The sequence below is a fragment of the Lactuca virosa genome, chromosome 7, assembly GCF_052849685.1.
Source record: "Lactuca virosa cultivar CGN04683 chromosome 7, Lactuca_virosa_CGN04683_v6, whole genome shotgun sequence".
Lineage (NCBI taxonomy): Eukaryota > Viridiplantae > Streptophyta > Magnoliopsida > Asterales > Asteraceae > Lactuca > Lactuca virosa.
The window spans coordinates 60490650-60562738 of NC_136432.1; the positions used below are offsets into that span (position 1 = coordinate 60490650).

Consider the following 72089-nt stretch of genomic DNA (forward strand, 5'->3'; position numbering starts at 1 on the left):
AAAATCGTAACTTCTTCATACGAAGTCAGATTTGGACGTTCTTTTCATGCACACTCTCGGTTTAATGTATTCTACGACTTTTATTTAGATCGCTAAGGCTAAATATCGCTCTAACGTAAATTCACTTTTTACGTCGCGCTGTGTCGCGCCGGTTCTGTCGCAAAACTTGACAGGTCATAACTTCTTCGTTTTAACTCGGATTTTGACATTCTTTATATATCTGGAATCCTTGTCACGACCACTACAACCTAGTTAAGATTATTCATTCTAAATAATCTTTTATCAAAAAGTCACTTTGATGCGTATCTTCTCTAAATTGACTAGCCCGGATCTACGGGCGTTACAATTATCTCCCCCTTACGATGATTACGTCCCGGAATCATCAACGAAATAGGACTCGTATATTGACTCCATACGTTATCTCTCCATCCTAAGCAATAACCTTGATTCTCAATCCTGCATCTGCTCTTCGTACTATGTTGGACTTTCAATCGTAACTTCCGAGTTACAAAGCAATTCCTTATTGAGGACTCCTTCTGTAACGACGTAATTTCCAAAACAATTTTTCATTTTAAAAACATACTCTCATTCATAAAATATCATAGTAATCCAATGTAACACATGTTATCTCAATAAACAAATCCCAAGATCCTCAAATACATAAATCCTCTCAGTGTGTACGGATCGTGTCGGCGCCTTCCCGCGATCCTCGCTAGTACCTGAAACACATAACACAACAACTGTGAGCATAAATGCTTAGTGAGTTCCCCAAAATACCACATGAAACACATACGCCACTCGAGGCTACAGTACGACCCTCCGGTCGATGTGTCTCAGCGGGACCCTCCAGTCCCGTAGCTCGTTGGACCCTCTGGTCCGGTCATAGCTCGTCGGACCCTTCGGTCCAGTCTGTGTCGTTGGACCCTTCGGTCCGGTCTATATCGTTGGGCCCTCCGGCCCGGTCTGTTCAACACATAGCATACATACAACACAATGCACATAACTCATATATATACACATAGCATACAAGACCCTCTGGTCTACACATAAATACCACTCTAGGTAATGTATAAAGACTCACCTCAATGAAGTCGGATAAACTCTCGTGCTCAATGTCCCGACTTAGCCTCCTCCTATTATTCAGATAACATCCCCGATCAATATTCACTCATGATCTCATCTCTACAGATTGGGTAGAAGGCCATTCTACCCTTCCCTGAACCCTCCTGAATCAGTCTTGACCAGAACCCTAAAGTCAACGAAAGTCAACGGTCAACTTTGACCCGACTCGTCGAGTGCACAAGGGCGACTCGGCGAGTCCATGCGGGTCCTTTGAATCCTTTCAGCCTCTCTTGGCTCGTCGAGTCATCCTTCCACTCGACGGGTTACACCTGTCACGAATCGCGGGGCAACCCCGACTCGACTCGTCGAGTCCACTTATGGACTCGGCGAGTTGCCTCCATGTTCATCCTCAAATGACCTCCTAAGGTCAGATCTGTTTCCCTAACTATCAGATCTACCCTTCAAATGTTCAAATGTCACGTAAAGGTGCAACCTTTACGTGCATGCAACCCACAACAAGTCATAAATGGAGAAATAACTCTAAAAATGGCAACCTAGTCCCCAATCTTTCATTTGCTTGCATAAAGCTGAAGGATAGTGACTCTATGGACCTCTCATGGTCCAGATCTGATGCTATTAACACAAAGGGGGCCTCATACTCACTAGATCTTACATAAAATGGAGGTAAAAACCCTAAAATCATGAAATCTATCATATCAACACGAAACAGAAGGGATTATACCTCCAGATATGAACTCTCAAGATGATTAGCCCAGATCCAAGCTCCCTTCACGCTCTAGATGGGTGTTTCCTTCTTCCTTCTAGCAAAACTACACCAAAAGTGATGTATTAGCCTCTTCTTGCTCTCAACTCTCTCACTACTCTCTCTAGGGTTTCTCTGGGGTGTATTGGCCACAAATGGAGGCCATAAAGGCCTTTAAATAGGGCACAGGCCCGGGGATTTAGGGTTTCACTTTACAGCGCGGACTCGCCGATTCCACGTATCTAATTGTCGAGTTCGGTCATTAATCCAGTGAAGAACTCGCGATCCTACTCGACGAGTCTGAGCGTCTACTCGCCGAGTCCCTCCATAAAACCCAAAATAAATAACTAAAATAAGATACCTGGGAATCCGGATGTTACACCTTCTTCTTCTTAGGATAAATACTTTCCTTTATCTATTGTAACAGACTGATGGGTCATGTTCTAATGACCTTTCATCGTATAATACAACGCTTAGACTCAAGTCTCTTAGAGTCAAGTTCCGAAATGGAATATACCTTCCTTCATAATCTAATGTAATATAATCACATCTTAACTTGTAGAATTTCTAGCTACGAACCTATTTAACAACGAGCGTGATGCTATCGGTCGCATTGATTTCAATCTTCTGACCGCAGTCAGATGCTACTTCGAACTTGGTTCTCGGAATCACGTAACAACTCATCGTAGTCGGACTCAATTTGATATGACCACTAGGGTCGGAATAACAACCATCTCACTTGTCATTACTGAAACAATGGTAGTGACTTACTTGAATAAACAGAACCATTTACTAGTTTCTCGGTAACCTTGCGACTTTCCCTGATCCAAGTGTGAGTCCTGTGCTTCCGGTAGCATAGATCTCTACTACCATTCACACCTACTCATACTCATCCCAAGTATTGTCTCTCAGTCTAACCAAGTCACTATACAAAAATCACACAATCATTTAACACATCAGGTATTAAAACAATGAATATCACATAGATATCAAAACCAGGGTTTAAATTATTTCTTGAAACGATTACACAAAGGTTCAAGTTCACCCTATTCTATGCCTCCAACAGGCTACATCATAAGTTACTATTCGCACAACTACTTCATAACTTGATCCTTGGATATAAAATCCTTATCCTTGATTCCTCGCGTGATTGTCTGCTTCGTCGAGGATCATGTGGAATGCCCTTGGCTGTGGCGGTGTGTTTTTCTTTGGGCAGTCTCTAGAAACATGCCCTTCTTCGTTACACCCGTAACACACCTTTTTGTTGGATGCGCACTTGTTGGCGTAATGCCCTGTCTTCCCACATTTGTAGGAAGTCATCTCCTCGCTACACTTCCCGAAGTGTTTCTTTTTACACTTCTCGCACCACTTAGCTTCATCTCTTCCCCCAGTTTTCGAGAATTTTCTTTCTTTGTTGATCACTGAAGATCCCTCATGCTTCCTTTTCTCTCCAACTTCAGCTCTCTCCAGACCTTTCTCTCTTATCTGAGTCTCGACATTCCTAGCAGCCCAGATGGCGGCTTTCAAAGTGGTTGCTTGCTTAACCACTGGACCAAAGTACGCTGGTAATCCGTGGGCAAACTTGTTGACCTTGGAAAGTTCTGTTGGAAGTAGATATGGGATAAGCTTCATCTTCTCCGTAAAACTTGTAGCGTATTCAGTGACGCTCAATTTTCCCTTTTTCAGATTCTGAAACTCATTGTTGATTTCCAGAAGATCCTACTCAGAGCAGTATTGCATCTTTAGTTGCACCACAAAATCCTCCCACGACATCTTGCTAGCTTCCCCCTTAGGCATAGAACTAGAAAGTAGCTTCCACCAGCTCAATACTCCTGATTTTAACAGAGGGATTGCAAGCGCGGTCTTATGTCTATTGCTGCATTCACAACTTTCAAACATTGTCTCCATCTCGGAGATCCAGTCCATAACTTGCACCGGTGTCGGGCTCCCAGAAAGACACGGTGGCTTGGATGCCATAAAATCCTTGTACTTGCACCCACGCCCATCATTTCCTCCATCCTGGTTGTTCTGTCGAACTAACGGTGGGTCGGCTTGACCAATAATCCCACTTAAGTTTCCTCCTTCTGACTGCCCTCCATTCACTTCGGGCTCTTCAACTTGCATTGAAAGTTCTTCACGATTCTGCCGAAGCAGGCGTCTAGTTTCTTCCATCTGACGATCCAACATCGTTTGAATCATCAATTGTACTCCATCCGTTGTCATCGGCTCAGGTGGTGTTGCTGCAACAACTACTTGTTCAATCACAGGTGGTTGATTCCTGTTTTCGTTCACGTTTCCAGCTCCACTCCTGGTTCTTGCCATTTTTTATCTATACACCGAATAAGGTGATTTTAGATCCTCATTCACGGTAGATATTCAAATCATCCTTATCACTCCGAAACGTTTACATGCTAGTTCTAATATCGTAGTCGTACGCTTAGAATCCTAAACACATAAGGTTTCCAGATCCGGTCGGCAATAGACCATAGATCCGAACAAACAATATCATATATAGCAAACATATAGCATTTAGCACATAAAAGCATTTTAGGCATCTTTCCTAAAATATACTAGTGCTCGTGTCTAAAATATGGTAGACACTCATCTCACAATCATTGCTTAGCATTCTAAGTTTAAGTCTAGAAATCCTACAAATTCCTAGTTCGCTTAAACTAATGATCTGATACCAACTGTGACATCCCCATTTTCACGGCTAGAAAAGACCGATTTGTTTATGCTTTGTTTTATAAAATCAGAGTAATCCTTTGATTAAAAGAATTGCGGAATTTGTTCCCAAAACAAAATATGATAAGAATTTATCAAATCATTTCTTTAAAGAAATGCATTTTCATTAAATAACAAAATCTCGGGATGTCATGTTCTGATACAGACCAAAAGCATAAACAATATAAAGTAGACCTTACAACAGTTATTTATAACTACTGATCTATAATCCAAAATCTCTCGTCAAGTCCACCAACTTATACTCTTGTGCCATTACCTGTAATGCAAAGAAAACTGAGTGGGTCGGGCTTGGGAGCCTGGTGAGCATATAGGGTTTTCAACCCACAGTAAGATATAATATTATATTTAATCATCAGACAATCAACCCAAATTACCCATCCCCATTATCTTCTTCTGTTTCTTAAAGCTTTACCCTAAGAGTCAATTATCCTTCATTCATTTATTCCTAAGGATTGACCTACGAGATTGGCACAAAATCCATTTGCTACCACGGTTTATACAACAGGCACTACGTTACATAGTCGCCAGGATTTATACAATAGGCACTACGTCACATAGTCACCAGGGTTTACACAATAGGCACTACGTCTCATAGTCACCAGGGTTTACACAATAGGCACTACGTCTCATAGTCACCAGGGTTTACACAATAGGCACTACGTCTCATAGTCACCAAATATTTCATCTGCCCATGTTCTACCCAACATATTTGTAGATATAAAATACATATACGGTTTAAATCATTAAAAACCTGTATAAAACATCCATTCCACACCCATCTCAAATAAACAAACAATACATAACACATACCACGTATTTCATAGCAAATACTTCATATTTATGTGTTAGAAGAAAGTAACTACACACTCACTTGATAAGACGATGATCGAACAGCACCTCGTCTCTTAAAATAATCTTTTCCGATAAAACCGGGACGTTTTCTCCAAAACCGAGCTTTACGCGGGCAGAGTTTCGGCTCGGGAATTTTACTTCTCGGGATCTTCGGGGCTTCGAGACTCGCTTCGGGGCTCGGGATTAATACCGGGGCTTCGGGATATTTCTTGCACGTAAAACGAGGCAAAAACGAGAGAGAAGGAAAGAAAATGAGCAAAGAACTCGGCTGTCTTCGACTTCTATTTATAGGGGCTGAAACCCCGAGTTACGCTGGGCGTAACCCCAAATTACGCTGGGCGTAATCCTCCGTCGACATGTACGCTGGGCGTACATCTAGGTACGCTGGGCGTACCGGGTGGATAGGGCCGGATGATGAGTCACGGGTTTGGTATTATCCGATTTTATCCTCACTTTACGTCCCTAAAACAACTATCACAAGAGACCTAGTCTAAGGATTTTCATCGGGGCGACAACACTGATTTGGGGGTTTCCCAGCAATTTATGTCAAATAAGGCAACCATGTGGGGGATGGAGTACAGCAAATGAACACCCAAGCTCATTAAAACCTACAGGTTGCGAGCCTGCCAACGTTCCACAGGACTGTCTAGAAAAGTCTGTGGTCGTCATCCATACTCCGCTAGATGACTGGATCACAATAACATCGAGGCCTCTCATCATTTTATTTCACCATACATCAACTATCTACCCATGTTTTACTCAACATATTTGTAGATAAAAATACATATACAGTTTAATTTATTTAAAAAAATCTGTATCAATCATTCATTCATCATCCATCTTAAATAAATAAACAATATATAATCACATGGCACGTATTTTATATAAAATACTTCATATGTATGTGTAAGATGAAAGTGACTATACACTCACATGATAAGACGATGGTTGGACAACACTTCGTCTCTTAAAACAATCGTTTCCGATAAAATCGGGATGTTTTCCCAAAAACCGGGCTTCATGCGGGCAGAGTTTCGGCTCGAAAACTCTTTTTCTCGGGATCTTCGGGGCTTCGGGACTTGATTCAAGTGTCGGGATGATACCGGGACTTCGGGGGTATTTCTCGCAAAGTAGAAGTGAGAAAAGGGGTGAAAGATGAGTAAAGTAGCAACCAAAACCGGCTGCCCCTTGGTTCTTATTTATAGGGTGAAAATTTGAGGTTCACCTCGTGAACCAAGTATGTTCACCTCGTGAATTCGATCCTGATCATCTCCTAGGCTTGTCGTGTATCTTCTAGGCTCGAAAGGTGTCATGCAACGAATTCACCTCGTGAATTTCAATGTTCACCTCGTGAAGGTCTCAAAGTTTGTGCCCCGAACTTTAAAAATTCATATCTTTTGCATACAAACTCCGTTTTTGACGTTCTTTATATCCACGCGTAGGTGAAATTATGCTCTACAACTTTCATTTAGACTCCGTCGGCTAATTTTGGCTTCATTTTTATTATTATATTTTTAACATACCGGGACAAGAAAATCCGTTAAAAATTCATAACTTCTTCATCCGACGTCTGTTTTCGTCTGTCTTTTTACCGTTGTACTACTATTGACGAGACCTTCGATTCTCGTTTAGTTTGTGTCAGCTAAAAATCACTCGCTCTAAAATTCGAGTTTTTAGTTGTCTACTGCTAAGCTAAAACTTAGAGAAATCATAGCTTCCTCATACGAAGTCAGATTTGGACGTTCTTTTTATGCATACTCTCGGTTTAACGAATGCTATGAATTTCATTTAGATCACCAAGGCTAAAAAGTAGTTTATCAAAAACTCACTTTTTACGTCATTCGGCACCGTGCCGGTTTTGTCGCGGAATTTCGACAGGTCATAACTTCTTCGTTATAACTCGGATTTCGGTATTCTTTATATATCCGGAATCCTTGTCACGAGCACTACAACTTTCTTAATAGATATTGGCTTTATCTAATATTTATTTTCGACGCTCATTTTTATTCTTAATTAATTAAATCCTAATAATTAAGCATAAAACACATAATTCACATAATAATCGCATAATTCCTTTTCATTTCTTCAAAATGAGTCACAAAGGTTAACCTAGACTATTACGTCAATATTAATGCCTAGCCTAGAAACACGGGCGTTACAATTCTCTCCCCTTTAGGATGATTCCGTCCCCGGAATCACACATCAGCAAACAAATGCGGATAGTGACTCATCATGTCACTCTGCGTTTCCCAGGTGAGATTTGGCCCATTCGTATGTTTCCAACGCACAAGCACTAAATCAACCATCTTGCGTCGCAACTTCTTAGTCTTACGGTCAACGATTGCCTCTGGTTCTTCAATTAACCTCTTGTTTTCATCCAACCTTAATTCAGAAATTGGAATTATGTCGGGTATAGGCTGCTACAAGTGTGGCAGGGTTGGTCATGTTAGTCAGGATTGTCCTCAGGAGACAAGTCTGTTATGTTTTCACTGCAATCAAGTGGGCCACAAGAAGGCGGACTGTCCGATGTTTAGGGGAGGAGCAGCGAGTACACCTGCTCTGGTTACTTTGAGGATCACTGATGGTCATGAGGGTAGGGCATGAGCCCTAGCAGAGAGGAGTCGAGCAATGCAGTGTCAGTCAGGAGAGGCCAGGGTTCCATCAGGTACTATTGCGGGTATGATATATTTTGCTTTCTTCTCGGTTATGGTCAATATTTATTTTGCTTTGGTATTTTGTATTGGTTTGGGTAAGCGTTATGCCTGGTGTGGTTCTCTGTTTTTGTCTGGGTTATATCATCAAGAATTGTTGTATGCCTTTTTGCATGCATGAATCATTAGTGGGTCGTACCTAGCTGATCGGGTTTCAGTTGTTCGGTTGTTGTTTCAGTTCTTTGATGGGATCAGTTCAGGGGCATTGTTTAGAAGGACAATGGTCGGATCAGTGGGTTTGTTCTCCAATGAATTCATAGTTTAGTTGTGTTAGCATTTGATCGGGTGGGATCGGTGGTCATATACGGAAGAACCTTCGGGTTCAATCACTATCGTTGCTAGGGAAGGAGCGGTAGCAAGGAGATAGTGGTGGCAGTCGCATGAGTTTGGTTGGTCACTGGAAGTGCCAGAGGAAATTATTTATCGCATGGGTTATGGTATTCGTCACCAACATAAAGGACTTAAGGATTGGGTATTGTATCATGGGTAGCGATTGGGGTTGTCAAACTTGTTGAGATTTCGAGGAGTGTTCATCTGGGTTTCAAGAGTCGTACGGTCATTGAGATTGGCTAGTGATGGAACACTAGTATTGGTAAGTGAAGGTTGTCGATGGTTCAATTCATAAGGAGGTAGGACTCAACTCATTCAGAGTACCTCGTCTTCAACTCGCAATACCGAGATATCATGTGCACGTTTTTGGTCAATCGTGGTTAAACAAGCTCTGGTTCACTTCAAAGTTCCAATCTTAGATGACACCGTTATTGCTGCAATTCCGGTCCTACAGACATCCACTTTTGTGCTGTTAGACCCAACAAAGTTCGCATTTATGGGATCCATTCCAAAGGTCATGCTTGTGAAGGTGCCTTCCGATAATGTAATAGTCAACAAATATCGCAAGCAAGCAACTTCTGGTGTTTGGCCTATGTACGATGACTTGCGAAAGGCCATCGAGGAAGAAAACAAACCAAAAAGGGGAGCAAAGCGAAAGGAAAAATTTGGTCCTTCCGAAGTTGTCAAGACTCCGAAAAAGAAAGTCAAAAAGGCTGCTCGGAAACCAAGATCCCCATCCCCAGTGATACAGGAGCCTTTGGAGTCTAGGACTCACATCGATGTTCGTGAGGTTGAACCTATTCAGAACGAGGTTGAAGATACTGCAGCTACCTCGGAACCGACTCCTACCGAACCTATGATGAAGGTATCATCTCCGATTTCAACTTATGTTCCTTTACTAGATGAATTATTTCAGGTACCCACTCCTCCACCTTCTCCGATCACCACTTCATCTCCAAACACAACCACTATACCAATCATCATTGCACCACTACCAAATTTCTCTGTTGGAGTTTCTCAGCCACAAATTTATGTACCATTATCCACTCCATTCTATACCGACTCCACTGCAACCACAACTTCCACTGTTAGTACTCCGATGTCAACTATCAACGTATCTGATACGGGGGCAAGTGCTTTCGGGGTTACAGTTGGTCCAAGTACATCTATAGCTTCGCCATTGAGGGATGACGTTCCATATCTTATTTTTGGTGATACTCAGAAGGCTTTTCAAGCTTTCAATTTCAGTCCCTTTACTGTCCATCAGACAAGTGATGATGACGATGCCCCAATGACTGAAGGGCAGTTTAAACAACTTAATGACAAGTTGGATTCTATTTTGGCATCATTTGTCACTTCTTCCAACTTTGAGTTTATGCTAAAGTCACACAGAGCCACTGTTGAGATGATCACCAAAGAAAATGCAAAAGTCATTTTTGAAGCTACAAAGGCTATCAAAGCATCTGAGTCAACTATTTCCAAAGAGACCGCAAAAGTCAAAAAACTACATGGTGATGTGTTACAGTTTATGACTGACTTCCGAAAGTATTCTGATGAAAACACCACTGCAGTTAACAGAGTCATTTCAAGTCTTAGCTCTTCACTACATGTCGGGAAGGAAGCTATTTCACGTGTTCACTTTGCAATTCAAGTTGACAATTTTGAGCTTAATTTTGCTATTGAGTATAAGATTGAGAAACTTCAGTCCGATCTTGCAGCAGAAAACAAACTCATGGACAAACTCGCTCACAAGACGGAGAAAGCTAAGGTCCTTTCGGTAAAGTTGAGTTATGCCAACAAGCATTTGGATGACCTTGAATATGATAAGGTTGCCGTTAAAAGTTGTGTTTCGGATGTTAATCATTATCTACAACGACTGGTAGAGACACGTGATTCGTTGCTCACTGTCTCGGTATGACAACATCTTGCTGATAAACTTAAACATGTCTTCTCAATGCTCAACCAGATTGAAGGTGTTTCGAAGAGTGATACTCTTTCGAAACAAGGGGGGAACCAAAAGAACCAAAAGATCCAAAAGAACCAAAAGAACCAAAAGAAAAACAACCCAAGCAAAATCCTTCTGAACCAATTAATGAAAATGAGCAAAAACCAAAACTGAAATAGAAGCCAAACACCAAAGATCATAAGGGTAACGAAGCTTCTGGATCTAAAGGCAAAGAGAAAGTTTATGATGATAAAGAGGAAGAAGAGGTATTATCCGAAGGAGAAAAGGTTACAAGAAAGAAACATGATGTTGAACTTGATACTCTCTTGAGAGTTTTCTTAAAGCTGGAACATCAAGAGAAGAACGTTGAGATTGCAAAGGTCACTCTCGAAACTCAGATGACTCCCTTTCCTCCGTGGTCCATGGAAAGAATTTTCAATGGGGCAGTTGACAACCTGAATACTCATTGGTTGGAGCATGTGGTTTCATTTGAGTTGGATAATACTTCTGAATCACAACTAGATTTTCCAATCACTCCTAGGGCATTCTTGTTCGGATGCTTCGAGAAAATTGAGAAAGCTCCACTTTCGGATTATGACGCCAATCACAAGCTCTTCTCCTTTTATCTCAAGTATGGAAGACCTCAATATCAGACTTGGAGTTCTCAGAAGATTGCTATGGTGAAAGTTTATACTCCTATTGAGACTAAAAACTTCATAAATATCTGGTTCAAAGGATTCAGAGGAGCAAGTCGTTCAGAATTTGAGTTTACTCTTGCTGATTTACCTTGCATGAATCCTTATGATTAGATTTCTTTGTTATCTCTTTAGTCAAAAGATGAACATAAATATGAACTGATTGTGGCTCATCTGAAGAGAATGTTGGTTTGATGCATTCATGAGATAGGCAAGATGGATGTGGAAATTGCAGTCGTTCTGAAAAAAAAGTCGATTTTGAAACCTGAATAAGAGTAAAAGGATCTCAATAAGATGAAGTTAGGTAAAATTCGCAAAGACAACTGGAGTGTGGCGTATCAAAGGAGAGAAGGTTAAAAAGTTCAGAAGTGTGTGTTCTTCTTACTGGACAAACACTTATATTCAACCTCTTGTTTGAACTACGTTATGGAACTGACAGAAGCTTGTAAAGCTAATGAAGTTGTTGACCATAAATGCTTTTCTGATATGATCAAATGGTAAATTGTTGTTAGCAACACTCTTCTGAATATGATGCCGAAATTATTCAAGGTTCAGAAGCAACAATTGCAGTATAAGAACTTCTTTCCTTATTTGACAAAAAGGGGGAGATTGTTGGGTTATTAGTGTGTTGTGTCAAATGTTTTGTATTTGAATAGTCTCATTTATTAACGGGTTGGGCCTGTCCATCCGTGTTTATGGTTTGTTAGGGTTATACTATTTAATGTGCATGCATTTATTGTTCTAGTGCAATCAATGGTATTGCCATACTTAGCTTTTACAGAAAAGTTCGCGTTGAACTCTTCTAAAGCTTTGATAATATTAAGCATTTGACACATCTTTGATCATTTCTCTTGTTATTTGATTCACTCTAACTGTTTAGAATCTATCAATCTTAAGTTTTAATGTTTCTACATGGAAAGCAAGCTAGGACAGCTCTTGCCAGACCCTCGTTCAGGAGTCGCAAGGTGCGATTGTGTGAGGCTATCAGCCTCAGCAGCCGGTTGGACATCTGGTATATCAGTTAATTGGTAGGCAAGTACGAGACCATGGAGGTCTCGGTTGCATCAGAAATGTAATTTTGGAACAACAAGATTGTCCAGGGTTGGAAGGGTTTATGCTCAGTTTGGATTACAAAGTAGAGTCGAATTGGCAATGATTTATAATGGTATGTCTGTCGGGGAGTCAGACAAGCTTTTGGGATTTCAGATTTCGGCAGAGTACTGATGGTTACTCTTTAGTGGTTAACGCTAGTAGGGTAAGGAATCGTTCGTCGTCAGGGTATGAAAGCCCTGCTAAGGCTGGGTTCGGTTATAGTTTTGGAAGGTCGTTGTATGTATGAGCCGACTTCTCAGTCCGTATCGGGGTTGTGGGAGTATCGTCCAGGTTGTCTGGCGTGTTTGGAAGGTAGTGAGGAGTGATTTCGAGGAAGATATCTAATTTAAGTAGGGGAGAGTTGTAACACCCTCTTTCCAGGATGAATTGAATTAGGGTTTCAAGGAGTCAAAAGGTTGGATTTTAGAAGAATTGGAGCCTCACAATGTGACCTTTGAGTGGTCACGACGTGAGATAGGTTTAAATGAAACTTCTGATCGGGACTGGTCTCATGACGTGAGACATAGAGGCTCACAATGTGAGAGCTACTACAGACCAAGTGGAACATCCCAAAAATCATGACCAAAAATTTTGTTTTTAAATCATTAATAAGTCGTAAAATTCCATTTAACTAAAACACAAATTATTGTATCAAATCAGAGTATCATTTCGAAACACTTGTTCATTTTATCAAAGTAAAACATCCCAGGTTAAACATCATGGTGTGTGCGATGCAGTCATCCTGAGCTCTTCCCTCCGCTACCAGAAGTACCTTAAACCAAAACTGAAAAAACCGTAAGCACGAAGCTTAATGAGTTACCCAATCTACCACATACCATACACATAATCACATACTGGGCCCCCTGCCCGCTACATCGGGACTTACCCGACATCGAACTCGCTCCGGCATCGGGCCCCGCCTGGCATCGAGCCCCGCTCGGTATACATATCTGTTTCTCCTAGGCCCCGCCTGTCTCTGGACCTCGCCCGCTAAACACATACAATCATATTGTTGGATTAATGTCTAAGTCCATAACTATAATTGGTAAGACTTGACCCGACCCGGCATGGTCCATTTGGGTTGCATGGCATCATACATTTGGATAGACTATAATGAGAGAAATAACACTTAAGGTTGGTTAATATATTATAAGTTCTAATATATTAATAAGGTTATTTAATTAGTATTGATCAAGAATTAATTTGGAATTAATTAAGTGATCAAAAGGAGACTAATTAAATATATGGGTTGATTGTGTAAATCATTCATTCTTATATATGTGGGCTTGTGATCCAAGATTCCTTATGTTGGACTAAGTCCATGGGGTGACCCATGGATACTCCATGGAGGTTAAAATCCATGGAGCATAAGGAATGGGTAAAGTTATGAGTTACATGGTGTAACCCTAATAGCCACCATATAAAAGAATCCCATGGCTCAAGAAATCGTGCACTAATGTGTGAGTGTGAGGGCTAGACGATTTCAAGGAGTGTTCAAGTTTCTCTCAAGTTATTCCAAGTGTATTTGGTGTTGTGTGAACCATTTGAGGTGTCACACTTGGGGCACTACGCACTCAAGCTTCATGAAGACATTCTACATCAAAAAGGTATGTATTCTATATTGTTATATTTATTATTTTGTATGCTAGATTAGGATAATACCTTGGATGTTCATAATTGTATGTATAATAGAGAAAACATAGATCCAAGGTATTTAGGGTTGCATGTACACTTAGGAGTGTTAGAATGCTCATAACCCAACACATATAACATACTAGCACATAAAGAAGCATACTCTAATGTATTCCTGTCCTAAGGCCTCGCCTAACTTGGGCCTCGCCCCTGTCCTGCTACTGATGAGTCGTGGAACCCCGTCCATACTCCTGCTGATAGTGAGATACGGGCCCTCGTCCACACTCACTTACCTCCTATCACGGGCCTCGCCCATACTCTGATAAATGATGAGATATGGAACCCCGTCCACATTCGGCTAGTGATGAGATACGGGACCTCGCCCACACTCACCTCCCTACCAGGCACATACATGTATCACAAAGACGACATGTATAATCTACTATGCAACATATAACATTCCTCGGGCTTACCCCGACATCAGACCCTAGTCCGGAAACATACTACCTACTCATGCAAGAATCACATAGACCTCTAGCATACTAACATTCCTCGGGCCTCGCCCGGCATCAGATCGTAATCCGAAACATATATCATAAAAATGCCTAAGGCTAACCCCCGGGTCTTCCTACTATACACAAAAATAATGGGTCGGCATTGTGGTCCTAGACCCATGCACACAGTGAGGAGACTTACCTCGCACTGCTGAAGTCCTGCTGATACTCATCTGGCTGCTTAATGTCAATTCCCCGAACTGCTGCTCCTTCAGCTCCCCGAGCTATCAGTAACAAAATGACACTTAGTCCATAAACTAATAATCTTCCTTAGGGTAAAATGACCATTTTACCTATAATTCAACTTGGCCCATATCTAAGGCCCACAACCATAATATGAAAGGCCCATTACTAGTTGGACTTCCCGAGTCCACTAGTGGCCCACTAATGGCCCAATTTGCTAAATTGGGCCCAACCCCTCTAATGGGCCTTACCCTAAAGCCCAAACATATTCTTAGACCAAAATATCTTACTTTTAATGGCCCAGTAAGGCTCAAAGAAAATGAGTCCAATGTATGGCCCAAACCGAGGCCCAAAACATGCAAAGCCCATCTGATGAGTACGTGGGGCGTACTCCTCTATACGCTAAGCGTACAGGCTGTATGGCTTGTACACTGCGTGTATGTGCTTGTACGCCCAACGTACTGCTCTGTTAAGCCACTTCCACCATTAAGCACTTAATACTCTATTCCAAAGGCTATAATTACAGATCCAAGTTCTCTTCAACGTCTTAATCCATAAAGTCACTGACTTGGTGACTTTATATGACCCACATGAACCCAAACTCAAAGGATAACAATCTACTTCCATGAAAATGGCCATAACTATTGCATGAATCCATTAAGACCTTCAAGATGACAACTTTCTGCCTTAGGGACTCGTTTAGAACTGAGAGTGGCAACTCTAAGTCTAGGAATCGAATTTGAACCATAAAGCTCCATACTTGGGACCAAAATGACTCCAAAACCAAACTACACTAGATCTAAGCATACATGAGGAAAGGTTATGGCTTTATACCTCAAGGTGATCTGAAATGGAACCACAATCTTGGATCTACTGCTTCTTTGATCCACCACCGTGCTATGCTCCTCTCTTGCTTAGAAAATGGCTTCACAACACTAAAATGCTCTCTAATGGCTTCCTAAGCTCCAAGAACACTCAAGGAAGGGTTAGGGTTTCGTGGTGGCTGTCTAAGGATGAGAAGGAGGCTAATATCTAGGTCATTATGTTCTTTACATAGTGCTTAGCCCCCAAAATTAGGATTTAGGATCTCTGAGCGTACGCTGGGCGTACTGCTCGAACCTCCCGCATTTCACTTATCCAATAATACGCCGGGCGTACCCCAGCTTACGTTGGGCGTACTCACCTAGTTGCCACCTTGCATGCATGGGCTGAAATGCAAGCTTCTCTATTCATGGACCAATTCTGCCAACAACTTCAAAGTACTATAACTTCCTCGTTCTAAGTCCGTTTCCGACGCACTTTATATCCACGAAAAGGGTGGCGAAAACACACCCGAGCCCTTCAACCATCCGAATAAGACCCAAGACCCATAAAATACTGAATCGTCCGATTACGCTTATACTCTTGGCTTCCGTGGTCACAACCGAACACTTTCAGAACTGGATGTTACAACTCTCCACCACTTAAACTAGACTTCGTCCTCAAAGTCTTTTGCGAATACTTATCTCGGATACTTCTCATGGGACACAGTAGCCACTCCAAACTAGCATGAATGCTCATAACCATTCTTATACAACGCTTAACCTTGTATGCTCAGTCCGCTCCCCGAAAGGACCGCTACACTTGACATCCTGAGGGTCCAACCATTACCCTGCGCAATCGATTGCCTTCCCAAGGCAACTGTACATAAGCGGCAACCTTTTCTATCTTTGCGAAGGACAGATCCTTCGTTGTAACTAATCTCCAGCCACTACTAGTGTTGGTTCCTTCGCTGTTACCCACTGAATGCTTCCACTTACTATGTCCAGATGATGAATGCTCAACTCAGCATGAAAATCAGATAATCCTTCAAGTAAGAGATTTATCCCTGCAACGGTTAGACTCATACGAGGGATGTGCAACAGATTCAAACCCTTTACTCTGAGATTATTTAATCCAGATGTGAGTGACTTAGCACCTCTCAGTCAACTAGCTGCTCCACTCCAGAATTCTCTTATCGCTACCTGTACGAAAGATCTTGTTGTCTCTTATCCACTTTCCAGATGATCTGGGACCACCCTGATCCCAGCTGGTCTGCCATCATCTGGGTTACTGGACTCCCACCGGTTACTGAAACCAAGCTCAATCTCTCAGTCGCTCCCAGCGACTTCCGAAGAAACTTCGGCTATCTAAACATGCTCTATCTATCGTGCCACTCTTGATCTATAAGTCATGGGATCCTTGAGCCTCTACCTTGACCCTAGCTCTCTACCAGGTCTCACCTACGCTGCTATAAGTACACGGGCCTCGCCCACGGGTCCTACCCAAACTATATCTCGGATCGGCCTCTCCCATATGTCTCACCTTTCTAGGGATATGCAGGCCCACTCACCCTCGAATCTCAGCTTGATATCTTTTCCTGACTCTTATCATGCTGCCTAGGAGATGCGGGCCTCGCCCACACTCCGCTAACTAGGAGATATGGGCCCTCTCCCACACTCCACTAACTAGGAGATATGGGCCCTCACCCACACTCCGCTAACTAGGCTGCTAATGAATGTTACGGCTATCTCGTAGACTTACAACCCTTTCCTCATTGCCTGACTGCTGGTGGATGCTATGGCTATCCCGTAGTCTTACATCATGGCTAAACCCGCGTCATGTCGGGAATTCTCCGACCTGGTTTCCCAAATCAGCTATCTACTGTCGTGAATACACAAAATCTACGTCGGGAAGTTTCCCAAACTTCTAATTCCTGCACTCCTTTATCCAAATGGTCAATCGGGTTGCTTCCCTACCCAACATAATGCGAACTTATCCCAGCTCGCACTTACTTCTGCTCCTGAATACTTGGATGGTTCTCCCCCACTTTAATTTATCTAACTCCTTACAGCTCACAGCCTTGGAAAGGATTCCCCATCCTTCTTACCGTCCAAAGATCGATCCGCTCGCAATCCGATGCTCACCACTGCCAGTGATCTAACTGACCAATACCAATCAATACCTCTCTTGAAAACTAGCGACACATATCCCGACTTCTAGTCACGCTTGCTACAGTTACTGCATCCTGAAAACCTTCTCTAAAAGGGAACGACCTCTAACTACTATTCTAAAATCTAAGGTATGCAGATGGCATATAACTCAATCATAAGTAGGAAACAGAATTCTAAAGTACATTCACTAGTATCGATTCAATACCATAACAAATAAATCATAAATAAAAGCTGATAGGAAAGTAAGAGATACACACCTGCAACATCGGAAGCTGCCCGTGCCTCCCCTGTGGTCATCTGGAAAGCCCTGCTCCTAGCCGCTGGCGCCTCTGCCTGGCCCTGATGGTTGTCGGTGATCCTCAACGTCGCAGAGCCGGGGGTTATCACCTGTCATGCGACAACCAAACTCGGACATTGGGCCTTCGTGTGGCCCCGCTGACTGCAGTACTGCACCCATGTCCGTGATCGAAGCGTCACAGTAAACCACAAAATCATCTACATCCTCTAGCAAGGTGAGAATCGGTGCCTTGCACAACCGCTGTCTGAGAGTCTCGAAGGCTGCCTGTTGCTCAGTCCCCCAACGAAAGGCCATCAACTTCTTGGTCAGTCGGGTCAAAGGAACTGCAATCTTGGAGAAGTCCCGAATAAATCTCCGATACTAACCCACTAGACCCAGGAAGCTCCGAATCTCAGTTGGAGACCTCGGAATCTCCCACTGCATCACGACCTCTATCTTGGTCGGATCGACCGGAATACCCTTCTGGTTGACAAGGTGCCTAAGAAATTGCACCTCGCGCAACCAGAACTCACATTTGGAGAACCTTGCAAAAGTTTCTCCCTTCTCAAAGTCTCTAGCACCTCCTCCAGGTGCTTCTCGTGCTGCTCCTCAATATTGGAATAAACCAAGATGACGCTGTACTCTCCCAATCCCGCAATTTGGGAAATGATCTATCGTTATCCGCTAATAATTCTCGGTATGCAATTGGCATATGACATCTCTTGAAAATATAATTCAAACACAAACAGAGGATAACCTAGAGTTACACTTACTCAAACCCTTGGAACGAAAGGCTCCCTCGTGCAGTTTCCCGCAAGTGCTGCACCGAATCTGGCCCTGCTGGCCTCTCAAAAGCAAATCCTAAATCTTGGGTCTCCTCCCGAGACCCTTCAGTATAAGCAACTGATTTGATTCCCTCTTACCAATGAGCTCCAAGTCCATATACCGTTCTCGAGCTCTAGAAGTCATATCATTCAGGGTTTTGCACCCAGAGATACTCATGATCTCCCTGCTATCATTTTGCAGTATGTTCTGATACCTTACCATCTTCATTTCCTCATATGTTGCATACTGTGGTACCATATAATCTCTTTCCCGAGACTTGGTAGTGATCTCTGCCACAGTCTCAGTCATCTGGTGGAGATCTAACAACTCTTGCGCCAACTGTTGCGCCTCAGTCACCTGGGCACACTCTGCCCGTAATCTTGTCTAAAAGTCATCCCATGACATAGCATCCACCGCATCACCACTCAACCTTCTACCAACCTCTTCCCATGAATCACGTGCCCTGTCCTTCAGGAGGCAGGAAGCAAGTCGGTCCTTGTCCCCTTTCGAGACTACGCTGGTACGAAAGTATTGGCGACATCTGCCAATCACCTGCTTCTTGCAATGGGGTCCCTAGCCCCATGATAATTTGGAGCTTCTCAAGCTCTGAACTCCCGAATCATTAGTGTACGTACCCCTATCATGGATGTTATCTCAGTGCAGAATGCACTCGTCCTCTCATCACAAATCTCTAAAATGCCCTCCTTGATCATACTGAAGATCACAGGAGTCCGGTCAATGATACTGTGCGTACTCTCAGATGGAATGAACTCCCTCATCTGACCATCAAGCTGCCCGACTCCAGAGTCCGAGCCTGATCCCTCGTTGGCACCAGAGCTGCCATCTGGTCTACCATGTAGCGTCACCATACTCAGAAATATACCATAACAAACATCAGAATACTCATCATAACTCGAGGGATCTCACATACTACAAGTTTTCTGGATTCATCTCAGCCTTCCCTGATTCGAGTACGGATCCTCTGCTTTCAGTAGTACGGGCCCATACTACCTTCCACATCTATCCGTACTTTCCTCAAGAACTGCCTTGACTCCACCAAGTCCCTTCTACTGCTACTGCTCTCTGCTACTCTCATCCTAGGCTTGCCCTAGGGCAATCTCCAACCCACTCTCCGCCATCAGCTGCATAAGAAGTCCCTGCTATCTCCCCTAACTTGCTCGCAAATACTATTACATATCACTAAGACTAGATAATTCTTCGAATGAGAGGTTCTACCCTACAACGGTTAGACTCAAACGAGATCTCCGAAATAAGGCTAAACCCAACCTTCTGAAATTATTTAGTCCTCGCAATATGTAACTTAACATATTTGTTTACTAGTTAGTAAAAGATAACTAGAACTCATAAAAGCACAAAGCAAGCAACATTTGAGCATCGAGTACACATAATCAAGCATATCACATTCATGCCATCACTAACTAATTTGTAGTAGCATGCGGTTCATAAAGTTGAGATACACATAACAGGCACATAAGGTATCTTTCCTAGATCCTTAGTCCTAAACTAGCATGCGATTCTCATAAAGTTGTACACATATAATAGACACATAAGGCATCCTTCCTAGATCCTTAGTCCTAATCTTGCGTGCAGTTCTCATAACATATCATAACATAAACTTGTATGGGTAATTTGGGAGTACTTACTTGAGCTCGGTTGATTGCATGCACCACACCCTTTTTCTCTTTTCAAAGTCCTTTTCTTTTAAAAAAACTCTTTTTGTAAAAATGGTTTTCTTTTGAAATATTTCATACCATGTCCTTAGTTTGAGTTCAGACACACCCCAGAGTGTGCCCGAATCCCTCAAACCAAGGCTCTGATACCAACTTGGAACATCCCAAAAATCATGACTAAAAATTTCGTTTTTAAATCATTAATAAGTCGTAATCATCAATTCCATTTAACTAAAACACAAATCATTGTATCAAATCAGAGTATCATTTCGAAACACTTGTTTATTTTATCAGAGTAAAACATCCCAGGCTAAAACATCATGGTGTGTGCGATGCAGTCATCCCGAGCTCTTCCCTTCGCTACCAGAAGTACCTGAAACCAAAACTGAAAATCGTAAGCACAAAGCTTAGTGAGTTCCCCAATCTACCACATACCATACACATAATCAAATACTGGGCCCCGCCCGCTGTATCGGGACTTACCCAACATCGGACTCGCTCTGGCATCTGGCCCCGCCCGGCATCAGGCCCCGCCTGGCATCGAGCCCCGCTCGGTATACATATCTGTTTCTCCTAGCCCCCACCTGTCTCTGGGCCCCGCCCGCTAAACACATACAATCATATAACATACTAGCACATAAAGAAGCATACTCTAATGTATTCCTATCCTAAGGCCTCGCCTAACTTGGGCCTCGCCCCTGTCCTGATACTGATGAGTCGTGGAACCCCGTTCACACTCCTGCTGATAGTGAGATACGGGCCCCCACCCACACTCACTTCCTTGCTATCACGGGCCTCGCCCCTACTCTGATAAATGATGAGATATGGAACCCCGTCCACACTCGGCTAGTGATGAGATACGGGACCTCGCCCACACTCACCTCCCCACCAGGCACATACATGTATCACAAAGACAACAAGTATAATCTACTATGCAACATATAACATTCCTCGGGCTTCCCCCGGCATCAGAACCTAGTCCGGAAACATACTACCTACGCATGCAAGAATCACATAGACCTCTAGCATACTAATATTCCTCGGGCCTCGCCCGACATCGGATCGTAATCTGGAACATATATCATAAAAATGCCTAGGGCTAATCCCTGGGTCTTCCTACTATACACAAACATAATGGGCCGACATTGTGGTCGTAGACCCATGTACACATTGAGGAGACTCACCTTGCACTGCTGTAGTCCTGCTGATACTCATGTGACTGCTTAATGTCAATTCCCCGAACTGCTGCTCCTTCAGCTCCCCGAGCTATCAGTAACAAAATGACACTTAGTCCAGAAACTAATAATCTTCCTTAGGGTAAAATGACCATTTTACCCCTAATTCAACTTGGCCCATATCTAAGGCCCAAACCACAATATGAAAGGCCCATTACTAGATAGACTTTCCGAGCCCACTAGTGGCCCACTAATGGCCCAATTTGCTAAATTGGGCCCAACCCATCTAATGGGCCTTACCCTAAAGCCCAAACATATTCTTAGCCCAGAATATCTGACTTCTAATGGCCCACTAAGGCCCAAAGAAAATGAGTCCAATGCATGGCCCAAACCGAGGCCCAAAACATGCAAAGCCCATCTGATGAGTACGTGGGGCGTACTCCTCTATACGCTAAGCGTACAGGCTGTATGGCTTGTACACTGCGTGTATGTGCTTGTACGCCCAACGTACTGCTCTGTTAAGCCACTTCCACCATTAAGCACTTAATACTCTATTCCAAAGGCTATAATTACAGATCCAAGTTATCTTCAACGTCTTAATCCATAAAGTCACTGACTTTGTGACTTTATATGACCCACATGAACCCAAACTCAAAGTATAACAATCTACTTCCATGAAAATGGCCATAACTCTTGCATGAATCCATTAATACCTTCAAGATGGCAACTTTCTGCCTTAGGGACTCATTTAGAACTGAGAGTGGCAACTCTAAGTCAAGGAATCAGATTTGAACCATAAAGCTCCATACTTGGGACCAATATGACTCCAAAACCAAACTACACTATATCTAAGCATACATGAGGAAAGTTTATGGCTTTATACCTCAAGGTGATCTGAAATGGAACCACAATCTTGGATCTACTGCTTCTTCTTTGATCCACCACCGTGCTATGCTCTTCTCTTGCTTGAAAAATGGCTTCACAACACTAAAATGCTCTCTAATGGCTTCCTAATCTCCAAGAACACTCAAGGAAGGGTTAGGGTTTCGTGGTGGCTGTCTAAGGATGAGAGGGAGGCCGATATCTAGGTAATTATGTTATTTATATAGTTCTTAGCCCCCAAAATTAGGGTTTAGGATCTCTGAGCGTACGTTGGGCGTACTGCTCGAATCTCCCGCATTTCACTTATCCAATACTATGTCGGGCGTACCCCAGCTTACGCTGGGCGTACTCACCTAGTTTCCACCTTGCATGCATGGGCTGAAATGCAAGCTTCTCTATTCAGTGACCAATTATACCAACAAATTCAAAGTACTATAACATCCTCATTCTTAGTCCGTTTCCGACGAACTTTATATCCACAAAAAGGGTGGAGAAAAGCCCTACGCTCCCAGCTACACACCCAGGCCCTTCAACCATTCGAATATGACCCAAGACCCATAAAAGATTGAATCGTTCGATTACGCTTATACTCTTGGCTTCCGTGGTCACAGCCGAACACTTTCAGAATTGGATGTTACACCAAGCCCATGATATTTTAGGGCTTCCTTTGTATTTAAGCACCTATAAACCCATTTTAGGGTTCATCATCAGCCTCCAAACCCTCTTTCACCTCAGAAAACCCTATTCTTCATCCCTTGCTTGATCTTTGGTCATTTTGGAGCCTTTCTTGGTTTGAAGAATAATAAAATAAGAAGAAGAAGAAGGAGATCTTTTGTAAAGGCTTGCAAGGAATCATCATCATTATCACCTTATATTGTTTCTGGACCATTGTAAGTATCAAAGCTTCCACATTTATTGTTATATGAGGCTAGATCTAAGTTTTGTCCCACTTCTCTCATTGGTCGAGCAAGTTTGAATGAATGAAAACCATAAAGTTGGCAACTTTATGGGTTATAAGGATCTTAAGAGTGTTTTGGAGTTCAGATTTAGAGAATGGTTGAGTTTTGGAACCTTGCATGAAAGTTGGATGTCTTTTTCTTCAACTTTTGACCCAAATGAGATCTAGACATGTATTGGACATATATATGTCTTAAAAGCATCGAATTTCTAGTGTATTAAGGAGTTATAAGACCTTCTGGAAAGTTAGAGTCAAGGCTTAATGGTTTAAGGACTTAAAAGTTGGACTTTTGCTTCAAACTTTTCTCACAACGTGAGACATGGGGTCTCACGACGTGAGGAGTGGTCGATACCGTTCTGATGAACTTCTCGGGGCTCACGACATGAGGAAAGGCTGCCCATGTCGTGAGGTTAGCTCAGGTGATTTTCCTATACTAAGTTGGCTAGGTTGAGTCAGGATGAGTTGGAATCGGATCAAGTGAGCTCTCATGACGTGACCAAGGGCTGGTCACGACATTAGGACGGATAATTGACATTATGGGCTGTTGACTTTGACTTTAACCGTTGACTTTTGGCATGGGTTGACTTTTTGTCAAATTCTATTTTTAGAAGGTAGAATTAGGGTTTACCTTGTGTGGATCGATAGGAGGTGTTAAGCACCTATCATGTGGCAGGAGAGAAGTTAGCTATGGTCGACACGGTTTTGAGCTGAGTGTTAGTCGGCTTTGTAATTCAGGTGAGTCTCCTCACTATACTGGGGGGGGGGGGTCGAAGGCACCAATGTCGACCCATTGGCTTATGTTATATAGGAAGACCAGGAGGTTTCCCTTGGCATTTGTATGAAAGACCTAGAGGTGGCTCCCGAAAAATTTTATGCAAGACCAGGGACTGGACCCTGACAAATATATGTAGTATGATCGTTGTCTCTGTGATACTTGCATGGAAGACCAGGAGGTGGCTCTTGGCACTTGTCTGCAAGACCCAGGGTTTTGGCCCTCGGCCTGGCAAGGAAAGACCATGATACGACTCATGGCATAATGTCAAGACTATGGTTGGCACATAGCAATCTCTATTGTATGCATGATATGTGATGTTTTGGGAAACTCACTAAGCTTTGTGCTTATAATTTTATGTTTATGGTTTTAGGTGCTTACGGTATGAAAGGGAAGGGTCCGACGTGACTGTACAACATCCCCCATAGTTTTCCGTATTGGCAATTAATGATATTACTCTGATGTTTAAATAATATATTCACTTTGATCTGTGACAACTGGAAAATTTTGGAACAAGCAAGGTCTAAATTGTAACCGTGTATAAGTGAATCCACAATGTAACCTTGTTGCAATAAAACTTTGAAAGCCAATAGGGCATTGTTTGTATAAGTATATATGAAGATATATATATATATATATATATATATATATATATATATATATATATATATATATATATATATATATATATTCGTAATAAACACTTAAGAGTCAAGCCAAGTCAAATAGTTTGGATTTGATGCATGATTTATGCCATGCCTTGAGATTTCGGTTTTGGGGACCCATGACCATGGGATTTCTGTTGTAGTGAGCCAAAAGCACATGCCTAAGCCGAAATCACCAACCTAGAACACCCCTAGGCTGAAATCATCAACCTAGAACACCTCTAGGCCGAAAACACCCAAGATCCAAACCACTAGGACCGAAAACACTCATTTGTGGGGGATTAGGACTGAAATCACATGGGGTACAAGGTGATTTCGGTCATGCCTTGGCCGAAATCACCAATGTGATCTTTCCTAAGGTGATTTCGGTGGTAATAAAGAGAAAATAGGAGTTTGACTTTATGACTTGATATATTTCACCCATTTCCAATAAGAAACAATACCCGACAGTATCCTACACATTTATCCAGCAGTTAACCAAGCAAATATCACCTCACAGTACCTCCTTATCTTAGGACGAGAGCACCATAAATCTTTACACCATTTCCATTCTACTTCCTATTACCTTGTTGTTCTCTCAAGAAAAAATCAAGTCCAAGATTCCAAGTTCAAAAATCTCCAAGTTTATTCTTATAGTTTTGGTAAGATTTTCTTGTTAATCTAGTGTCTTTATGCACTTTCATGTTAGTTTCATCATATTTACACATATTATTAAGTGTTAAAACTCTTAGGGTAATATCATCTTCAAAGAGTTCATCAACCCCCATTTAAGAGTTTAGGCTTGGAAATCTTCACACCACTTATTCAAACAACCCACAAAGCCACTCAAGGTGAGTTCATACCCCCACATTTTCGAGATTTTCATGTTTTGGGAGGGGGGGGGGGTGGAATACAAGTCAAAAATGTGTTTATTACACAAATACTTGCATGTTCCATATTTATGCTAAAGTATAAGCCATTATTTGCATAAGATGTGATTATTACTAGCTTTGGTACAAATATGTGTGATATATTAGTTTTCAAATGCAAAACTAACAAAAACAAAACAAGATCTATGTTACAAAAATCATGAGAAAAATTATGATTTGTAAAACTACAAGGTTTTTGGAAGTTTTTACCCAAAATATAGCTTTTCTAACAAAAAGGAGTACATTCCAGTTATTCCGTCATTTTGGGGGTTACAACCCAAAAATATAAATATTTTGACCATACATTTTGACACTAGACAAGATAATAACTTTGTATTTATATAAAAGATTATATAAATAGTCTCGACAAACAAACAAGATAAACTATATTTGGCATAGTTTGGGAGTCTCAAAACTACACTATCATTACAGAAGAAACATACAATTATTTAAAGGTATAATTATTTCTTTTACAAGAAAAAGGAGTTTTCAGTTCACGTAAATCGATTGATACTGGTTGTGAGACATTTGGCTTCACCGTACCTACTAGAGTACACATACTAAGACTTGCATTATAACCAAAGTCTCTTGTAGGGAGAGCGTGACACTTGTGTATAGATCTATACGGGATTGACAACCCCGCACCTAAACTGTTAGCTACAGTTAGACCAGCAGGTCTGGGGTGACAAATCTCGTAACAGTTCCGACGTCCGAAGCACGTCGTTCAGGCAACTAGTCGCATTAGTATGGTTATAATAACTCACATAGAGTATCGACAACACATTTGATTTACGGGTCAACATACATTCAAGTAGTTTTATATAAAGATAAAACTTCATAACACTACTCCGCAGTACAACATTACTTACATTTTAGTCTTTGGATTAAGACTTACAATTCATTTTAAAGAAAATATTGGATTTTCTGGAAGTATACATTATCATTTTACATGAAACAGTTACAAAATCCTTCTCATACAAAACACTTATGAACTCACCAACTTAACTGTTGACACTTTTCAAAATCACTTGTATTCTCAGGAAATCAGTAAACAGGTAACCACAAGAGTTTTTGGTGGATGGAACGTCGTCGCATCACGTTATTTACTTTTGTCATATGCATTTGATCTCATGTAAACAATGTTTTTTAGTACAATGTAAACTTATTAAATATTCAATACAATGGTTGTAATGCTTTGATCTCTATTATTCAATTGTTACGATACTGTACATGAAGTCATCCGTTCCCAGACGTTTCCGCCGTTCTGGTTTGGGGGTGTGACATGATCGGTTTTGGAACAACTCGTTTGTATGATTTATTGTTTTAAAAATGAAATTTTTACTATGAATTTTGGGACGTTACACCAATGGTTTAATGACTGTCATGCCACCAATAATGGACAAACATCAAATCGGCAGACAAAGAAACACGGACCATATTCCGTCCAAAGTTGATCGTCCAATAAGAAAAGAGTGTTCTACATGCGGTCAAGCAAGACACACGATAAACAACTCTGGGAACGGATCATGTCGTATGAGAAATCCTACCAGGTAGGAGGCAATGAATAATACAGGGGCTTGTGGGAGCGAATCACATAACTTTTATGCTAGTTTTGATTTAAACCTCCCTTAAATTTAATGTCTATTGTAATGCTTTTATTTTATATTCAAGATGTTCTTGTAATGTTTTTATATTTAATATGAATCAAATCCAAAGTAGGCTTCATGTTAAAAAATGTTTAACGTGCAATTTTCACACCATTAAAAATTATCCGTTTTAGATCTATTTACCATGTTTTTCTTATAAAATACGTTGTTTGTAACTAGTTCTTCTCATAGACATATCGCTCTAGCAAAGCATATATCGAGAATATATATTTAATTAGCTCCGAAGTTGGTTTAATGTTAAAAAAACAGTGAAAAAAAATTCTTAAAGTGCCATTTTCCTACCATTAAAAATTATCCATTTTAGGTCAAAGTTTTGAAATATTGATATGAAGGGTCCCGATGGTTTCAAAATGCATCATGACTGATCATTTTGCTTAACACCGTTACATTTCCCGTTAAGTTCGATATAAAAATATGTTTTTTCCGCTGCCCTCCTCTGTGTCGCTTGCCGCCAAAAACTTCATAACCTCTTTGTCAGCTACAACCTTCTTTCTATCTTTATCTCTCATCGACTCTATCATTGTCTATCAACCACCACCTATAATTTTTTCAAACATCATTGATCGCCCTTGCTCATGTATAAAATATGTTGACTGATTTTGGTTGGTAGACATCTGCCATCGATGGTTCCCCGAAAAGCCTCCCGATATGTGTTTAATGGTGGTTGATGGTTTCTTCTTATCCATTGTTTTAACACACCCACGATCACAATCACCCAATTTCAACACATCACAACTTTAGTGAGCATATAGATCTAGATTAGTCTCTTTCTCTCTCTCTCTCTCTCTCTCTCCATCAACGAGCATATCCACCGGATCATCATTAAGTTTATAAAACAAATATAAGAGTAATGCTTTGGTTTTGATTTTGTTAGCAAATATGCAAATGGATTCGTCTTAATGGATGTTTTGGTTCCGATTTTGAAAAAAAGGTATTTGTCATCAAATTTGACTTTTGAGATCCAATATCTGTTTTGATAATCATATGTATGTTTTTAATTATGTTTTGATTTTAAAACAGATATGCAAATCATTCAAACATAATACTTTGATGAAAATAACTGAATATATTTAAGATAGTATGTATAAATTTTGATTCTGATTGAAAAACTGAATTGAAGAAAAATATTGTGTTTATGTAAATTTTGGTTCAAATAGTGGGTTTTAAGGGTGGGTGGGATGGGGGTTGGTGTACATTAAAATGTCAAATGTTAAAAACATAATGAAAAATAGTAAGAAACAAAAAAAATAGAGTAAAATGGACCAAAACTGTAATTTACTTATAAGTTTGATTAAGAATACATATCAGTGCTAAACGAACCGAACGAACACGAACGAAGCTTATTCATGTTCGTTCGTTTAAGTTAGTCGAACAAATAAACGAACACGAACGGATAAACGAACGAGTTTTCTTGTTCATGTTCGTTCGTTTAACAAATTAAATTGTTCATGTTCGTGAACATGCTTAACGAACATAAACAAACGAACATAAATGAACAAAGATAAAAAAAACATAATTGAAGATATATGAACATAAATGAACATATAGTAAACTAATGTAATCAAACACAATTAAACATATGTGAATATAAAATGAACTTATATGAACGAACATAAACGAACGTAAACGAACAACATAAACGACGTTCACGAACATAATTGAACGAACGAGACCATTGTTCATGTTCGTTTGTTTAACTAAACGAACGATAATTTCTGTTTAAGTTCGTTCGTTTATTAAATAAACAAACATAAACGAACTTCTCGCCGAACGGTTCATGAATAGTTCGCTGAACGTTCAGTTCGTTTACAACCCTACTAACCATAGTAGATTGTGAAACATGAAGGCCGCTTGCATTAATTTTTCAAAAGTTGGACTAATGTCGTAGATTGGTGCCAATTACATGGACCAAAACAATAATTTATTCAAAATAAAATTTAAATTGTAGGTTTCAAAATTGCTTTTCGATTTCCAAGACGTGACAAAGTTTCAGAACTCATTTTTGAATTCGCAATTGAAATATTTAGTTGCAGAAAACATTAAGTCTATAAAGACAAAGAGTCAGAGAGAGATTAAGTGAAATAAATAAATTGTTTTGCCACTTGGTGACGATTTAGGGGATAATGTGATTTGAAAAGGATTTTAGAACCACGAAACACTTCAAAATGTTTTGTAAAAGACACTTGGGTAATGGGCACCATAAATTGGTATTTTGAAACTTGCAATTTGACAAGCTGTAAGGTTAGTTGCCATTTTGAAGATTTTTCAAAAAAAAGTCAATTGGTTAAATATCAAATATCAGATTTTAATATCCCTTTTTATGTAGCAAGTTCTATGATATTCAGATAACACTACACGCTAATTATCGTTTTTTTATTCGATTATAATATACTACAAATAAACTGGTTCAATTTCGTTGACTTGTCATCCATAATGCTAGTGTTATAACTTTGGAAACAATATGAAATTAGTTTGTATAAATAAGATTTTATAAATTTACAGACTGAAAAAAATCCATTAATTTTTTTTTAATATCCTCCAAAATTTTAGATATCGAATTTTCCATATGTTCCAAACCTATTAGCCGTTAAAAAAAAATTAAAATATAACACCCAAAATATATTGGGTATCAAAATTTGGACACCTTTAAAACCTTATAAATGCTAGTTTTTATTATTAAGTAATTATTTCTAATAGACAAAATTGCAAAAATGGTCCTTGTGGTATACATTTTTTTGGGTTTCAGTCCAAACCTCGACTTTTTTGGATTCATGGTCCTTTTGGCCTAGTTTGTATGTAGAATTGGTCCCCCGACTTAACTTCCGTTAAGTTATTGCTGTTAACCCCCTGATGTGCCTCCCACATGAGGGTATATTTGTCTTTTCACTTATAATGGACCATTTTTGCACCTAAAAAATATATCCCCCATTTTTTAAAAAAAAATTTAATACCTGTTTATTTATTTTAATAATTAAAAAATAAAAAAGGTCCCTCTCTCTCGCTCTCCACCCAAAACACAGTGAAGAACATATACATACATACTCCATTTTTTTTCTTGATGATGGTCCCTATAATCAATTTGTGTATGGGTTTTGTTTCTGCAAATCGATTTATGGGTGTATATTCATCTACAATTTCGATTTGTGTCTATGTGTGTTTTCATTTTTGAAGGTGTGTCTGGATTTTGTTTCAACCACCATCTCCAACCCTGGTTTTCAGATTTGTAATAAATGTGGTTTTCAGATCAAGTAAGGAAAGAAACGAGTGAGGCAGATGAGTGGAGTCTCCGGCAGTGGCTGGCAATTGTGAGGAGGGGTGATGTCGATCTCCGACGAGCCCTCATTCATTCCCGATCCGACATCAAAACACACATGGAAGGGAGGCAGCTGCAGTCGCCGATCAAAGGGAGGTCACAGGTGCTCAATCGGACCGATGAAGGAAGAATAAGATCGGAAGCAACAAGGGCTGCTTAAGCATTGATCTGCGAATGAGAAGGAAGGAAGGAAGGAAGATCCGAGGGAAACAGGTAAGCTGCGGCAACAACTTCGGTAAGGAAAGGTGCAAAAGGGGGAAGATGTGATGAACAACCGAAGGAGGTGGCGAGGCTGCTCCCCGACGAGTCTCGTCGTGGTTTCTTTCTCGTCATCGATAACAACGATTCAGAAGGGAATCAGAGCAACTGCAGCAACAACGATTGAGGTGAGGTGTTTGGGGCTGTGCTTTTTCGACTGTAGGAGGGTTGCAGAGGTGTTGAACATCGATTGCAGTCGTCGAGAGGGTTGTAGCTCCTCTTGATCTCGCCGGAAACAACCATCCAAGGGCGTGTTTGTTTGTTTGATGCTCGACAGGGGATTTTGGGTGATGCTTCTTCAACAATGGTGTTTGGGAAGAAGAAAAAGGAAGATAGAGTGAGGAAGACGAGAGAGAGAGAGAGAGAGAGAGAGAGAAAAAGAGAGAGAGAGATGGTCCCTTAGGTATTAATTTTTTTTTTAAAAAAAATAGGTATTAATTTTTTAATTATTAAAATAAATAAATAGGTATTAATTTTGTTTTTTTTAAAAGGGAGATATATTTTTTAGGTGCAACAATGGTACCTTATAAGTGAAAAGACAAATATACCCTCATGTGGGAGGCACATGAGGAAGTTAACAACAATAACTTAACGGAAATTAAGTCGGGGGACCAATTCTACGGACAAACTAGGCCAAAAGGACCATGAATCCAAAAAAATCGAGGTTTGGACTGAAACCCCAAAAAAATGCATACCACAGGGACCATTTTTACAATTTTGTCTTTCTAATATCATGTTAAAAAAACTTGTATAGTTATGGAATTAAGTCGTATACTGTTAAATATATTCAATTAAAAAACAATACCTTTTATCTATGTCACATATATACCAAAGCTATGAAACATAATAATACTGCATGAATTAATGGCATTTATAAATGAAAATAAAAGCATCCACTCACTATGCCATTACTTTATGTCCTTTGGATTCTCTCTCTCGTTATTTTTCTTTTCTCAAAGGAAGATTCTTTCTCATCATAGTTTTCGTCAACTTAACTTCAACTATACAACTATACTAAAAAGCTATTCGGTTTATTCTATACGTTTTTCTATTCATTATTTAATTCATTCATTCATCTTTAAAATAGAAAAACAAATAGAAGGGGTTTTATGATTATTTAAAAAGAAAACGACCAGTCTTTTTTGTTTCCCAAGTTTTTTTTTTCACAAAATAGCAAAAAAAACTTGAGAAATTCCCAAAATAGCCATATTTTTTTTTGCAAGGGGACCACTTGCGGAAATTTAAATTTTCGTAGATACCTACGATTTTTTTTAAACTTCGCATCTTCATAACTTTTTCATACGAACTCTGTTTGAGCTGAATTCTTTTCCATTGTTTATTTATTATTATTATTTTTCGTAACAAAGGTTTTCTAGGAACATATTACGTTCCAAATTTGAATGTCGGAAAAACTATAATTTCTTAACATAAAATAAGATAGTCGGTGAAAAATATGAAAAATTAAACAAACTTCAATCCTTAATAAATTCCGCATACGAACTCTGTTTGAGTTTTTTTTTTTATTGTGTTATTTATAACAACGGCTTTTCATGAACATACTACACTCTCGATTTGAATGTCGGAAAATTATATTTATTTAGTTTCAAAGTAAATTATTCGGTGAAAAGTTCTGGGGAAAAAATCATACATTTAGATTTTTGTAGGTGTTTTGTGAAAATCTCAATAAAAAAAAAACATTTTAGCAAGACACCTAGATTTTGGTAGATGTTTATAGCTATTTTGATAATTTTTTATTTTTAGGACTATTTTATGAAAAACTTAAAAAAAAAACTATTATTGTCCTTTTCTCTTATTTAAATAACACATAATTATCTTTCTATAAATTACTAATGTATTTATTTGGCGTGCGTATTATATATTTATATTATATGCCGCGCGCGAAAACAAAACTTGTTGGAAAATTTGGCTACTTTCCCCCCCACCAGGTGACCCATCGCCATCACTTTCCTCAATCAGACCCACCCATTCCTCTCTCTTAATCCAGATTTGTTGCTATAATCAAGCCCTAGTTCAGCTAATTCTACAGCAAACAAACAATCTTCCAACTGTAATCCTCAGATCTGCACTGACATTCCAGTACACACAGGTGCGCCCACATTATCATTTACCTTTTTTATTTTGCTCAAGAAGTAGCACGACTGTTGTCTTCGATACTTGTTTATGCTCATAGTATAGTAGTCATAAATGTTCTGATTTTGACTTTTCATGTAGACGATTACTTGCAATTTCTACACTCGCTGTCACTTCCTGCTTAAGAAGTAGCACAATTTCTCTCATGGATTGTTGTTTTTGCTCATTGTAGTGGTAACTCTTCCAATTTTTTACTTTTTATTACACGACTTGTGTATTTCTGCCAGTTTATACCCCTATCGTCCCTTTAGATTCGCAGGCATCAAACCACAACAAATTGGCATAATACTTCCAATGAATCGTTGTTTATGTTCACTGTAGCGGATTCGCATTGTAATTAGTTGCTTTTTAGTTTTTATCTGCAATTGTTCTCACTGGTCGTTGTTTATGTTCTTTTCAGCGTTAAGTAAGGCAGCTGATTTTGGTGGTGGGAAGTTTATTAATTTAAGAGTGAAATGGAAGGGGAAGAGGGATCTTTAGACAAGGTCCCGACTTCTGTCACAAAGACACAGTCTTCAGCTGAAAGTGTGAAAGCATCAAGAAGTGTTACAAAACCAACTGTCTCATCTTCTTTGAAAGTCTCTGGTTCTATTACTGGAACTACCCGAAAGAAGATAGAACCCAAGGGTGCTTCAAACATGGTCAAATCAACTACAAGGAAACCAACCGTAGATCATGGCAATACTACTTCCAATTCCGCCCCTGCCATTCGAAGGAATAGCACTGGGAGTTTACCTGAAAAACAACAGCAACCTCCGGTTAAGAAACAGATCAGTAGTGGTGGTGGTTCAGCTGTTGGAAGGAAGATTAGTTCTTTGACCACAACCGAGCCATTGAGGAGGTCTCTTCCTGAAGCCCATAAGAGCTCACAACCTTCTTCTCCCATTGTTAGAGCTTCTAGAACCATGGGCAGTAAATCTGAAGCAAGCAAAGGACAATCTTCTCTTACATCTAATGTTAAATCATCTCCATCACTTTCTTCATCATCATCAAGAATTCCTTCAACATCCATCGACAGCACTGCAAGCAGCACAACCAGGAAGTCAATTTCAAAGCTCTCATCATCTGCAGCTTCCAGTGGATCAAAATCTGGGTCTCTATCATCTTCCCGTGAAAGAATGTCAACTTCATCAAGTCAAAGGAAAGCAGCAACTCCTGAAATCAGGATATCTCGTTTGATCATGCTTCCCCAAGTTGAGACTAAAGCTAATGATGATGTGGTAAGCACGTAAAGTTTACTAATCTTGTTGCCTGTTTTGTTTAAAAACTCCACTGTAATCCCCAGTGTACTGATCATTGTACTCTCTTTCATCTTTTCCCTTTTTCTTCTCACTATATCAGAGATTGGATCTTAGGGGTCACAGAATCCGTAGTCTGAAAGCTGGCATGAACATGTCTCCTAATTTAGAGGTAAGCTGATATGTACATTTATTTTTGATTTCCATTTATTGTATTCATCTTCTGTATAGTTAATCTCTATTTATATTCATATAAATTGTTTTGTGCATTTACTAGAGAAGCCTATGATTGATATTCTTTTGTGGCAGTTTGTTTATCTCAGGGACAATCTGTTATCTTCATTAGAAGGCATTGAAATACTGAAGCGGGTTAAGGTTAGTATGCATATTTTCTTTTCCTTCTCCCCCAAACAATTAGGACATTTGACATATGAAATTATCTTCATTATATAATGATTTCAAAATGACTGTTGTGGCCTATCTACAGGTTCTTGATTTGAGCTTTAATGATTTCAAAGGGCCAGGGTTTGAACCACTTGAAGCCTGTAAAGCCTTGCAGGTTAATGCCTCACATTGTATTATTCATATCTGATATGACCATTAATATTGAACTTATTTTAACTATATTTCTTTTTTCTTTCAATTCTTTTAGCAACTTTACCTTGCTGGGAATCAAATCACCTCACTGACATCACTTCCTGCACTTCCAAATTTGGAGGTCCATGCTCTTTTTATACTCTTCTCTGATAAGATAGCAACAAAATTATTGCTTTATCAACATTTCATGTAGCCTATAAGATTTTTTTTTTTCTTGTTCCAGTTCCTTTCAGTTGCACAAAACAAGTTAAAGTCTCTTTCAATGGCAAGCCAGCCGCGATTACAGGTTTCTTTCACCCTATAACTAGTTTTTTTTCAATGACTTTTTATGTCATTCTCTGACCTTTGGTTCTTTACAGGTGTTAGCTGCCAGCAAGAATAGAGTATCAACACTAAAGGGTTTTCCATGTCTGCCATCACTAGAGGCAAGTTCACTTATCTATCATTATTTTACTATTAAAGCTAAATCAATATGCTGTCACACAAACATGCTTAAAAGGTTTACTTGATATATATGATATTCCTATATGTTGCAGCATTTACGGTTGGAGGAGAATCCTGTACTTGAAATGCCACATGTAGAAGCAGCTTCTATTTTGCTTGTTGGCCCAACTCTGAAAAAGTTCAATGACAGAGGTATGTGTGTATGTTTGTATAATCAATCAAATACATGAATATATAAGAATATCAACTTTTTTATATTTTATACATGAAGTTTCCATCAACTGACTCCTAACATGAATCTTACATGATAATTTTGCTAGATCTTTCTCATAAAGAGATCACATTTGCGAAAAATTATCCTCCACAAACAGCAGTTTGCATTGCAAAAGGTTGGGAGTTTTGCCCGAGAGATCAAGCCCTAGGTGAGCTTTATGGGATTTCTTCTGTCATAATATTATTAGCTGACTGTAGTATTTGACCAGTGTCTATTAATTTAAAACAGAGTCAACTTTTCATTTTCTTGTCGAACAATGGAAAGACCATTTTCCACCTGGGTACATGCTCATGGAAGCCTCAGTTGATCAACCATTTGAAGAAGATGCTTGTTTCTGTCACTTTCTTTTTACCAAAGATAAAATAAATAATGATGAGTCAGAATTAGTTTTGCATTATCAATGGTTCATTGGATCCACACCTCTTTCAAACTTCACTCCAATTCCAAATGCTACAGCTGAGGTAATTACTCATTAGTGGTTCTTTTCTGAATTATTGCTTTTAATGACATCTCACTTTGTGCAACTGTTTTTTCTTTTTGCTTAGGTGTACTGGCCAAAACGTGATAACGTGGCCAAGATTTTGAAGGTGGAGTGTACTCCTGTATTAGGAGATACCAAATATCCCCCTATATTTGCTATATCTTCACCAGTCTCCCCAGGTACATAATGAAAAACCCTAAACCCTAAACAGTCTTTCCTGATTGTGTCATTTAGATATCAGTTTTAACTTTTTTTGTGTAGGAACCAGATGCCCAAAGGTTTTAAAGCTTGATGTGCGTGGAGAACTAGTGGAGGGAAACATAATCACAGGCCACCCAGAGGTTGCATGGTGTGGTGGGACCCCAGCAAAAGGCATTTCTAGGTAAGCCATTTTCATACAATGTAATTTGACTTATCAACAGAAGGCTTGATACTTGTTGCTTTCAGTTGGTTAAGGAGAAGATGGAATAGTAGTCCAGTGGTGATTTCTGGTGCTGAAAATGAGGAGTATTTGTTGACTCTAGATGACATTGGTTCATGTCTAGTTTATATGTACACTCCTGTAACAGAAGAAGGAACCAAAGGAGAGCCTCAATATGCAATCACAGATTATATAAAGCCTGGTATGTTCTTTATTGTTTATTATAGCATTCTACTTTCATTTCTGAAAATCTACCGAATTATAGCAATGCCACTCAAATACAATCTATAATAGGGTAAATGTTTCATAGTATAATATGCTAATAAGAAAAAAAAAATCAAAAGTACAATGCTATAATTGAAATTCAATGGTACTCAAGTGGCTAAACTGTTTTCTTACTTGCAGCTGCCCCATCAGTTAACAATGTGCAAATAATGGGAGACATTGTAGAAGGAAATGCCATAAGTGGGACAGGTGTCTACTTTGGAGGAAAAGAAGGACCAAGCAAGTTTGAATGGCTGCGTGAGAATAAAGATACAGGGTTTGTAATTCTACTCTTTTTTTAACTATATTCTTTTTTCTATTTCTTTTTTCTAATAAATTCTACAATTATGTTGTCTTAACAGAGACTTTGTCCTGGTGCTAACTGGAACAACAGAATATAATTTATCCAAGGAAGATGTTGGTTCCCGTTTGGCTTTTGTATATCATCCTGTGAACTTTGAAGGTCAGTCCACATATTTCTAGTTTTTATTTTATTTTATTTTATATAATATTGAACTTTCAGGCCAGGAAGGAAAATCCACTTCAGCACTATCTCCAATAGTCAAACGAGGTACTTATATACATCTAACACTACTCGTTGATTAAAATTTGACCCGATTTATTTACTTCATTTTTCTTCTGATTACAATTTCAGCTCCACCAAAAGTAACAAACTTGAAGATAATCGGTGATTTAAGGGAAGGAAGTAAGATTACAGTGACTGGTAATGTAACTGGAGCTACAGAAACTTCTAGTAGAGTACAATGGTTCAAAACATTTTCCTCAATTCTTGATGGTGAAAATGGTCTAGAAGCAGTAAGCACATCCAAATTGGCCAAGGTTAGTGGTCTTTTAACTCTTATGATCTTATGAATCATGGACACTTATATAAACACATGATTTTACTTGAGTAATTATAAGTATTTCCATTTCAGGCTTTTCGCATACCCTTAGGAGCTGTTGGATGCTACATTGTTGCCAAATTTACCCCTGTGAATACAGATGGTGAATCTGGTGAACCAGCTTACATTATATCGGATAAATCAGTTGAAAGTAAGCGAATTTTATATACTTTTTTGATAGTAACTTTTTGTGTAACATGTTTGTTAAATCTTTGCAGATCTTCCCCCGAATTTAAATTTCTTATCAATAACCGGCGACTACTCTGAAGGTGGAATACTAACAGCATCTTACGGGTACATAGGAGGTCATGAAGGAAAGAGTATTTATAATTGGTATCTTCATGAGGTAATAAAACTGTTTGTTTTTTCTATGATATACATAATATATCATCACTGTATCATTTTTATTATTATTAATATTTCATGTTTATATTTGCAGGTTGAGACGGAGCCTGGTGTGGTGATACCTGAGGCTTCTGGTTGCCTTCAGTATAATGTCACAAAAGATGCCATTGGTAAATTTATCTCCTTTACATGTACTCCATTACGTGATGATGGAATTATAGGGGAGTCAAGAACTTGCATGGGACAAGAGCGTGTTCAACCAGGTAATTAATTACATTTTTCACATTTCTTTTTTGTTCTTACTTATTGTCTAATATTAATTATTCTCATAATAGGAAGCCCTAGATTGCTGTCGTTACAAGTGGTTGGGACCCCAGTTGAAGGCACTACATTATCTGTTAACAAACAATACTGGGGTGGTGAAGAGGGAGAATCTGTTTTTCGCTGGTTTAGGGTATTTTTTGTGATAATTAATTCACAGTTTTTGTAGTTTTGAAATGTTATATAGTTTATTAAATGGTAGTCCTATGTGCAGACTAGCTCAGATGGTATGCAGAGTGAAGTTGCAGGTGCTGCCACGTCATCGTACTTGCTTTCACTTGATGATATTGGTTTTTCTATATCGGTTTCATGTGAACCTGTGAGAAAGGATTTGGCCCGTGGTCCTATTGTATTATCTGAACAAATTGGACCAATATCTTCTGGTATTTTGCTACATCTTTTGTAGTATCACACTACACTGCTTTAATTTTATTTAGTATAAAAAACTCTGAATGGTTTATCTTTTAGGGCCACCAACTTGCAAGTCACTTGAGTTTCGTGGGTCAATGGTTGAAGGAGGACAGTTGACCTTCATTGCATCTTATAGTGGAGGGTAATTCATCATTTATAAGCTCATTAAAAAATCCAATATATGACAAGTTATTAGTCACATCTACTTTGTTGTGTTGTTTTTAAAGTTTGTTTATTTGATTCTTTTCAGGGAGAAAGGAGCTTGCTTCTTTGAATGGTTTAGAGTGAAGGATAATGGTAGCAAGGAGAAACTACATTCTGAAGGTGAGTTTTTGCCTAATATATCTTACCACTTACATGCATAGACACAGTTAGCTTGCTAAACAAGTGTTGTACATACATTCTTAGCAGATCGTTTGGATTTGACTCTAGAGGAAGTAGGAACATTTGTGGAGCTTGTTTATACACCTGTGCGAGCAGATGGAGTTAAAGGAAACCCAAAAAGTATTATATCTAGTCCTATTGCTGCTGGCGATCCTACGGGTGTCAAACTTGTAATTCCTGATTGCTGTGAGGCCCAAGTTGTGGTTCCCTTAAAGACATATTTTGGTGGACAAGAAGGTGAAGGAAATTACATCTGGTACAGAACTCGGTCAAAGCTTGATGCATTGACTCTCATGGATATATCAGAAAATGCTGGTGATGACGTGGCGACATGCGGGAAAACACTGTAAGCCTACTTATTCCATATGATATCTGGGATTAACTTGTTTTAATATCAATAATAATCTTTTCACAGAACATACACTCCATCACTCGAAGATGTGGGAGCTTATTTGGCTTTGTATTGGGTCCCAACTCGCTCAGATGGAAAATCCGGGGAACCGTTGGTGTCCATTTGCAATAATCCAGTGGGTCCCGCTTTTCCGGAAGTTTCCAAAGTTGGTGTAAAGGCGTTGTCTTTAAGCAGTTATTCTGGTGAAGGAGAGTATTTTGGTGGTTATGAAGGAGAAAGCATCTTTAGTTGGTATAGAAAAACTATAGAGGGAACAATTGTTTTAATCGATGGTGCCCACTCAAAAACTTATCAAGTTTCAGATTCAGATTACACCTGTCGATTATTATTCGGGTAATTAGTTTCTTAATTTCTCTACCCCTTTTATTTAATTCACTATTAATATCTCTGCATATACATGTATAAAAAAAAACTTTGTTTTCTACATTTTAAAGGTATACGCCTGTTCGTAGCGATTCGGTTGTTGGTGAGCTGAAGTTGTCGGAGCCAACTGGCGTAATTCTCCCAGGTACTAATTTTGTATTTTTTTAGGGTTTATTTTATATACTTTTCATAAAATACAAATTTGATAAATATTATGCTACATTTCACAGAGATTCCAAGAATTGAGATGCTTGCGCTTACTGGTAAGGCTGTTGAAAGGGAAGTATTGACTGCCATTGAAGTTATCCCAAAGAGTGATGCTCAACAGAACGTATGGCAAAAGTACAAGAAGCATGTCAGATACCAATGGTATATAAACTATTTTTAATACTTGTTTATAAAACTTATTTTGTTTCGTATTCACAATATTTATTTTATCATACTGTGTTAAAAAATTAAAATATAAAAACACAGGTACATTTGTTCAGAAGAGAACAAATCCTTTGAGCCATTACAATCACAATGTTCTTGCTCATATAAGCTGCGATTTGATGACATTGGTAGTCGCTTCAAATGTGAGTGCATTGTAACAGATACATTTGGAAGATCGAGTGAACCAGCATATTCCGAAACTGCCCCTGTTTCCCCAGGTCTTATTTCTTTTCCATTCTCTCATTTCTGTTACTTTCTAATTTCTATCAATATATAAAAATGTTTCTTGGATTTTAATTTTTTTCAGGGATTCCTAAAATAGAGAAGCTGGAAATTGAAGGTAGAGGTTTCCATACAAACTTATATGCAGTTCGTGGTAATTATAGTGGAGGTAAAGAGGGTAAGAGTAAAATCCAGTGGCTTAGATCAATGGTTGGAAGCCCAGATCTTATTTCTATTCCAGGTATCTTTTTTCTTTTATAAAATTCTACCGCTTTATGAGAAACAAAATGAAATGTGGCTCTATAAATTGTTTTTTTTTTTTTTTTTTATTGTAGGTGAAACAGGAAGGATGTATGAAGCAAATGTAGATGATGTGGGATACAGGTTGGTTGCCATTTATACCCCTGTAAGAGAAGATGGAACTGAGGGATGTCCAGTTTCTGCTTCAACTGAACCAATAACTGTTGGTAAGCCAAATTAATTTTATGAATTTTTAATGGTGATCTTTTGTGTATTTTTCCTAAATTTATTTTTCACCATATCTACTTGTAGAACCTGATGTTCTTAAAGAAGTAAAGCAGAAGCTTGATCTTGGATCTGTCAAGTTTGAGGTATGAATATGTTAAATTTAAACCTCATCTGTTTATTGTCGATGGGGCAAATGCCCTTCTCAACAAGTCACCAGCTTTGTGTCTTTTTTTCAACAGGCATTATGTGACAAGGACAGATCTTCGAAGAAGGTAGTTGTTTTTCTTGTTGATTTATTGATGCATGTGAGGGTGGGATAGGGGCAAAATTGTCCACTTTGAACTTGGGACTATTCTAACTTGTGCTTTTTTTACTATTGAAGGTTTCTGGGGTGAGTAGTCTTGAGAGAAGAATTTTGGAAGTTAATAGGAAAAGAGTGAAGGTTGTGAAGCCTGGTTCCAAGACTTCTTTCCCAACAACTGAGATTCGGGGAAGCTATACCCCTCCATTCCATGTAAGAAATAGCAATGTAGTTTCATTGATTTGTTTACTACAGCATCCTACTTTCATTTCTTTCTAGTAGAGCATTTTACTTTGAAAAATATACCTAATTATAGCATCCTACTTCCCCTTTATAATTTTGAAAATTGAGTTGATTATTAATATGTGATAAACTTGTGTAGGTGGAGACTTTTGGGAATGACCAACATAGGCTGAAGATTGTTGTAGACAGTGAGAATGAAGTAGAATTAATGGTTCAGACACGACACTTAAGAGATGTGATTGTGTTGGTCATCAGAGGCTTTGCTCAACGATTCAACAGTACTTCTCTTAACTCCCTCCTCAAGATTGATGTGTGAGATCAAGTCACCAAATCTTTGTATATTTGAGCTTCTACCCCATGATTGTTTGCTTGGCGTTTGTTGTTAAATATCCCATTAAGACAAAAAAGAGAAGAGAAAACAGTATATATTATTGTGATGTTTGTTGTAGGGATGTACATGTAACTTATTGGTTTTTTGAATGTCTTCTTCCATACTCTTACTTGTGTGGCTTGTTTTTGATGAAACTAAATGGATGACTATTGAATGAATCTTTTGATTGGATCAAGAAAAGAGTTCTTAAGAGAGAAAGTGTTATTTTTCATTTAAATTCACCAAGTGTTGTTTTTTGAAATATTTTCCAAATTTCATTTAGAGCATCCACAATATCTTTACTTTGGAAAAGCTCTCATTGTGAAAGCTTTTTCAGTACATTGGCGGGTCCTATATATATTCAACTAATTACAACCTAACCTGTTATATCAAAAGCATTAGAATAATATAAATCTATTTGATGAGTCATGAAAAAGTATATTAAAAAGTTCTCCTATTGTGGTTCTTAGTTGAGCTTTTTTTATTGATAATGTGGCTATTCCATGACACCAAAATGTTTTGTGAAAGAACTCTTTTATTGTGAATGCTCTTGTTAAAACAACATTTTATCGTAAACATCACTACAACATGAAGCAAATTCTATTAAAATATAATCTAATGCATGTCAAAAATAGTACAAGGCTAGAGATGACAAAAATACCATAACCCATAACTTTTGGGATGATCTTTGGGCCGGGTAAATGGTTATGTGACTCGGTGTGAGACTTTTTCTGAATTTTTTTGCATGTTTGTGATGGTTATGGTATTAGGGATATATCTGCCGGAAAACTATTTGTATTTTATATTTATATTTTTATTATCAATATATATGATTTCAAAATATATTATAATATTATATGTGATATTATAAATATAAAGTTTTTTATATAAAGACTAATAATACAAAAACCCTAAATTTTTAACGCGTAATTGGAAAAAGTCTTAATATTTTTTTTATTGCTACGGCCATAACTTTCTCGCAGAATTATCACTCTAGCACACTTAATAAGTTTCATAGTTAACTTGGTTAACTTTTTTGCAAAACCAATACTAAAAAGTTCAAATTTAGTCCCTGATGTTTGCAAAAAATTACACCACATGGTTTTTTAACTTTATTTTTTGTTTTTTGTATACTTTATTTATTCAGTTTTATACATTTTTTATTTTCTTTTTTATATATACTTTATTTATTTTCATTTTTAACTTTATTTTTCAACAATTTGATTTTTTTTTAATTTTATTTATTTTTTAGTGTATATATAGAGTATATTAGAGTTTTTTTTTAGTTTTTTTTCATATTTCTTTTCGTCTTATATTTTTTTTTCATCTTTTTTTTTCTTATTTGTTTTCCAATTTTTGTTTTTATTTTTTGTATTTTGAACTTTTTATTGACCTTTTTCAAAAAAATATAAAATGTATTAATATATTAACGTATATTACTATTTTGATAATTTATCATTTTTGTAATTTTTTTCTTTTTATTCAAGTAAATAAAATAGTTATATTTATATTTGTAATTTCGGTCCAATTTATTTTCTTTTTATTCTTTTTTTCTTTACTGTTACTATATTTATGTTACGAAAAAATGAAAATTAAAAAAAGTTAGCTTGTTTATTGAGAATAAGTGTTTCGATGTGTTATATAACTTGCAAATTAAATCATATTTCTATATGTGATATCAATAGTTTAAAATTCAAGATAATATTTTTTAATTTGATAATAGACTAAAAGAAAGAAAAAATAATAATAATAGGCGGTCTCTATAAAAAAAACTTGTTATAGTAATTTATATTAGAAAAACCATAAATAACTAAAATAGAAAAAGAAAATAGAAAACAAAAGGTAAAAAGATAAAAAAAAATCAAATGTTGAAAAATAAAGTTAAAAAATGAAAATAAATAAAGTATACAAAAAACAAAAAATAAAGTTAAAAAACCATGTGGTGTAATTTTTTGCAAACCTCAGGGACCAAATTTGAACTTTTTAGGACTGATTTTGCAAAAAAAAAATTAACTAATTTAACTATGAAACTCGTTAAGTGGGCTAGAGTGATAATTCTGCGAGAAAATTGTGGCCATAGCAATAATAAAAAAAATATTAGGGTTTTTTCCAATTACGCGTTAAAAATTTAGGGTTTTTATAATATTAGTCCTTTATATAATTATTACTTCAAATGGAAATGATGATAGTGATTAGTTTATCATGAAATTCGAATATTATAAGTATGTATGGTTAACATTTGTTAGATATTATACTTGATGTTATTAGAAATTGGAATTATGAAAAAGTTCAAGTCGTCATTTTAATGAGATTGTGATCGAGTTTTCAATAATGAAAATTACAACATCTAAGTTTAATATTAAGATCATAAATGGGATACCTGCTACCCGTGGGTATATACTAACCGGGTAGCCGACGGGGTGGGACCGGGTTTGGGATACAATTTTGTAATAGTATTATGATGACTTTTTTTTTTTTATTATTTGTGTGACAAAAATGCATAATAGCTGCTTAAGGCAGCATGTGCCTCTAATGATCCTATTTGATCTTGTCATGATTCTTATTATTACAAAATGGCCAAAAATGAAATGGTAAAGTAAAGCTTGATTGGAACCACAAGTTATAAGTTTAAAACAAAGGATGTTTATGTTGATTCCAATACAAAACCTTTTTGAATTGTAATTAACCTGCAAACATGAAGTAATCATCATTCATCCACTTCATTATCCTATAAAGATGGGAAGTTTTTCAGCTATTGCTTCTTGTCTTCTGCTTTCCTTGGCTGACAAAAGAAAAAGAGAACATATCGATCAACTTTAACAGAATGCATATAGCTCTCGTATAAAACTGCATAGAATAGCAACATACTTTCATTTCATATATATACGATTCATGTACATATTGCTATTCTTGGTAACGAACTGTAAGTATGTTGCTATTTTGAGTAAAAGAATATGAATTATGTTGCTATTATGGGTAAAAAATAAAGTACATTGCCTATACCAGTCATGAGAATAAGGTGTGTTCCTATTCCCTAGAATTTGCCCTTCTTATAATATACTAACAATAAGCAGATAAACAATCAAATGTAAAAAAGAAGGAGATCTGATTAGATGATATATGAAGTTTAGGAGAAGGGATAAACCTAGATTACCTCAAAGAAAAGTAAAGAACTTCCTAGCTTATTGGATTAAGTCATGTCCCAATTGTTTAGTTCATTAGATCAATGTATCCAATAGTATCCATATGTTTCAATTCTTATTGTCACTGAGGTCAATTTAGCTGTGTTAGAAAAAAGTTGATTCAACACAATTTCAAGCCAAGTGATGGTATCCTCAAACAACAATTACTTAATTCGAAGAGCAATAATCAACAAAACCAGAAATGAATATTGAATACCTTAGTACCAGGGAACGATTGACGGAGCTCTTCCTCTGGAATAATAACAGGCCACTTCTCGCCGGCTTCACGAAACATTTGCTCAGTCTCCAGCTGCGTGCCTTTTTCCAGAATCATCTTCCTGATAGTCTGCGCAGGTGTGGAAGTGGCATCAAAAACCTCCTCGACTCCGTTCACGAACGTCACGGAGATCTGCGGTGGGTGGCTGTCAGTGCGGCGCTTCACCAATAGTTGACACGAAGGGTTTGATTCCTTCGCTGTTCGAGCATTGCACTGAGCCAAAAACTCCATACATGCCGCCGTGCGTGGGTCTAGGGCATTGAATTCGATCTTCACTTTTGATAAGAACTTCAACATGATTGATTCTCTCCCAGGGTTTGTCTCAATGGACTGCACACTCTCTCTCTGTTCGATAAAATGACCACCAAAATTGGAATTGGTATATTGGTTTTAATCAAAGTAGGAAAACAAGCCCTAGACTATCAATCAATTTGCATAACTCATCCTTTCACTTTGAAAATAAACAGTTTCAGTCCTCCAGTCTGTTAAAGTTCATTATGAATACTAACCGGGACTTGTATGCTAACTATAAACACGCTTTATATTTCATTGAGTAAATTACACGAATGGTCCCTATGGTTTAGGGTAATTTGCGTGTTTGGTCTCTAACTTATTTTTTTAACTCGGAAGGTCCCTACTGTTTGTTTTTGTTACGTGATTGGTCCCTGTTTAACATAAAAATAGGAGTGAGCAAACCCAAACCAAGAAACCGAGAAACCGACTAAAACCGACTAAACCGAAAGCGAAAAAATCGAAACCGAAGCAAAACCGACGGTTAGGGTTTGAATTTTTTAAAAACCGAAAAGTCAGGTTCGGTTTCAGTTTTTACCCAGAAACTGACCCATCCAACCCGAGAAACCGACCCATACTTAAAACCGACAAACCGCCCCAAGAAACCGACTCATCCAACCCGAGAAACCAACTCATACTTGATTGTTTTTTGGTTATAATAGATTATTTAGGGATTTTGTTGTAACTTGTAATAGACTATTTGGTTGTAAGACTCATGTTTTTTGAAGTATTTAACTTCAATTTGGTGTTTTTAAAGTATCTAACTTCTTGCTTCATTTTTGGAAAATGGGTTAAAACCCAAAACCCATGGGTTTAAACCCATAACCCGTGAGTGTATGGGTTGAACTCAAGAAACCGAAAAACCAACCAAACCGACCACAGAACCCAAGAAACCGAACCGACCAGAAACCGATCTTATTGGGTTCTGAAAACCAGAAACCGAACATTTATGGGTTGGGTTGGGTTTGGGTCCAAAACCGACCCATGCACAGCCCTACATAAAAATACTATTTTGCCATTGATTTTTTAATTTATTTAAATAAACATACTCTCAACCCCACTCTCCTCATCTTACCTTACCTACCCCACCATTTTTCTCTATTTAAATAATAATCTTTTTAAGTAAGACAGAGACCAAGCACGTAACAAAAAATAAACAGTAGCGACCAAGCGAGTAACAAAAACAAATAGTAGGGACCTTCCGAGTTAAAAAAACAAGTTAGGATCCAAACATACAAATTACCCCAAACCATAAGGACCATTCGTGTAATTTACTCTTTAATTTTCATAAAACATTATGCTTAAGCATGTTAACGGGCTTAATTATAACTTGAATACATCCAAGACATCCTCTCTAATAAAAGAAGGTTTCTTTTTCCACTTGTCACACTCTCATTCAATTTGTCAAATGTCATTTTGTGGTTATTTTGAATTAATTTTTTTTCACATGTCATTTTATGAGTTTTTCTATTTTATTAAATTCCACATAATACTTTAATATAATAATTGCAATAAATGTATATTAATTGCACTAATAAACTTAGCTTTTAATTTCAAAATTCACAGAATTAAAGCTCATTAGTTTGTTTTTTATTTAAATTATTTGTTTAAATGTAAAAGAAAAACATATTTCCATTATAAGAAATCATTATTTTTCTTATTTTATTATAAAATTAAAATTCTCAAATATTTTGACCTTTATATTTAATTTTTTTTAATTAACATTACATGGGTCTCACAACTAGTTAAAGTATGATATCACATCATACAATAGTCACACTATAATGACTTAACATCATTTTAGCAACATAATCATATTTACATCCATATACATCTTATTGTAACAATTCTTTCTTAATATTCCAGCTATGGTGTTATAAAAGAACACGTAAACCACTATATATATATATATATATATATATATATATATATATATATATATATATATATATATATATAGGCTTAGGTTATTTTGTTTTTACTAACTATTGTGTGCCAGAATGCACAGATCTGGACCACCGGATGAACAGAATCAACAGTCATGATTTGAGGGTCTATAATATTACAATAGGGTATCATGTATCATATAATCACACAAATTTTAGCAAAATGGTATTTCGGTCAATTAACCTATTTTAAAAAAGGAAATTTTCGGATTTTAAGGGATCATTAATTCCCTTATTTTTAAAAATCTGAATTTTTTAAATTAATTCTAATTAAATTTTAATATTATTTTTAATAATAACCGATTTTATTCTGTCAGAATGACAAAAAGTCAACAATAAACTAGTAAATATATTTGCGGTTTTATTCTTGCAGAATATGGTTTCATTCAAGATATTTTTTATATTAAACATGCTTAAAGAATTATACAACATATTATCAAGAATAATATTTTCTAAGAAATACAAATTTTATTCTTTAAGAATCACTATTTACATTCATCCGTAAAGAATAAGGCTATAAACAATTATTACATTCATTCTAAAAAAATTATGACAAATAATGGTTTAAGGATTACATTTATTCTTAAAGATTGAAACTAAAAATGGTTAAAAAAGAAAAAAAAACATCAAAATCTAACAAAAACACTAATCCATTCCGAATGAATATTATTGTTAAGAAACAATTTATAAATTCTGACAGAATATATTCTGCTAGAATGCACTATTGTTCTCCATGTTTTCTTCATTTTCCACATCAATGGCAACCTCTTCAAAAATGTAAATTTTCAACCCATTCTTCCAGCCATTCCTATCACAAATAAAACAAAAACTAAGAATGGTTAAAAGCATGTTAATTGCAATTCCTATCACTTTATATATTCTGGAATAATACATAGAATATGATAGAATACATAGAATACATTCTGGCAGAATATATAGAATACATACCACTATTTTCTTATTCCAGTAAAATAGTAACCAACACACATATGCAAAATCCATTGCAATTTGCAAGCAAAATCTATTTTGCCAAAAATCAATCAAACAATATTGAATCGTATAGAAACTATTCTAAGTTATCACATGACCTAGAAAATCAAATCAAAATATGGTTTAAATTCACAAATTATAGGCTATCGATAGAATTTAAAATTCATAAATTTAACATGGTGACTAAAAACATCTTCGTTTCTGAAATTGGCATATGCTATGAATTAAATTCCATGGGAATTTGACTTATTAAGGTAATTAAGTATTTCTTATGTTCACATATGTGTAATATTGTTTTTTTTGTACTTATTTACTCAACTAACTTTTTTCATCCGTTCAAAAATAACCAATATTACCGGCTATTACCTGTTTTAGCCTGTAACATTGATTTAGCTCGGTTAAAAACATTACGTGGAATCTTACGTGGCCATTACACCCCTTTCTCATTTAATTAGGGTTCGTCATCGTCAGCTTGTCTAAAACACACCTTGATTACCTTCTACAGGTATGTATGTATCTGTAGATTTTCATTACTTCGACTGCTAGCATGGCATCGTCATCTACAGGTATGTATGTATCTGTAGATTTTCATTACAATGGATTCTTTTCGCCAAACCCATTGGTGTACTTAGACCCCGTAAAAAGAAATGTACATGATGTGGATTTTGGGGGATTTACGTATAAAGAGTTTCTTTTGTGGCTTACGAAATTAACCAATAGAGCCTGTAATAATGTCTACTACTGTATGAGAAAGGAAAGCTTGTGTGAGGGTATTAGAAGAATCGACAGTGATGCTGATTATTGGGAGTTTGTGGAAATTGTTTATAGTCTGGAGAGTGATAGTCTTGAGAGTGAGTTAGATGTGTACATTGACCACCGAAATGAACCAATTCTTGATTAGGCTGATAACGAGGTCTTAGCAGATGGTAAAGGGTATGAGTCGGATGAGTTTGATGTAAAGGATGACAAGGATTCTGAAGTTTCAGAGACAATGGAATATGAACATGAATGGGATGATGAAGAGGAACATACTTTTGATAAAACTGTTGGAGACCCATTCTTGGACAAACTTTCAGGGCATATTAGTGATGATGATGAAGAGGAAGCAAACAATGGAAAAGATAAGGATGTTGTGTTCCATGTCCATAATAAGAATCAAGAATGGGAGCAAATGGTGCCAGTTTTGGGTATGAAGTTTTCTAACCCATTGGAATTGAAGTTGTGTATCACCAACTATGCAGTAAAAAATGGATATGATTTATGGTATGAGAAAAGTGATCATGAAAGGTTATTGGTAAAATGTTGTAAAGGTAAGACAAATAAACAGGGTAAAGGTTGTCCCTTTAGGTTGTGGGCAACCTGGATGACCAGTGAAAAATCATTCCAGATTAAATCTCTGAATGATATGCATAATTGTGCAAGAGTCTTCAAATTTGGGTCCATTGTTACCTATAAATGGATAGCAAATCATTTCATGAATCATATACTTCAGAAACCAAAGATGAGTATAAGGAAGTTGAAAGCTAAAGTCAGCAAGAAATTTAATTTGATTGCAAGTGTTGGACAATGCAGAAATGCAAGGAAGTATACATTTCAGGAGATAGAGGGTTCTTTGAAAGAACATTATGCAAAAACATGGAGCTATGGAGAAGAGATAAAAAGGACTAACCCTGGATCAACAGTGAAGATGAATGTAGATGTCATGCCTGATGGAACCACTTATTTCTCAAAGTTTTATGTATGTTTCAAGGGACTGAAGGATGGATGGATTGAAGGTTGTAGGAGGGTAATTGGACTATATGGTTGCTTCCTAAAGGGCATATGCAGAGGTCAGTTGCTTTCTGCTATAGGTAGAGATGCAAATAACTATATATATCCTATTGCTTGGGCTGTTGTATCAGTGGAAAGTAAAGAAATATGGAAGTGGTTTATTGACCTTCTAATTGAGGACCTTGGAATGGGAGTTAGGCATGGACTAACCTTGATATCAGACCAACACAAAGTAATCAATTTCTATTTTTTCCATCTTATTTTTGCTTATGTTTTGTTTATATTGTTTAAGTTTTGTGTCTATTGCTAACATGGATTACTTGAGGCTGTGAAGGAAAGGGTTCCAGCAGCAGAGCATAGGCAATGTGCTAGGCACATATGTGCTAACTTCATGAAAAGGTTTAAGGGCCAACTGTTTAGAAAGCTTTTCTGGTATGCTGCTGCATCTACTACCCCTGCAAAATTTGAGCAACATATGAATGAAATCAAGAAATTAGAACCACTAGCTTATGACCATTTGATGGAAAGGGACCCTAAAACTTGGAGTAAAGCATTTTTTCAGACTGATAGGGCTTGTGATGCATATGAAAATGGTATATCTGAGAGTTTCAACTCAGTGATTGAAGTTGCCAGAAAGAGACCATTAATCACCATGTTAGAAGAAATTCGAATTTATGTGATGGAGAGGCTTTATATACCGAAGATTAAAGGGAAATCTTGGGATTTAACCATATGTCCTACTATTAGGCTGAAGTTGTCCAAGCTTAAGGATCTTCAAAGGTAACTGCTTAAAAATGTTTGTCCTTATATATGTTTGTCTTTTAACATGTTTGTCCTTATATATGTGTATGTGGACAGATTTTGGAAAGTTATACCATCTGGTTATCAACAGTATGAAATCAGACTTAGGTATGATGCATATGTTGTGGATATTGGTAGCAGGACATGTTCCTGCAGAACTTGGCAGTTAACAGGTTACCCTTGTGTGCATGGGTATGCTTGCATTGCAAGCCTTAACAGGGATGTAGAGGAGTATGTGTCACCATGGTTTACCACATCAATGTTCTTAAACTGTTATAGGTATACCATTAACCCACTCAATGGTAGTGACATGTGGCCTCATGTAGACTACATCAACCCATTGCCCCCCCCCCCCAAAAGGAGAAGGCTACCAGGAAGACCATGAACAAAAAGGAAAAGAGATCTGATTGGGAGGGAAAACCAAGGAAAAAAGCATTCAATCACAAAAAGAGGTAGTGTGATGAAATGCAGCATATGTAGGGAAAATGGGCATAATAGAACAACCTGTCCTCAAAAACCAATTGAGGAATCATCAAATGCAAGTTCAAAGAAAAAGAAACCCAAGAAAGCTGGTATGTTTGATATATTTATTTATATGTATCTTGTATAACTTAACATATTTGGCATAACTTAACTTTTCAAGTAATGCAAAACAGGTAAAGTGAAGGTTGCATTGGCACATGAAGTTGATATTGACAGTGACAGTGAAGTTGAAATAGAACCTGAAAGTGAAGTGGACTCTTTTGATGTTGAATTTGAAGATGATGTGCAACCTGAAGTGCAACATGAAGTTCAAGATGAAGTGCAACCTGAAGTTCAAGATGGAGTACAACCTGAAGTGCAAGCTGAATTACAACCTGAAGTTCAACCTCAAGTTCACCCTGAAGTTCAAGTTGAAGATGCTAACCAAGTTGAAGTTCACCTTGAAGTTCAAGCTGAAGTTCAACCTGAAGTGTAAGTTCAAGTTGAAGATGCTAACCAAATTGTAGGTCAAGATCAAGTGGAAATACCAGCTTTTCAAGTTGTAATGGGACAGAGGGCAAGGAAACCTTCAGAAAGAATTACAAAACTTAATATAAGAAAGATGTGGGAGGGAAAACAGGGAAGCAGTGATGACAATCCGTATGAGTTGGATTAACTTTTGGCTTATTGTACTTTTGGCTTTTGGCATCTTTGACTGACATCTTTTAACTTTGGAATCTTTTGGCACATCTTTTGAAAACTAGTTGGAATAGCTTAAATGCATGTTTAAGTGTGTAGTGTTTAACTTTTTGCACATCTTTTGGGTGTAATGCATGTTTAAGGGTGTAATGAATGTTTAATTATGTTATCTAAAACTTTTGACACATCTTTTGAAATCAATGTTCCCTGGAATGTTTATAATGTATTACCATCTTTTGCACATCTTTCTAATACAATTTGTATTGTTTATAATTTATTACCATCTTTTAGAATACCAAGTGTAATCACAATTCCATTACAGTGTAATCACAATTCCATTACATTATTTGAACAATTCCATTCCAATGATTCACAATAACATTACAATGTTTGTACACTACCATTCCAATGATTCAGTTCCATTACAATGTTTATTACTATCTTTTATAATACCAAGTTTAATAACAATTCCATTACAATGTAGAATTCCATTCCAATGATCCAATGTAACCTTTTTCATTGAAAACATCACAAAAGCATACATAATTTAGTCATACTACATCATAATAAACTACATAATTTAAAACAACATTTTGACATACAAGAGAAACAAGAAAATTAATGCAAGTCTATGGGTAAACAATTCCCAATTGACTTTGTCCAGTTCTTGTTTATTTCTGTTCTTGTCTTGTTCAATCTTCATCCTGCATATGTTGATTTCATTCTCCAAGGTACAAATTTTCAAGGTAAGATTGCAGCTTTCTTCTAGTTTCATTGTGTAATGCCTTCTTCCATCTTTCCTCCCTTCATCCTCATCCAACCATTGCCAAAATTTACAGCTTCGACTTTTTCCATTCTTCAAGAAATTTATAAAAACATGTTAAATTGAAGGATGAAGAAGAAGTAAAAAAAAATTTTGATTTACCAGTGAGTTTTGACAAACTCTGAATTTCCTTCCAGGATTGTCTGGGGTTCTTGATGTCTTCACACGAGATGGCAAGTCGCAATCACATGGATGATCCGGTTGCAATTCGTCTTGTTGTTTGGAAGAAAAGGATGAGGAAGAAGATGTCATCGATCGATCTAGGGTTTTAATTAATCACCAGTCGTATCTCACCCTTCTTATAATGTAAACACCTCTCAATGCCACGTAGGTGATGAGTATTGCAACGTACAAGCCACGTAGATGCCACATCATCCAAAACCTACGATAGCCGGTAATGTTGGTTATTTGTAAACGGTTGAAACAAGTTAGTTGGGTAAATGAGTACAAAAAAACAATATTACCCATATGTGAACATTCAAAATACTTAGTTACCTTAATAAGTCAAATTCCCTAAATTCCATAATCATAATACTCTAAAAATATCTTCCCATAGAAAAAAGAAAAGAAATCGTTATTTATTTTAATATTCATTGACGTAAATAAGAACACCCATGAGAAAAAAAGTTTGTTTGCATCGATCAAAACCAAAAAGTTCACAGTTAATATCAAACACTCCACTATTATTTAGCCTTAAAAAATAAACTAATCAAATTTAACCAAAGTTTATAAAACATTATCGGCGGTTTCTAAATTTAACCAAACAATTAAAGTTGAATAAAACCCTAAATAAACTAAAAACCTACCAACACATCAATTTGTATTCCAAAGAAGATGAATCTACAAAGCAAAATCAGAAATTAAAGACAATTGAAAAAAAAATTACCTAGTTAGAAAATTCAAGCGGAGAAACTTGAGTGCCGATTGGATTGACCGTCATGTGATTTCACCCGCTTTTCCCTCACATTGCATCGATTGTATTTAACAGCCCTGTATGTGAAATTAAGGATGCATATAATGAAGATGAAGGAACCGATTGAAAGTGACCGACATCGGGTGAAGGGGAAAGGCAGATCCAGTATTGTCGGCGACGGAGTAGGTGGCAACGAATGGGAAGGAGTATGTGGCGGCGATCGGTGATTGAATGTGAAAGAAAATGTCGATTACTTTTCTATTCTGGTGGTTTTTGTAGGGTAAAAAAACTGATTGCAATTTTATAGGGATTTGATTTGATTTTAATTTTGGAATTTATTTAATATACATGCAATATTACTAATTTACCCTTATTGATTTATTTAAAAATTTAATTTGTGCTAAATTCTGATTGGTCCATATGTGCACACAATACTTGTTGAAAACATTTGAACCTAGCTCTCTCTCTCTCTCTCTCTCTCTCTCTATATATATATATATATATATATATATATATATATATATATATATATATATATATATATATATATATATATATATATATATATATATATATAGTAAATTACATGAATGGTCCCTATGGTTTAGCGTAATTTGTGCGTTTGGTCCCTAACTTATTTTTTTAACTCGGAGGGTCCTTACTGTTTGTTTTTGTTACGCGTTTGGTCCATGTCTTACCTAAAAAGACTATTTTACCCTTTATTTTTTAATTTATTTAAATAAACACACCCCCAACCCCACCCCCTCACCTTACCTTACCTAACTCACCATTTTTTCATATTTAAATAATAGTCTTTTTAGGTAAGATATGGAGCAAGCGTGTAACAAAAACAAACAGTAGGGACCAAGCGCGTAATAATAACAAACCACAAGGACCTTCCGAGTTAAAAAAATAAGGTAGGGACCAAACGCACAAATTACCCCAAACCATAGGGACCATTTGTGTAATTTACTCTAAATATAAATTTCAATTTCACTTAAAAAACCCAAAGAATGTTTTGTGAATAGTTAAAAGTGATAAATTGTAGCGCTAAATGTAAAAACTAAATTATAATCTCAATTTAACTAAAATATTTCCTGAAGATATTTTTATAATAATTAAAAGTTTTTAAATAAGTAGCTTAAAATAACTTAGAATAATAATAGTTAAAATAATTTTATATAAATGATTATATTGTTACATTTAAAATCAAAAAACAATATTTGATGTTTTAAATAATTATAATGATAGAAATTAAAACGTTAATCAAATAAATTTTAAAAAATTAATTAACAATAACAACAACTATAAATAACATTAAACCTTATATTATTTTTAATTTTATTCATGAGTAACTCGCGGATAGAAGTCATTCAAACGATTGAGATTATACAGTTATAATAGATGTATATATTATCATATAATTCAGAATAATCAATATATTATATTAATTTAGTACACGAATTAATATATAATATTTAACAACAACGTTATTGTTAATTCATGAGTAACTCGTAGGTAAAAGTCATTAAAATGATTGAGATTATGCAGTTATAATAGATCTATATATTATCATATAATTTAGAATAATCAATATGTAACATCCCGTTTAAAATAGAATAATTAATGATAAACCCGGAACCCTGAGAAGTAATTTTATTATTATTTGATATTATGTTATTATTGTCCAAAATCAAATATTAATTAGTGGGGTGTTGGTTTCGGGGTGCCAAATGGTATACTTTTGATTTCCGAGGGTTAAAGAGTAAATATCGGACTTATTCTGAGAAGGATTCTTGAAGCCAGGGTAGAAATGGTAATTTATGGATCTTAATTGAGAATAGTTTGTTGAGGAGGGGTTGTTTTGGAATTTTTGGACTTATATTGAAAAGGATTATGGAGTCAAGGGCCAAATGGTAATTTTGGGACTTAAATTGAAATAATAAGGATAGGGAGGGACCAGAAGTGTTATTATGGAATGAAGTTTACGGGATCAGGGTATATAAACCCGTCACCCACTAAACCCTAACCCTAATCGGGTTTTGCAGCCGCCAACTTCAATTCACCTCCCTCCAGCCGCCACCACCCCTTATTCCTCCGGCCTCCGGTGCTACTAACCCCCCCCCCCCTTTCCGTCGAGTCGCAAACAGCCGCCGTGCCATTGCCGTCAAGAACGAAGCTGCCGACGAGGACCACCGGATTGTATCCGCCTTCGTCGTTCCTGCTGTGGCTAAGGGCGTCGTCTTTCATGCCATCGATGCTGAAGCTCCTACCTCCGTGGAAGCTGTGAACGCCGAAGACCGAGTAGAAGTCGGACACCGACGTGTGGGCTGCGAATGGTTGGATCCTTCCACTGTTTCATTGACGCCATCGATTGCGCCAGTGCTGTTCTCATCACCGGCGAAGCGAGTGTCCGAGTTCAACCCTGTGGTCATGGGGAGGCTAGTCGAACACGTCCAGCAACCGTTAGCCCCTCTCCGCCGATGTCACAACCCTCCGTTCACTTTCTTCATCGCTGCTGTGGGGATCCGCCGCCGCCGCCATGCGGCTACTTCGCCTTGGCTGATGACCTCCGACCACTTCACGCCACCAGGTGGGTGGCTGCATTCGTTTGGCGTATTTCATCGAGTGCTGTTGTTGCTATTCGTTTTTAGGCTTGTTACTGTTGGCTGAAAGTGTAAAGGGACCCACACTTGAATTAATTATTAATCTTTAAATATTAAATTATTATCATTGGTAAATTAGCCTAAGGCAGTAATAGACTTAATGGATTAAGCCCTTACTTGGGTTAAGTAAGAAACACTTAACCCTAATCGTCATTTCAGGTGGAAAACCCTAATTTCACTTGGGCCTTGAATTGGGCCTTTTAAGGGCTTTGGTGATTGGACTATTAATGGGCTTTCCAAGAATAAGTAAATGGACTAAATAATTGTATGGGTTTTAGGATTAGGCCCATGTGAGAGTCTTGGGCCCAATTTGGAAAATTGGGCCATAGATGGGCCATATTTGGGCATTTATGATTATGTGATATTGGGCCATGGGAATACAAAAAGTTGGACTAGAATAATTGGATGGGCTTTAAAGAAAGACCATGTAGAGGTCTGGGCCCAATTTGAAAAATTGGGCCATATATTGGGCTTTGGCCCATTACTTGACTTTTGGGCTTTTGGAGTGTGAGTTGGTATTGGGTATTGGAACCCAATTATTAATTGGGTATTGTTTGATGTTGACAGTTCGGGAATCTGTCAACCAGCAGCTGGAGTTTTATCTGCGGGACTTCAGCAGTGCCAGGTGAGTTCCCCTCACTATATCAACAGGGTCTACGGCACCAAGGTCGGCCCTTTATGATTTACTTCCTGATTTAAGATGGTTGATGTGTTAGATTACATCCTGGTTTAGGATGGTTGCTATGTTAGATTTCATCATGGTTTAGGATGGTTGCTATGTTAGATTACATCCTGGTTTAGGATGGTTGCTATGTTAGATTTCATCCTAATTTTAGGATGGTTGCTATGTTAGATTACATCTTGGTTTAGGATGGTTGTTATGCTAGTAATCTGTTTGATTGATATCCTGGTTGTAGGATGGTTTCTATGTTAGAGACCGATTAGATTTGTATGACTATCTGTTATTGCATGCTAGCGTATGATATTTATGTGCACATGTTAATGTGTTTGGGGAAAGGGTTGAGGCAGGTCCTGTTGTGTGCAGTAGGCCAAGACACCCTGGACGGACCGGGTAGACTGCAGGCCCGGGCCGGGGAAATCTAGTCAGGCCGAAGGCCCAACGAGCGGTCCGGATAGGCTAAAGGCCCCGAGGAGGGCGGTCCAGACGTGCCGAGGGGTCGGAGAGCAGTCCAGATAGACTGAGGATCGGGATTCGGTCCAGTCAGACTGATGGCTCATTATGCATGTTGTTTGCTTATATGTTTATATGATATGGTTATATCTGTATGAAGTTGGTATTTTGGGGGTAACTCATTAAGCCTTCGAGCTTACATTTATCGATTATTGTTTCAGGTTTTCGGATGATCGCGGGAAGGCAAAGGCGTGATCGTGCACCTCCTTACATTTTCATTATTGATTATGGGGATACTCTGATGTTTAAATTATTTTAAAAGTAAACTGTAATAACATAATGGTTTTAAATGTTTTAAAAAGTTTTAAATTGTCTTGAATTTTATGGGTGTTACAAGTTGGTATCAGAGCCTTGGTTTGAGTGAATTGGAGGAAACACTCATGTGTCTCCAGTCTCAAACTGAGGACAAGGTTACAAAATGATCTTCTTAAAATGTTTTCAAAATAATAAAAGGAGGATGCAAGTGTACGATCAGCCGGAGCTCGCGGATAGACCCCAAAATACCTTACGGATTATTTAAGTTATGAGATATGGTTAGAACAGCATGCTAGTACTAGGCTAGGGATCTCCAAGAATTGCATGATAGAATTGCCTGATTATATGATGTCTGATAGCCTAGGGTTTCCTTATATGAAATTGACATCATTAATATAGTTGCTTAGTGTATGCATCACGGCTGTACATAATTAAGATCTTATAGCCTGAGAATGTTTGGTTTGGCTTTATTTCCTGTTCTTGTTTGATGAAGGGCTTAGGGTAGGATCAGGTATTCGAAAGTCTATAGGGTCCATCGTTATGTATGGTTAGCATACACGAGTGCTGCAGGGTTGGTGGAAGTTTCATGGGTGGGTTGTGAGAGGCCGGGAGGCCAGTTATGAGATATGTAGCATTCCTCTATGAGTGAGGATTGAGCGCTCGCTATGTTTATGTTTATTGTTAGGGTGTTATGGTGATACTTGAGACAAATATGGGTAGGTGTGGAAGGTAGTATGGGCCCGTACTACTGAAAGCACAAGACCCATACGCGTAGCAATGAAGTCACAACCCCTGGGGTTTAGTTGGGAGTTTGTTCCCGGTTATTATATGGACTATACGAGATCTTTCTGGTGTATTATCAGAATGATGGTTACGAGACGTTTTGAGACCGGATCCGGATCAGGATCCGGAGCTGGCAGCCAGGATAGGCCAGTATTGTCAGAGGATCGTGTCAGGGAGATCCTCCGAGAGGAGGTGATCGAGATCGTTCGGGGATAGTTGCCGGAGATGTTTAAATCTAGCAAGACCGCCACAGTTGAGTATTTCAACGAGCGTTATGCAGCCCTTGCAGATACGGCTGCCGCATCAGCTTCAACAGTTGTAACGACGGCAGGGGGAGAAGCTGGTCGAGCTTTCCAGCATCGGGACTTGTTACTGGGACATTGTCTGGTGAGCAGAGGACTGCAGTTACTTGAGATCAGGGAGATATTCTGTACTCGTTGCATTCCGCGGGTTGAGCGGGAGAGGCTAGCACATGATTTTCTAGGTTTGAGGCTTCGTGGGTTTTGCTCGAGGCCGGAATGTGAGTCGCAGGGACTCCGGAAAGGAGTGATGATTATGACCAGCTGAAGTTTTGCAGCTGGAAGTAGAATGGTTAATTGATGGATAGGAATGTCGTTTTCTAGGGCATGGATTGTGCCCTTTTCAGTTTTGCGAACTCAAAGGAATGAGCAGGCTTGTGACCCCATGATCAGGTTGTATTTCCAGCTCGGGGTCAGTTAGTCGCCGGGATTGGCGACAGTAGTTCAGCGCTGGTGAGCGCGTGTGGGTCGATGTGGCATAAGTATTTTGTGAGGTCCGGTTCACCTTGGATCTCTTGTATCGGGCGGTAAGGATTGATTGTGCGATCTATTGTACTTTTGGGATTGTAGACTATGTCTTGGGAGTAGTTGTAGCCCACTTTAGGGCATAGGTTGCTTCAGCTACTGCAGTTCAGCTATGGACGATTGAGCTGGTGAGTGAGTCAGGGTGCGAACCTTGAATGGAATGATCTCTTGAGCCCGAGAGCGGGAGACTCGTTTGGAGCATCTTGGGAAGAAGGGTATTATGTGGGAGGTCTGCGGACCGGGTCCCACATGATGGTTATTCGGCATTTTCAGGATTCAGTGGTTTTAGTAACCGTTATTGATTGGCGGATGAAGGCGCTAAAGGAAGTAGCTCGTTGTTGAGGTATTAGTTGGACCATCTATCCTTTGGTTTTCAACGTTGAGTGGGGGATCATTTAAGCATTAGAGACTGTCAGTTTCACTAGTATTCAGGAAGTGTTCATCTAGTTCTTAGAATTGTGTGATCATTGGGATTGGCTAGTAACGAAGCACTAGTTGGAAGGAGTTGGTTGTCGTAAGATCAATCGTTGGAAAGTGAGAAGGATTGGGAATTCTCTAGATTTCATTCATTGTGAAGACTTAATCGAATCTAAGTGGGGGAGAATTATCCCGGGATTTAGAAGCAGGAGCGGTTTCGAAACCGGGGTAAGTTTCACATCGTTTTCAGGAAGGAAGACAACCCAAGTGGCTATTTGGTTGAGGGTTATGTGAGTTGGGAGTTCGGTAAAACTCCCCAGCATGTGAATCGTGTCTTCTTGGTGCTTGGTAGCAGGATTGGGGAACCAGGTTGGGGTTCTAGTCATAGTTTGATTTCAGTTCGGGTGTTCAGTCGAGTGTGTGCTCGAGTCTGAGGGTTCTTGGATTGATAGATTGAGGGTTTTGTTAGCTACCAGGGCTCGGTAGTACATTCGGCACGGGTGTGCGGGTTATTTAGCGTATGTGGTAGATATGCGGGTCAGAGATCAGACCACGGTTTCCCGAGAGGGTGGGCGATCAACATGAGGTCTAGAGTTAGGCCGAGATTATAGTCCACGAATTGGATCAGGAGTTCGAAACCCCAAGTGGGGGAGAACTGGCTATATGGGAAAGGGCACCAGGATGGGCCCAGGTTTATGCACAACAGATTTAGAACGGTCCGGATAGACTGGTCACACCCCCAAACCAGAACGACGGAAACGTTCAGGGGCAGAGGACGTCATGTACAGTATCACAACAATGCATAATAGTAAACAAGCAACAACATCATCCATTGCATTAATAATATAATTTTAATACAAGTGTGTTCTGTAGTTTATAAGACACCAAAAATGAATAATCAAAATAAAAACGAGTCTTGAAAGCTCCGTCTTCTCAAAACCTGGTCATCGGTACCTGTCTACTGGTGACCTGAGAATACAAGTTATTTTGAAAGCATAGATCATCATTAAAACTGGTGAGTTCATAAGTATTTAGTGTCATTGTTTGTATGAAAGTGCTTGTAATTGTTTGATGTAAGAGTTTGTAAGTGTGGTTTGTAATTGTTTGAATACTTCCTAGAAAATCCTATATTTTCTACTAAAGTAGTCTTCTACCAAGACTCGTCTGTTTTGTAAGTTTGTTTTCTTGTAAAAGTGAGTATTTTCCCAAAGTTTGACTATCATTACCAAAATATAGTTTTCATTTCCGTTTATGTGAGAAGATCACAATGTGAATGAAATGGGAAAATAAAAATGTACTGTAGTTTTATCCAAGTAACTACTAATGTACTAACTACCTTAAACCTGTTTGTTTAATTAAGGTAAAATGTGATATGATTGTAACCATACTTGATTGACTAGTAAAACACGACGATCAAAGACGTCGAATGGTATGACATTCGTCACATGTAGACCTGCAGGTCCCACTGTAGCTAGCAGCAAGGTGTAGAACGGTCAGTCCCGTATAGATCGATACACAAATTCACGCTCTCCCTCTAGAAGACTATGGTTACAAAACGTGACACAGCAGTAGATTGACATGCCATGAAGTAGTGGCTCACATTAATGTTATAGTATTCTTGTATTTGTATAGTATGTTCTAGTGTAGTGCATGTTCTTTCTGTCTAGTATGTAGTATGTTCTCTCTGTCTAGTGTATAGTATGTTCTATCTGTTTCTCTTTATAGTGAGTATTGTTTCGCGTTATAGTATGTATTGTTTCTCGTTATAGTATGTTTGAACTGACTCATGTATGAACTAACTCTTGTATGTTTCATTGTTCTAGAAATAGTAGTAGTGACTTCCTAAACTATACCTATTATAGTTTTACTAGTAATGTTATTTGACTGAATGAGCATGTTTGTACACCTTTGCTACCCAAAGGTATTGAACTGAATGAGAACTTTTATATCTATATACATACACATAATATATAACTAAGATTCAAACGACCTTCGGACAAACAACCGATACCCTAAGTCCACAACCAAACAAGAAACAGGAAATGAGGCGAGTTATCAGTCCTAAGTCCTTTCAATCCTACTTATATAACTATATCTATATAGACATTATTTAGACACGATATAAGTTTAAAAGAGTTTGATAAAGAGTTTTGCATATAGAGGAGTTTGTAAAATGATTTGAAGAAATTTGTTTGAAAACACAGTTTGAAGTATAAGAAATCAATTTGTTTGACAGTTATTAATCACATGCAATTGATATAATAACTATAGTGTTTCTACTTGTATTCCCCCACCCCCCCCCACCCCATAAAAGCATTTAAAAGTCATTTAAAAGATAAGTTAAGGGGGTATGAACTCACCTGCAGTGAGTGATACTATTGAAAGATCGATAAAAGGATGTTAAGTGTCAAGTGAAGACTCGAGCACAAACGGATCCTATTAAGCATATAATGGCACATATATGTATATAATTAGTGTTTATACAACTAATCATGTAAGGAAAACACCTTATGACTTAGGAAACACTTAGATTGAAGTGTTAGAAGTACAAATGATTGCATAAAATGAGTGTACGACCACACTAGTGTGTGTACGGCCAAGTGGTGTACGGCCACTTGTGTGTGCGGTCAAGTGTGTACGGCCATGGAGTGTACGGTCGTACACTCCTTGAAGAACATGCCCAAAATGGTGGTCTAAGGCTCTATCTAGCATTCTCTAAGTGTCCATGATCTTGTGTTGGAGTATCACATGAGTTTGAGGCCAAATATGCCCTAAACAAGGGGTGTACGGCCACATGAGGTGTGTACAGCCGTACACTCCTTGAAGTTCTTGCTTTGGACGATTTTTAAGGTGAACATCTAGTAAGTAACAAGCATAGGAATAGGTACTTACGATTTAGAAGCCTTTAAGGGTGTTTAAGGTCCAAGAACTTAGTAGGTGTTCTTGGTGAAAATGAAGAACACTTGAAGATCTACCCAAAAAGAGTAATTTCATGGATGAAATCAAAGGTTGATACACTATCAAGAAGGATCAACACAAAGAAATGGAAGGAGTTCTTACATTTTTGAAGATCTAGATGATGGAAGTTGAAGATAGTTGAGAGAGAAATCCGAGTTCTTGGCTTAGGAGTGTGAAAAGAGTTGAATGAAGGCTAAGTCTCACATATATACGTGAAAGTGTACGACCAGGAGGGGGGATGTACGGCCGTACACCCATGTGTACGGCCGTACACTCCTTATGAAGGAGTGTTTGGCCCTTTTGAAAAGTGATGAACTTAAGGAACACATTTCTAAACCCTAACTTTGAAGGTGCTAGGCTTAGAACACTCAAACAGACTCTAAACAATGCTAAAAGATAGCAGAAATGAGTCTGACTTTGATTGAATTGCACGGTGGTACAAGATAGAAATTTCGGGTTGTCACATCATCTCCCCGTTAGAGAGAATTTCATCCCGAAATTAGAGTTTAAACAATTAAGCTATTACAAATAACCAAGCAAAAAAGATGAGGATATTTCAGTTTCATTTGATCCTTACGTTCCCAAGTGAATTCAGGTCCTCGATCGGCATTCCAGCGAACCTTCACTATTGGGATACCGCTTTGCTTCGTCTGCTTGACCTCTCGGTCCATGATCTCTACTGGTTCTTCCACGAAGTTGAGGATCTCGTTGATCTCGATCTCGTCGAGTGGGATTACAATAGTCTCGTCGGACAGACACTTTTTCAAGTTCGAGACGCAGAAAGTAGAAGGTACGTTACTGAGTTCGCGAGGTAGTTGGAGTTTGTAAGCTACATGGCCGATTCTAGTGATAATCTCGAAAGGCCCTACGTATCTTGGATTTAGCTTTCCACGCTTTCTGAAGCGTATCAAGCCCTTCCAGGGTGAGACCTTCAATAGAACACGGTCACCCACCTGGAATTCCAAAGGTTTCCTTCTATTGTCTGCGTAGCTTTTCTGTCGGTCTCTAGAGGCTTTCAATCGCTTACGAATCTGAACGATCTTCTCTGTTGTTTCCCGAATGATTTCCGGACCTGTGAGGGTGCTGTCAGGAACTCTTCCTTTAGCTAACTGAGTGTCGCCCTCCTCAGCCCAGCACAGAGGGGATCTGTACTTACGGCCGTAGAGGGCTTCAAATGGAGCAACCTTTATGCTCGTGTGATAAGTATTGTTGTAGGAAAACTCGACAAGGGGTAAATGAGTATCCCATGCCTTCCCAAAGTCTATCACGCAGGCTCGCAACATATCTTCCAAAGTTTGAATAGTCCTCTCACTTTGTCCGTCGGTTTGCGGATGGTAGGCTGTACTCATGTCCAACCTAGTTCCTAGGGAACTTTTTAGCGACTGCCAGAACCTTGAAGTGAATCTACTATCTCTATCAGAGATAATGGATATGGGAACACCATGCAGTCGTACAATCTCCCTAATGTATGTTCTAGTGAGTTTCTCCATCTAGTCAGTTTCTTTGATAGGAAGGAAGTGTGCGGACTTTGTTAACATGTCTACGATCACCCATATGGTATCGAGACCACCCAATGTCTTGGGCAACTTGGTTATGAAGTCCATTGTGATTCACTCCCACTTCCATTCAGGTATCTCCGGTTGCTGAAGTAAACCTGATGGTTTCTGGTATTCGACCTTAACCTTGGCGCAAGTAAGGCATTTACTCACGAAGGTAGCAATCTATGCTTTCATGTTAGGCCACCAGTATAGCTTTTTAAGATCCAGATACATCTTATCTGAACCTAGGTGGACGGAATATTGAGTGTTGTATGCTTCGGTCATGACCAAGTCTCTGAGACCACCGTGTTTCGGTGTCCAGATCCGATCCATGAGATATAAAGCTCCGCCACCCTTAACGTCCAAATTTTTATCCATCCCTCTCAGGGATTCACCCGCCACATTTTCAGGTTTCAAGGCTTCTATCTGAGCCTCCTTAATTTGTGTGGACAAGTGTGAATGGATAGTCATAGTGAAAGATTTGACTCTACGACCAAAGTATTCTTTCCGACTTAAGGCATCAGCTACTATGTTGGCCTTACCTGGATGATAACGAATTTCGCATCTGTAGTCACTGAGTAGCTCAACCCACCATCTTTGTCTCATATTGAGCTCCTTCTGGTCGAATATGTGTTTTAGGCTTTTGTGGTCTGTAAAGATAGTGCTTTTTGTACCATACAGGTAGTGTCTCCAGATCTTCAGAGCAAATACCACTGCTCCTAACTCAAGATCATGTGTGGTGTAGTTGACCTCGTGTGTCTTTAGCTGTCTTGAGGCATAGGCGATGACCTTCCCTCGTTGCATCAGAACACAGCCAAGCCCTTGGTTGGATGCATCGCAATAAACCACGAAGTCTTCTATCCCTTCTGGGAAGGATATTATCGGTGCGGTGCATAAGGCTCGCTTCAGCGTTTGGAACGCTTTCTCTTACTTCTCTTCCCAGTCAAAGGCCACGCCCTTCTGGGTCATTGTTGTAAGCGGTTTCGTAATCCGAGAGAAGTTTTGAATGAACCTGCGATAGTAGCCAGCGAGGCCTAGAAATTGACGGATTTTTGTAGGCGTCTTCGGTGCTGACCAGTTCTCAATGGATTTGATTTTTGAAGGGTCCACGTGGATTCCTTCTTCACCAACCACGTGACCCAAGAATTCGACTCTTCGGATCCAAAATTCGCATTTAGAGAACTTTGCATAAAGCTTCTCTGATCGCAGCGTTTCCAAGACCTGACGTAGATGTTGACTGTGCTCCTCCTTACTACGAGAGTATATAAGTATGTCATCGATGAAGACAATGACAAACTGATCCAAGTAAGGACGTCACACCCTATTCATTAAGTCCATGAATATTGCGGGTGCATTGGTCAATCCGAACGTCATCACTACAAACTCGTAGTGTCCATAACGAGTTTGGAAGGCTGTCTTAGGGACATCCTGATGGGTTTTGAGCATTCTAACACTCCTATGGTGTACATGCAACCCTAGAAACCTTGGATCTATGTTTGACTAAGATACATGCAAATAATTATTTTTCTAAGGTTCTTATCCTAACTAGCATGTCATGGGATACTTGAATCAAATAAGACTAGTAGAATTACTTACCTTGTAGTAGTAGTTGATTGCTTGGAGTTTGAGAGCCTAGCACCAATAATGTGGATGCCTCGAATGGAAGTCACAAATCACCACAAACTTGGAAACTTGAGAGAATAGTCACAAACTTCTTGAAATCGGCCCTCTTGTCACAAACTTCTTGAAATCGGCCCTCTTGGTTTACACACATCAACTAGTACAATTTTAAGAACCAAAGCCTCATTTATATAGTGTGGTGGATTAGGGTTACATCCATGTAAACCCTAATACCCATGTCTTTTCATTTCCATGAGATCCATGGGTTAAAGCTCCATGGAGTATCCATGGACTTTTCATGCAAGCCTAGCCCATTCCAAATAAGCATTAGCCCACACTATATAAATACAAGAGCCCATATTTAATTAGTCATAATTTTGATCTCTAAATTAATTATAGATCAATACTAATTAAATAATATGATTTTATATTAATATATTAGGACTTATAATATATTAATAAATCATAACTTATATTATTCTCAAACGATTATCCATAAATTGTTCGGGTGAAGTGCAACCCAAATGGACCATGCCGGGTCGGCTCAAGTACATACCAAATATAGTTATGGACTTAGACACTATATCCAACAGTCTCCCACTTGGATAAGTCTAATAACTATAGTTGCAAGTATGACTTTAGGAACCGATCAGCAATCGTAGCTCTTTAAACTCTGTTGAACTATGAAGCGCCATTTTAGATAAGTGATCATATAATCCTCTGTTCTAGATATCAACCGGACGAATACATGGAACATGGTCTTGCTTATTGTCCAACATTTGTTTCCCGATTTCCGATTTGTTTGACATAGAACTTAACTGAACACATCAATTTAGTTCTGACTGGGCCCGGTACATAGGTCAAAACAAAATCATCGAGGGGCCCAGATATCGCTTCTAATCCTAGAAGGAACAGATAAACTTCGACTCATATGTTTGCTTTACTACTTGTTGAACTACACACAAAGGCACGGTTTATAACATCGAGTTACCAATGCGTTTTCGTGCAATCAATGCATAACCAACTCATAGGCAACAAATCATATCTCTAGGTTTGAAGACTTATATGATATTACCGTCTCACGATCACTCGAGATAAATTCCATGAAGTGATACAAGTGAGCGTGGGTTGAATCCAATACCCAGAACTTATGAGCACTCATGAGTGTTGTAGCCCCGCTTTGTCTAACATCTTAGACCTCTACAAGCCAACCCATGACAGTCTTGATTCATATCTACTTCCAACATATGACCGACTGTGGAGAGTTTGAATAATATGATATAAACCATAACATAATTATTCTGGAAGTCAAAACATGCAAAAAGAAATAATAGTAAACGATTGACAAGAGATAGCAACACTTTACTCATAAATAACAGCTTTTATTTATCATCAAATGTCAATTACATTTTACAAATTTCAAGATTATCTAACCACTAAAACTAATATTATCCTGCAGCCCTATGCTCCGAGCATGCTGGAGATGCTTAGCCCGAGTCAGTCCCTTCGTGAGGGGATCTGCTGGGTTCTCATCCGATGACACCCTCTTTGCCACGAGGATTCCTTCTTCTATTCGATGTCTGATGAAGTGATATTTTCTGTCAATGTGTCTGGATCTCCCATGATCTATTGGTTCCTTGGCTAAGGCAACCGTACTATTGCTGTCATAGAAAATCTCCATTGGCTCCTTTATAGCTGGTACAACTCCAAGGTCTCCGATGAAGTTCTTTAGCCATATAGCCTCCTTTGCTGCCTCGCTTGCTGCTATATACTCTGATTCACAAGTGGAATCAGCCACTGTCTCCTGCTTGGAACTTTTCCAAGTAATTGCCCCTCCGTTTAGAGTAAAGACCCAGTCCGACTGAGAGCGGAAATTATCCCTGTCAATCTGAAAGCTAGCATCACTGTACCCTACAACTCTCAAGTCCTCACTGCCACCGAGGGTAAGGACCCAGTCCTTAGTCCTCCGTAGGTACTTGAGGATATTCTTTACCGCAGTCCAGTGTGCCTTACCAGGGTTCCCCTGATACCTGCTAACCATGCTCAAAGCAAAGGCTACATCAGGTCGAGTACACGTCATAGCATACATGATCGATCCTACAGCTGAAGCATAAGGTATTCGACTCATTTCTGCTATCTCAGCCTCAGTACTAGGGCTTTGTGTCTTACTCAATCTGGCGTTACTCTGGATGGGTAACTCTCCTTTCTTGGAGTTATGCATGTTGAACCTTTTCAACACTTTGTCCACATAGGTGCTTTGACTAAGTCCAATTAGTCTTTTACTCCTGTTTCTCAAAAACCTTATCCCTAGGATATAGGCAGCTTCTCCAAGGTCCTTCATAGCGAAACACTTCCCAAGCCAGGACTTTACTTCCTGCAGGGTTGGGATGTCATTTCCTATGAGTAGTATGTCATCCACATATAGTACGAAAAAGCTGACTATACTCCCACTAGCCTTGATATAGACACAAGATTCATCTTCACTCCTTGAAAAGCCAAATTCTTTGACTTTCTCATCAAAGCAAAGATTCCATCTGCGAGGTGCCTGTTTTAATCCATAAATGGATTTCTCGAGCTTACACACTCTACTGGGGTACTCTGTACTGACAAAACCCTCTGGCTGAACCATGTAAACATCTTCAGCCAACTTTCCATTAAGGAAAGCGGTTTTGACATCCATTTGCCATATTTCATAATCATGAAATGCAACAATGGCTAATAGAACCCTAATAGACTTAATCTTGGCCACTGGTGAAAAGGTCTCATCATAATCAACTCCCGGAGTTTGAGAATAACCCTTTGCAACCAGTCGTGCCTTATAAGTGTGTACATTACCATCCATGTCGGTCTTCTTCTTGAAGATCCATTTGCACCCAACTATCTTACGATCAGGTACATTGTCAACCAAGTTCCAAACTTGATTGTCATACATGGACTGTATCTCGCTATCCATAGCCTCTTTCCATTTAGCAGCCTCAGGGCCTGCCATGGCTTCCGTATAGCTGTTAGGCTCATCCAGATTTACCAGTGTGTTATCACTGATAAGTGTCTCACCTTCTGCAGTAATATGAAAACCATAATAATGCTTAGGTGCATTCCTAACTCTGGTGGAACGCCTCAGAGGTATAGATTCTTCAGTTGGCTCAACAAGAGTTTCCTCCTCAGGTTGAGGGCTAGGGTTTGAGGTTCCTTCACCACTTGACTCTTGAATTTCCTCAAGGTCAATTTGCCTCCCACTGTCTCCTTGGCTCATGAATTCTCTCTCTCGAAAGAATCCTCTTCTTGCTACAAAGACCACATTATCACTGGGTCTGTAGAAGATGTAACCAAAGGATTTCTGTGGGTAGCCGATGAAAATACACCTTTCGCTTCGGGGTTCGAGCTTATCGTGAGTCTCGCGTCTCATGAAAGCCTCGCAACCCCAAATCTTGATGTGGTCTAGATTGGGAACTTTTCCAGTCCACAACTCGTGAGGTGTTTTGGAAACCTTCTTTGTAGGGACTAGATTAAGGATATGGGCGGCAGTCTCTAAGGCATACCCCCAAAATGAGATTGGTAGCGAAGCGCGACTCATCATGGAACGAACCATGTCCAACAAGGTCTGATTGCGCCTCTCAGCTACACCATTCAACTGTGGTGTCCTAGGAGGTGTCAATTGTGAGACAATCCCACATTCCTTAAGATGGTCAAGGAACTCAGTACTAAGATACTCACCACCACGATCGGATCGAAGCATCTTAATGTTCCTGCCCAACTGATTCTCCACTTCTTGCTTAAACTCTTTGAATTTCTCAAAGGTTTCTGACTTATGCTTGATTAGGTAGACATATCCATATCTACTAAAATCATCAGTAAAAGTCACATAGAACCGATTAACATCTCTTGTGGCGGTTCTGAAGGGTCCACACACATCCGTGTGTATGAGGTCCAACAAACCTTCACCCCTAGCACAAGTGCCAGTAAAAGGTGACTTTGTCATTTTACCAAGCAAACAAGATTCACAACTATCATCTGACTTTAGGTCAAATGACTCCAAGACTCCATCATTTTGGAGTTGGCCTATGCGTTTCTTGCTTACATGTCCAAGACGACAATGCCATAAGGATGCTTTATCTAAGCTAGTGGAAGAGTTAATACACAATACATTATTTCCTAGATTATCTACAACAGATACAGTTTCATACACGCCATCACAAGGTAATGCTTTAAAATAAAGAACATTATTAAAGAAAGCATCAATACTACCATTATTATTATCAAAATAAAAGGTAAAACCTTGTTTATACAATGCATGAAAGGAAATAACATTTCTTGCCATTTCTGGCGAATAATAACATTTATTCAAATCTAATGTAAACCCACTATTTAGCACTAAGGAATAAACTCCTATCTTGGTGACAGGTGAAGCTTTCCTGTTTCCCATGATCAAGTTTATCTTTCCCTGCTCCACATTCTCACTTCTTTTTAGTCCCTGCAAATCACAACATATGTGAATACCACAACCTGTATCAAGGACCCAAGACTTAGAATGAGGTGAGTTATTAGACAATATAGTGTATATACCTGCATGGTTGGGTTTTACTTTCCCATCCTTCAAATCTTGCTGGTACTTTGGGCAGTTTCGCTTCCAGTGCGACTTTTCATGGCAATAGAAGCATTCAGCCTCATTAGGGTTTTTTCCAAGGTTCTTATCCTAACTAGCATGTCATGGGATACTTGAATCAAATAAGACTAGTAGAATTACTTACCTTGTAGTAGTAGTTGATTGCTTGGAGTTTGAGAGCCTAGCACCAATAATGTGGATGCCTCAAATGGAAGTCACAAATCACCACAAACTTGGAAACTTGAGAGAATAGTCACAAACTTCTTGAAATCGGCCCTCTTGTCACAAACTTCTTGAAATCGTCCCTCTTGGTTTACACACATCAACTAGTACAATTTCAAGAACCAAAGCCTCCTTTATATAGTGTGGTGGATTAGGGTTACATCCATGTAAACCCTAATACCCATGTCTTTTCATTTCCATGAGATCCATGGGTTAAAGCTCCATGGAGTATCCATGGACTTTCCATGCAAGCCTAGCCCATTCCAAATAAGCATTAGCCCACACTATATAAATACAAGAGGCTATATTTAATTAGTCATACTTTTGATCTCTAAATTAATTCTAAATTAATTATAGATCAATACTAATTAAATAATATGGTTTTATATTAATATATTAGGACTTATAATATATTAATAAATCATAACTTATACTATTCTCAAACGATTATCCATAAATTGTTCGGGTGAAGTGCAACCCAAATGTACCATGCCGGGTCGGCTCAAGTACATACCAAATATAGTTATGGACTTAGACACTATATCCAACACATCCTCCTCTAGCACTCGTAACTGGTGATACCCGGATCTCAGATCTATCTTGGAAAAGTAATTCGCCCCTTGCAGTTGGTCGAACAAATCATCTATGCGAGGCAGAGGGTAACGATTCTTGACGGTAAGTTTGTTCAGCTCTCTGTAGTCGATGCACATACGGAACGATCCGTCTTTCTTCTTGACGAACAAGACCGGTGCTCCCCAGGGTGAGAAGCTTGGTCTAATAAACCCCTACTGAGCAGTTCGTTAAGTTGACTGGATAGCTCCTGCATCTCAGCTGGTGCTAGACGATAGGGCGATTTGGCTACTGGGGTAGCCCCTGGAACTAAGTC

General features: G+C 38.4%; 2 protein-coding genes across 4 annotated transcripts; one reads left to right on the forward strand and one right to left on the reverse strand.

The window, feature by feature from the left end:
- The first annotated feature begins 32879 nt into the window (after positions 1 to 32879).
- On the forward strand, positions 32880 to 42150 carry AIR9 (Outer arm dynein light chain 1 protein). 3 transcript variants are annotated; one of them, XM_079060646.1, is made up of 37 exons: positions 32880 to 33034; positions 33160 to 33252; positions 33479 to 34298; positions 34420 to 34488; positions 34626 to 34691; positions 34804 to 34875; positions 34969 to 35034; positions 35137 to 35199; positions 35273 to 35338; positions 35450 to 35549; positions 35678 to 35779; positions 35860 to 36092; positions 36177 to 36291; positions 36374 to 36494; positions 36560 to 36735; positions 36939 to 37074; positions 37160 to 37260; positions 37321 to 37368; positions 37453 to 37637; positions 37733 to 37850; positions 37918 to 38045; positions 38139 to 38307; positions 38380 to 38498; positions 38580 to 38748; positions 38834 to 38918; positions 39027 to 39100; positions 39185 to 39506; positions 39576 to 39905; positions 40007 to 40080; positions 40166 to 40304; positions 40410 to 40585; positions 40675 to 40830; positions 40925 to 41056; positions 41142 to 41200; positions 41297 to 41329; positions 41440 to 41571; positions 41741 to 42150. In XM_079060646.1, exons 3-37 carry the CDS (start codon positions 33534 to 33536, stop codon positions 41915 to 41917), a joined length of 5076 nt encoding a protein of 1691 aa, XP_078916772.1. In that variant the 5' UTR covers positions 32880 to 33034; positions 33160 to 33252; positions 33479 to 33533; the 3' UTR covers positions 41918 to 42150. The 3 variants fall into 3 exon arrangements, with proteins under 3 accessions (XP_078916772.1, XP_078916774.1, XP_078916773.1); XM_079060648.1 differs by having other exon boundaries at positions 39188 to 39506; XM_079060647.1 differs by lacking the exon at positions 33160 to 33252 and having other exon boundaries at positions 32893 to 33034.
- Positions 42151 to 44555: 2405 nt separating this feature from the next.
- Positions 44556 to 45806, reverse strand: LOC145123827 (39S ribosomal protein). Its single transcript, XM_079059036.1, has 2 exons — positions 45371 to 45806; positions 44556 to 44753 (listed from the first exon to the last, which is right to left on the reverse strand). The coding sequence occupies exons 1-2, from the start codon at positions 45725 to 45727 to the stop codon at positions 44724 to 44726; spliced, it is 387 nt and encodes a 128-aa protein (XP_078915162.1). The 5' UTR covers positions 45728 to 45806; the 3' UTR covers positions 44556 to 44723.
- Positions 45807 to 72089: the final 26283 nt, after the last annotated feature.

Excerpts from the sequence above, each read along its gene's own strand:
- AIR9 (XM_079060646.1), top strand. The coding sequence starts at position 33,534 with ATGGAAGGGGAAGAGGGATCTTTAGACAAGGTCCCGACTTCTGTCACA. Across the intron at positions 34,692-34,803 it reads AAATACTGAAGCGGGTTAAG|GTTCTTGATTTGAGCTTTAA; the intron begins GTTAGTATGCAT and ends GCCTATCTACAG. Across the intron at positions 35,200-35,272 it reads CAAGCCAGCCGCGATTACAG|GTGTTAGCTGCCAGCAAGAA; the intron begins GTTTCTTTCACC and ends GGTTCTTTACAG.
- LOC145123827 (XM_079059036.1), bottom strand. The coding sequence starts at position 45,727 with ATGTTGAAGTTCTTATCAAAAGTGAAGATCGAATTCAATGCCCTAGAC. Across the intron at positions 44,754-45,370 it reads AATCGTTCCCTGGTACTAAG|CCAAGGAAAGCAGAAGACAA; the intron begins GTATTCAATATT and ends TTCTTTTGTCAG.